General features: G+C 40.0%; 1 protein-coding gene across 1 annotated transcript; it reads left to right on the top strand.

Annotated features, from left to right (window-relative positions):
• Window positions 1-32,739: 32,739 nt before the first annotated feature.
• ATP6V1C1 (ATPase H+ transporting V1 subunit C1) lies at window positions 32,740-63,113 on the top strand (the record flags this gene model as incomplete). The annotated part of the gene is made up of 12 exons (XM_080693641.1): window positions 32,740-32,871; window positions 34,227-34,294; window positions 40,757-40,842; window positions 43,053-43,147; window positions 45,636-45,727; window positions 46,777-46,875; window positions 48,981-49,049; window positions 57,790-57,882; window positions 57,969-58,062; window positions 59,354-59,451; window positions 61,601-61,727; window positions 63,018-63,113. 12 exons carry the CDS (start codon window positions 32,740-32,742, stop codon window positions 63,111-63,113), a joined length of 1,149 nt encoding a protein of 382 aa, XP_080549767.1.
• Window positions 63,114-72,089: the final 8,976 nt, after the last annotated feature.

Raw genomic sequence — 72,089 nt, 5'->3', positions numbered from 1 at the left:
TGACAGAGAGAGAGAGAGAGAGAGAGAGAGAGAGAGAGAGAGAGAGAAGAAGAAGAAGAAGAAGAAGAAGAAGAAGAAGAAGGAGGAGGAGGAGGAGGAGGAGGAGGAGGAGGAGGAGGAGGAGGAGGGAGAGAGAAAGAAACAGAGAGAGAGAGAGAGAGAGGGAGGGAGGGAGAGAGAGAGAAAGAAACAGAGAGAAGGAGGGAGGGAGAGAGAGAGAAAGGAACAGAGAGAGGGAGGGAGGGAGAGAGAGAAAGAAACAGAGAGAGGGAGGGAGAGAGGGAGGGGGAGAGAGAAACAGAGAGAGGGAGGGAGGGAGGGAGGGGGAGAGAGAGAGAGAGAGAAGGAGGGAGGGAGGGAGGAGGAGAGAGAGAGAGAGGGAGGGAGGGGGAGAGAGAGAGAGAGGTTTCAAATGCAGGCTTTAAAACTGCAGTGTCCAGAGCTGTTGTCACTAGCCTTATGTGGCTATTTAAATTTTAATTCAAGTGAAAATTTAAAATTGAGTTCCTACAACACACTAGCCATGTTTCAAGTGCTCAAAGCTCACATGGCCAGTGGGTGCCATGTGGATAGGAAGAGCACAATAATAACATTCTCAACATCACAGAACATTTTATTGACCACATGGAAGGAACCAAAAGTTGCCTTTAGGCTCTTTTTTTTTTCCTGCCAGATAAAGTCTCTGGAATTTCTGACTTTTCCAAAGTTGGGTTATAGAACTGGTTCTTGGAATTCATCCCAAACTGGGTAGGTTGGTGGGTTTTTACTCAGTGTTCGACCTAGTTCTGAGGCTCTAAAAAATTCTGTAGTGAATTTCTTCAGGGACACACAACAGAAAATAGGATAGGTCAGGAAACCTGGCTCCTGTAGTAATGTTAACCCTTTACCAGGTGTCTCCTATATGCCAGGGACTATGCTAAATGCAGACTTCACTTAAACCTATCGAGTATATATTATTATCACCATTTTGCAGATGAAGAAGCAGAAGTTCAGAGGTGTAAGGTCACATTGCTAGCAAGGAAAGCCAGGACTTAATACCAGGTGTGTCTATTTCTTTGTACTAAACAGCTCCATGTCCTTGGGTCCTTTACTTCCCTCAACTGTAAGTCTAAAACGATTAAATTAGAAAAGCTCAGAATCCACTTCCATTTCTAAAACTCTGTTATAAATGGGACTAATACCACTTATCTACCCAAGCTAATGAAATATGCATAGTAACCTATTTTCCCTCCAAAGGATGATGCTTCCTCCTGTCTATGTCTGTCCTGAAACTTTCCTTGGTTTTCCGTATCTAACATGGTTTAAACTATGCAAGACGTTTACCATATTATCCTCCCCTGCACCCAGAGGTCAAAGTCCTTAAAAGGTGATTTGCTCCAGGAGATAATCCCTAAACCAAACCAAACAAATAAAAAACCAAAGACTAGCATAAATGCCCGATTTGTTCCAGCAGAAAAATCTCCAAACCAAACCAAACCAACCAAAGAACCAAAGACTAGGATAAATGCCTGGCGCACAATAAATAATCCTTGGGCATTTATGGAATAGAATTGGACTGCAAGGAAAATATGAGCGAGCTGAAGTGATTAAGGGAATTACTCAGGGAACTGGGTTGGCGAGTCCTAAAGGGGCTGGAGATCAACTCGGACCCCCAAACAACTGCAGTGCAAAGATGGCAAGGGCAGGGTGGCAAGACCCTGGAACGCCCCGCGCCCCGCCCCGGATCAGACCCCGCCCCGGAGGCCCCGCCCCTTCCGGAGGCCCCGCCCCTCCGGCGGCTCCGCGGCGGCTGCGGCTGCGCAGTGGCGCGCACGTCGGCGGAGCGGCGCGCGCCGCGGTCAGCTGACCGCCCGGGCTGGCACGTGACATGCGCTGTGGGCGCTGGGGTCGAGGAAGCCCGGAGGCCGGAGCTTGCGTCCGGGAGGGATGGAGCGCTGAGCCGTTAACGTCTGCCAGGCTGCCTGCCTCTGCACCTGCTGCCGCCGCCACCTCCTCGCGTGGCACCTTGCCGGGTCAGTGGGCGAGGCGGTCCCGAGGGGAGCCCCGGCCGGGCCGAAGCCGGCGCGGCGGTCGCCGCCTGGAGAGATGGGGGCGGGCGCGGGCCGAGGCCGTGGCGGCGGAGCTGGAGCTGGCCGGGCGGCTGTGTCAGCCTTCTCGGCGCCGGTTCGCCGCCACCGTGGGCCTCGGTTCTGTCTTCAGGGAAGAGGAAGGAGGGAAAAAGAGAAGGAGCCTTAGGAGGTAGCCAGTGACAGGCAGGAAGGGGAGGCGCGGCGGGTTCGGGGCTTTTTTCCTTGGGTGAGGGTCACCGCGAAGCCACACCGTCTGATGGAGGGACGAGAGGTGACAGAGTGGCCCAGGCGAGGATCTAGGGTGGTGTGTGTGAGGTTCCAGCTAGCGCAAGAGCCCTCGCTGGGGGTAGGGCTCGTGTGTGAGTAGGGGGATGGCAGTTTAAAGGGCCCAAGGACTCCTCACTGCAGGCAGGACCGTCACAGAGGACACGGGTCCTTCTAGGCAAGGGAAAGTACAGAAACGCAGGGAACTCAGACCATTTTTTATTGGCATGGGGGAAGGGTAGGCAGAAACCCTCGAAAGGGAACTTGGCAGGAACAGTCTCAGAAGGCACATTGACTCACCTGAGAAACGGGCATAAGAGGGAAGCCAATATTTTCAGAGGAAAGATCTAGTATGTTAGGGGAAAATCGAGTATTCCAGCGGACTCAGTACCTAGCACTATTTGGGAGTGAAATGGGGCATAAATAGTCCTGCTTTAGGAGTTCGAACTAATGTTGGGAAGAAAAGTCATACACGTGACGTATTAAAGTCCTGAGAACTTATATGTAACTATCAAAAAGAGAATGCCAAGTGCTTTGAAAACGTGAGCAGGGACACGTGTGAACTGGTGCTATGGAAGACATCCTGGAGGAATGAAAACTTGAGTTTGGGTCTTGGCAAGAAAGTGGAATCCCAACCAGTTGAGAGAAATGAGAACTCTTCTAGGTAGGGAAAGCCCCAGGATTTGAATGCCTGAAGACAAGGGAGCTAGCGAGAGGCTTTATTTGTGGTGGGTTGCATTGTGGGAAAGTGAGAAAGTTGGGGTCGAGTAACAAAGACTTTTAAATGACTCTCATTTACTTAACTATTGAATACTGAGTGCTTGTTATACACTAGATATGATGATGTTAGGGCTTAGAAAAGAGGGTTTCTGTCTTCATAAGGCTTACAGTCAGATGGAGGAGATAGATTTTAATGATCAGGCAAGTGTGAGATGTGCTTTGGAAGGGATAAGAGAGAATGATGTGAAAGAGTTTACCAGGAATATGACCTTATGGAATAAGATTCAGAGAAGGCTTTGCTGAGGATATGATTTGACTGGAGATCTGTGAAAGGGATGTAGAGATACTAGTGAAAAGAAAATTATAGGCTGCGGGAACCATGTCTGTGAAGGCCCCGCGATAATGGAGAGAAATAGAGCTTTTGTAGGAGGGCTGGGTGGCTGAAAAGGGCACAGGGGTAAGGAGAGCTGGGATGGGCCTAGCAGGGCTTTTATCCTAAAAGCAGAGAATCCAGGGAAGGTTAATGGTAGTGGCGTGAGTCAGAATGTGGCTGTGGAAAAGATAATTTTGTGAAGAATGTGGAGGGTGGCAGAAGAGAATGAGTATTGGGAGGACAGCTCAGCCAAGGGGGACATTGCAGTCCTTTGAAGGGTTTGAAGTCACCTTCTCTCTCCACTCAGGAGAATGATTTGACTGTGCTGTCTTGAAAGGTGTGAAGGAGTCAGGGAAGAAAAAGAATGGTTATTGTATTTGCCCCTACCCTGAGGGTGGTTGTAACTATGTCTTGCAGTCCTTACATGCATAGAGGAGGCTGGATCATTTTGGAGTTGATGGGAGACTTCTTTGTAAAAATTAGTTCCTTTGGTCTTTTTAATGTCAGCTACTTCAGAATAGCCTTTATTGAAATACAGTCACAGGGAGGAATTAACCTTTCTTGTTTATTTTGTTCTTACAGGTCTTTCAGGGGCGGTGGTTGAAAATACTATTCACCATGTAGATAGGAACCTATCTAAACCTTTGGAACTAGCAACAGAGAAGTAAATGATGCGTATAAATCTGACATAACTTTTACGGTCTTCTGACTATTGATAGATTATTCATGCTGATTACCCACCCAGTATTTACTATGGTTTACATCTAGAGAGAAGAGTGAATTTTTTGTGTGTGTGTACTGAGGATGGAACCCAGGGGTATTCTACCTCCGAGTAACACCCCCAGCCTTTTTTTTTTTTAATTCTTTATTTTGAAACAGGGTCTCACCGAATTGGAAAGGGCCTCACTAAGTAGCTGAGGCTAGCTTCGAACCTGCAATCCTCCTGTCTCAGCCTTCCAAATGCTGGGATTACAAGTGTGTGCCACCATGCCTGGCTAAGAGTGAATTTTTTGAAGTGCATTGTAATCTTTGGTTCAGCACTTTTGGTGAACCAAAATTTGCTTCAAGAAAATTGGCAGTGGTGGCCTGTGTTTCAGAAACTGCTTCTCTGTAAGCTTGAGCAAAGTGATTCCATTTACAATTCAGCTGCAGGAGATAACTAGCAGCACGGGGAGCTGGAAGTGTTCAGGTTGTCAATCCTGGTTCTTAGGCAACAAGTGAATCTCAGTGCTGAAGATAGAGCTCCAGGTTGTATCAGAATTCTGGGATTTTTCCCCCCCCCCTATTTTGGTATACCTTGCAGAGACTAGATAAAAATCTTGAGAAAGAGTACTTGGAATCTTAACTAAATGCTGAGAGCTAAGTGGCTAGTGTAATTCTTTTAAAATTGGGCAGAAGCCAGGCGTGGTGGCTCACACTTGTAACCCAGTACTTGGGAGGCTGAGATAGGAGGATTAAAGGTTTTCTGCCAGCCTTAGCAATTTAGTGAGGTCCTCTCCAACTTATGAGACCCTGTTTCAAAATAAAAGAGTAAAATAGGGCTGGGGGTTTGGAGGTAAAATGCCCCTGGGTTCCATTCCTACAAAAAAAACAAAACAAAAAAAAACAAAAAAAAACACAAAAAACTGGGCAGGAAAACTCATTATTTATTATTATTATTATTATTATTATTATTATTATTATTGTATATAAGTCTTAGAATCTTCATTTACAGCATAGAAAGACACTTCTGGGCTTCAGATTTCTGATTCTCTAATTATTTCCACAACTTGTGAAATAATTCCATTGGGCAAGGAGCAAAACTGGAATGCCAGGGTAAACTTGGTCTCCTTGCAATCCACCAGTCTTTTAGCAGTAAGTCTTCCTTTTGAACTTGACTCTTAGTAGCAACAGTTTTGACTAACTACCTACTAGTTAAATCTTGTTTTTGCACATACTCTATTCTAACTATAGGATGCATCTTTTTCACCTTTAAGATGTGGAATTATATGCATTTTAGTTATAAGTTAATTCATTTTAGACTTCCATTTCATCAGTGTTTTAAGACATAGTAGAAACCATTAGCATGGTACCCTTGGAAAGAGCTCAGGCAGTAAACCAGGACTAGTGATCCACAGAACTAGAACTTTCAAATTACATTTTTGCTGAGAGTGGTGCATGCTTATAATCCCAGTACTTGGCAGGCTGAGACAGGTTTGAAGCCAGTCTCAGTAACTTAGTGAGACCCTGTTTCAAAAATAAATAAATAAATAAATAAATAAATAAATAAATAAGTAAATAAATCTTAGGGTATAGCTTAGAGGTAGAAGACCCCTGGGTTCTATCCCCAGTACTGCAAAAAAAAGAAAAAAAAAAGAAAAAAATTATAGTTTGGTAATGAAACAAAATTCTTTCCCAGTGGGAAATCTAATATACCATTGTGCACATGTACTACTTACTGAGTTTAAAATGAGCCAGGTAGGCAGGAAGTGAGGTATTTTGGTTACATTGGGATAAAAGATGTAACACTAGCTAGATATCTAAAATGAGGGGTTATCACTGTGTGTATTTGAAAATAAAATGCCACGTGACTGTGAAAGTGGTGTTTTATAGCTGTTGATATACTTTCTAAGGTATTTTAAGCAAAATAAAATGAAAATAAATTTGGTAATTTAAGCTAATTAGTAGGTGGATTAACTTTACCATGGAAGATTTTCTTCTTGAGTCAGCCTTAGTTCAGTATTTCTGCATGGGTACCATTGGCATTTTTGACAGGACTGTTCCATGTTTTATTTTGTTTTTTTTTTTTTTTTTTTTTTTTTTTTTTTTTGGTACTGGGGATGGAACCTAGGGGCATTCTACCTCCAAGCTATACCCCAGCCCTATTTTTTATTCTTTATTTTGAAACCAGGACTCACTAAGTCGCAAAGGGCCTCACTAAGTAGCTGAGGCTGTCCTTGAACTGTGATCAGCCTCCCAAATGCTGGGATTACAAGCTTGTGCCACCACACCTGGTTCTATCCCATGGTTTCATCCATCAAATGCCTGACTAGTGTTTCTCACATTGGGACAATCTGAAATGCTTCTATACATTTCTAAACTTCTGGAGGAGAGGGGTACCATTTGGTTGCAAAACATGCATATAGTATTATCATATATTTGTTGAAGAAATATTAAATATTGAAGACATAGAAGTTAATAGTAATATTAAATAGACTTAATTCTTGAAGTTTTAATATAACTCCTTTAGTGTAAAACTACAGAAATAATATTCTGATACTTTTTGTTCCAAAGGCTTCAGGAATAACTCAAATAATTTCCCTTCAGTCCCAGTACTGTCACTAGATGTGTGAGATTGGGCAAGTAAATTCATTTAGCTGTAGTCATCTGTGAGTAGGGCTGGTGATACCATCTACTTTGAAGGAATTAACAAAATTACTTAGCATATAGAGTGCTTATCACTGGGTACTGCATTGGTATGACATAGTCAGTAAGGGGTTGTTTTTACCATCTAACAGAATCTCAAGCTGGAGAAAACTAACTCAGATCTTTAGCTTGAAACATTTCAGGCAAGAATACACGATAACAGCGACATCAGCACTTTGCTTTAGCAGAGTGTGGTATTAGGGTTTAGTAAGGATTATGACTAAAAGGGAAGTAACATTTCTGGAGTCATGAATGTAAATTCGGGAAATCCCCCAGCATGGAAGAAATTGTCTCCTCCCTGGATCACTGCTGAGCTGCCTGTACAGTGGGGGTTGTCTGAGAGCTGAGGAGTTTGGATGATGACTTTGAGTCATAGTGTACTACAGTGCTTACTGCCTGGGCCCGGCACTGTAGCCAGTTCTGCCAGAAATTACTAGAAACTTTCTGACATTGTATTTATTTATTTATTTTTTTTGGTGGTACTGGGGATGGATTCCAGGGGGATTCTACCTCTGAGCTACACCTCTAAGCCCTATTTTTTATTTTGAAACAGGATCTCACTAAGTCGTGGAGGGCCTCATAAGTTGCTGAGGCTGGCCCCGAGCCTGTTAAGTCTCCTGTCTCAGCCTCCCAAGTACTGGGATTACAAGCATGCACCACCATGCCCGGCTGGCTCTGTATTTTGTGTTACTAGTTCACAACTTGCCCTCCAACATATTTCCAAATTTTTTTTTTCTTTGCAGTACTGGATTTTGAACCTAGGGCTTTACCCGTGCCAGGCAAGTGCTCTACCACTGAGCTAGATCACAAGTCCAGTTTTTATAATAGGCATTTGGGTGAAAGTAAGGCTTTCCTTTTGCAAATTGGTTTTATCAACTAGAATGAAAAGATAGTAGTTCATAAATCCTACTAAAGATTTCATTTTCTTTCATATTTATATCTATGAAATGGTATTCAGGTAGTTTTTAGTAGGATATAGAGCATTTGTAAGTATTAGTTGAAAACAGCATACAAAAGTTAAGATTTGTTTAATGAAGATGTGTGTTCTGACAGTTTTAAAATCTCATTCTAGCCGGGCGTGGTGGCGCACACTTGTAATCCCAGCACTTGAGAGGCTGAGATATGAGGATCGGACAGGTTCAAAGCCAGCCTTAGCTGCTTAGTGAGGCTCTCAGCAACTTAGTAAGACCCTGTTTCCAAATAAAGTATAAAAAATAAGTCTGCGAGTATAGCCCGGAGGTAGAAAAAGGCCCTGGGTTCCACCCCCAGTACCACCAAAAAAAAAAAAAAAAATCTCATTCTATATGAGAGCCGGATGTGGTGGCGCATGCTTGTAATCCCAGTACTTGGGAGGCTGAGACAGGAGGACCACATAGGTACAAAGCCAGCCTCAGCTACTTAGTGAGACCCTGTTTACAAATAAAATATAAAATAGGTTTGGGAATATAACCCGGAGGTAGAAAGCCCCTGGGTCCCATCCCCAGTACCACCAAAACAAAAACAACAACAACAAAAAAAAAAAAAAAAAACACAGAAGAAAATAACTTATTCTGTATGAATCAGAAAATATCATTGAAAGGTAAAATCTTTTCAGTTATTGGAAACATTTAAACAAGTTATATTATGAGCAATCTGTCCCACAACCCCAGTTAACTTCAGTTTTGAAGAATACAGTTTTTACATTCAGTTTTGAAGGATACAGTTTTTATATTCAAGAGGAAAGAGGAAACAGTTGTTTTTACATATATAGTATTTCTAATTTTTAGGGTAGGATGTGGTTTGTGTTAAATGTTTCATACCTACCAATTCCATTAAAAGTTGCAGTGCATGTTTGGAAGGCCATGTGATACTTCACTGATATCTAAGGTATGCTTTTTCCTTGTGCTTGTTGAAATAAGCTGCCTTATTAAACTTGCTAAAGCTTTCCCTTGGTGTCTGAGGAGTCTTGGTTCCAGAACCTCTTTCAGCCTCCCTGGTGGATACCAAAATGCAAGGATGCTCAAGGCCTTTAGAATTTGTATATAACCTATACATGCTTTCCCATATACTTTAAATAATCTCTGGATTATCTATACTAGGTAATACAATAAAAATGGTATGTAAATAGTTGTTCTATCATATAGTTTAGGGAATAATGGTAAGGAAAAATAATCTGCATATATTTAGCAGACAAATATTTTTTCACTTAGTATTTTAATTTTTGGTTGATTGAATTCTCAGATGTGGAACCTGTGGATATGGAGGGTTGACTGAAAAGGAAGTTGTTTTGCATATAGATTACATGTAGGCTTAATTAGTTGTGGAATTTAATTGACTATGAAAGATGACTGCATTTCAGACACTACAGTATTGGTTCCTTGAAAGAATTGCAATCATTTTAGTGTTGGGGCATGTTTTGGGGTGTTGTTTTCTGTGGTTCCTCCTGTCTTGGTTCATACTTTCCATTCACAGAAGCAGTGCTTGCACCCTACCTTTGGTATTGCTGTGTAAGTTACTGCATTCTTGCTTTTTTTTCTTCCAGTACTGGATTGAACCCAGGGGCATTCTACCTTCAACCTATACCCCCAGCCCTATTTTTTTATTCCTTTTTTTTTTTTTTTTTTGGTACTGGGGATGGAACCTGGGGCTTTCTACCTCCTCCCAGGCCTATTTTATATTTTATTTGGAAACAGAGTCTCACCAAGTTGCTGAGAGCCTCACTAAGTAGCTGAGGCTGGCTACAAACCTGTGCTATCCTCCTGTCTCAGCCTCCCAAGTACTGGGATTATAAGCATGCTCCACTACGCCTGGCCATTATTGCTTTTATATTAGTTGTGGTAGTAAAATAATTCACAGCCTTCAAACTTCTAGAAGTGGACCCAGGTTTACCTTTTCTTTCTCCTACTCACTTTTCTATTGTCCATTTTGAAAAAGAATTAATACTATTTTTTTTTTTTTTTTTTTTTGGTAGTACTGGGGATGGAACCCAGGGGCATTCTTCCTCTGAGCTACACCCCCCAGCCAGTGCTATTTTTTATTTTTTATTTTGAAACAGGGTCTTACTAAGTTGCAGAGGGCCTCACTCTGTAGCTGAGGCTAGTCCCAAACCTGGGATTCTCCCATTTTAGCCTCCCAAGTACTGGGGGTTTCAAGCATGTGCCATCATGCCCACTAATACTACTTTTTTTTTTTTTCGGGTCTGGGAATGGAAGCCAGGGAGGGGCATTCGACCTCCGAGCTACACCCCCAGCCCTATTTTTTATTAGTTATTTTGAAACAGGGTCTCACTGAGTTGCAAAGGGCCTCACTAAGTAGTAGCTGAGGCTGTTTGGGAACTGCGATCCTCTTGTCTCAGCCCCCAAATGCTGGGATTACAAGGGTGTGCCACCATGTCCTGCTACTACTTTCTTAAAAAAAAAAGCAGTATCCAAGCCGGGCATGGTGGCATGTGCTTGTGATCCCAGTACTTGGGAGGCTGAGGCAGGAGGATCACAGGTTTGTAGCTAGCTTCAGCAACTTAGTGAGACCCTGTTTCAAATAAAGAATAAAAATGGGACTGGGGATGCCCTGGGTTCAATCCCCAGTATAGGGGGGGGGGTCTTTATTGCAGCCAGACAAAAGTGTTTTTTTAAGTTTTAACCAGTGTTTCTCCCTGTGCTTCCACTGCATTCTGCCATTTTTCCTCTTGGTGGCTGCATGAAGTCTCCCTCTCCCACAGGTACAGAGTCTTGCCTACCTACACAGACTTCCCCCATCATCGTGAGCTGTTTGAGGACAGGGACTGCATTTTACTTGTTTTACTTCTCAGAGTTTACCACAGTAAGCACCTAAAACATATAAGATTAATTATATAACCTAAAGTGAAAGCAATTAACAGTTAAGTAAGAGATGTGTGGCAAAACACAAAGTAGATGTCTGCCTTAATGCTGTTAACTATGTGGATTTATTCATTTATTTTTGTGGTATTGGGGATGGAACCCAGGGACATTCCACCTCCGAGCTACACCCCCACCTCTATTTTTTATTCTGTATTTTGAAACCAGGTCTCACTGAGTTGCAAAGGGCCTCACTAAGTAGCTGAGGCTGGCCGGGAACCGTGATCCTCTGGTCTCAGCCTCCCAAATGCTGGGATTACAAGCGTGCGCAACTACGTGGATTTAAATGGACATAACCAGCTAGGCGTGGTGGCACATGCTTGTGATCCCAGTACTTGGGAGGCGGAGACAGGAGGATTGCGGGTTTGTGGCCAGCCTCAGTTACTAAGTGAGGCCCTGTTTAAAAATAAAGAATAATAGAGCTAGGGGTGTAGATCAGAGATAGAATGCCCCTGGGTTCAATCCCCAGTTATGCAAAAATAGATAAATAATAAATAAATAAAATGGACATACCATTGAGAGAGGAGTCGTTAGGAGTATATTAATGGGTTCAGTGCATGGATGGACTTATGTGGGGAAAAGATTTTTCTAAGGGAAACTTGAATGGGTTTAAATAGGTGAAGAGAAGTTCTGTGCAAAATGGGCTGAGCCAGCCGGGTGTGGTGGCGCACGCTTGTAATCCCCGCGCTTGGGAGGCGGAGACAGGAGGATCGCGCAGGTTCGAAGCCAGCCGCGCGCGCTGGCTTAGGAGACCCTGTTTCCAAAAAATGAAAATGTAAAAGTAGGTCTGGGAGTGTAGCCCGGAGGTAGAAGGGCTTCCAGGAACCCCAGTACCACCAAAAAAAAAAAAAAAAAAAAAGGGCTGAGCCAGAGGCAAAGTGGAGAAGCTCCAGGGCAGGCCCAGGGTCAACCTGGGTAGACTTCAGGAAGATTATAAGGATAAGGCAAAAACTCAGACAAGGATTGTGGTGATGACAGTGAAGACAGGCAGATTCGAATTTTCTTTCTTTTTTCTTTTTTTTACTTTTATTGGTGCAGTGTAATTATACATCATAGTGAGATTCAAACATTCAAACGTGTACATATCACTTGGTGAGTGTGTGTGTGTGTGTGTGTGTGTGTGTGTGTGTGTATGTGTGTGTGTGTGTTTATTTATTTATTTATTTGGTACTGGGGTATTGAACCCAGGGACATTGTACCTTCAAGCTACACCCCCAGTCCAGTTTTATATCTTATTTGGAAACAGGGTCTCACTAGGTTGCTGAGAACCTTACTAAGTTGCGGAGGCTGGCTTTGAACCTGCAATCCTCCTGTCTCAGCCTCCCAAGTACTGAAATTACAAGCCACCATGCCCAGCTACGGTTGAGTTTTATTCCTAAGAAGCAGCAGCACTAGGGGCATATGATTTTGTGAGTTACTCAGCCTTCTGCCATTTGGAGAGGAAACACTGGTCACAAAGTCACCTCTTATTGTATGGATGGCATTTAAAATCCCTTGTAATTTGGCCTTCATAAGTAAAATTAGTACGTTCTTTTAAAATATATTTTAAATTTTTATTCACTGTTTTGTGGTATTGAGGGTTGAACCCAGAGGCATTCTACCTTGGAGCTACACTGCCTGCCAGATTCTATTTCTCATTTGGAAACAAGGTTTCTCTAGGTTGATGAGAGTCTCACTGATTGCTGAGGCTGTTCTCCAACCTGTGATCCTTGGAAGGCCTTAGCCTTCCAAGTACTGGAATTATAAGTGTGTGCTACCATGCCTGGTTATATTTTTTATTTTTAAAATTTGAGACAGGATCTCACTACATTGCTCAGGCTGTTCTTGAACTTGAGATCTTCCTGCCTCAGCCTCCTGAATAGCTGGATTACTGGTGTGGGTCACCACACTGGCTGAACAGTACGTTCTTGAGCAAGAGTTTGCCCAGATTCCATTCTGTTCTGCACTTGATTCCATATATTGCTATGAACTTATTTTTTAGTTTGTTAGTTGCCATCAAAGTATACAAAACGTGGGTTATAAGTGTATTTACATTGTATATATTTGTGGTTTCTACATATAGCAAAGATCATTTATGTATTACAGAATTAATAATTCTGTGTGGTTCCTGATGATAAGACATTTAGCCATCTTTTATTATGAAATGTTGCTATTTCTTTAATAGAATTGTTGCACTTAGTATATAATCATGGAAATGCCTTGTTTTGATATAATTGTTCTGAAACCTGGCTGATCATCTGATTTACCTGAAGCATTTAAAAATAAATGGAGAAAAGTAAAGTCGTGGGCTTCACCCTGAATAGACGCAGGGAATGCGTATAGTAGAGGAAGCTCTTGGATAGTGTAGTCTAGTTCTCTCATTTTTCAAGTGCAGACATTTCTGCAGGCAATGATAGGGAGGAACTGGGCTGAGACCCAAGGCTTCGTGTTCTCAGTAGAGTGCTCTGGCCTTTACCTTGTGCGTCCTGAATCTGGCATTTGGGTTTTTTTTTCCTGGATACAGTTCTCAGTGAGATAAAAAGATTGTTGACCAACCTTGATCTTATGCTTCATGTAAACCCAGAATTTTTTTGTGTGATGCTGAAATTTGAACCCAGGGGCATTATTGTATCTCAGAGCTACAATTTCAGCCCTATTTTTATCAGTTTTTAAATTTTGAAATAGGGTCTCACTAAATTGTTGAGAGCCTCCCTAAATTGCTGAAGGTGGCCTCAAACTGGTAATCAGCCCTTCTGTCTCAGCCTCCCAAGTAGTGGGATTACAGGCATGCGCCTCCACTCAGCTCAGTGCAGCTCCTACTAACCCTTCTGTTTTGTATCCACGGTTGTCATGATGACACTTAATAGTTTGTACTTTTTAGCATATTCAAGTATGAGGACATGGCACTAATAAGGATATTGTTTACTGTGTTTACATGTAGTAATTTATTTCTTAAAGTTGGTATAGCTGGGCATGTTTTTGTGGCTTTTGCCCAAAATAATGTTGCCAAATTGCCTTCCAGAAACTGTCCATCTTTTTTTTTTTTAAATTAAATCTACAGAAATTTCTTGGGTTCTCATAAGATAATTATTTTAGATAGTGATAAAGTAATCTATCTAAAATGTGTTTTGTAACTGGGCCTGGTGGCACTTGCTTGTAATCCCAGTACTTGGAAGGCTGAGACAGGAGGATCACAGGTTTGGGGCCAGCCTCAGAAACTTAGTGAGGCCCTCCTCAACTTAGTGAGGCCCTGTTTCAAAATAAGTAAAATAGGGCAGAATGCCTCTTCATTCAACCCTCAACACACACACAGAAAAGTTTTATCTGTTTGTTTATTTATGATACTGGGGAATGAACTCAGGGTCATTCTTCCTCTGAGCCACATCCCCAACCCTGTTTTTATTTTGAAACAAGGTCTCGCTAGATTTAGGAGAGTCTCACTACTTGCTGAGACTCTCCTGGAACCTGTAGCACTCTCTCAAGTGCGTGCCACTGTGCCCAGCTTAAAATGCGTTTTAGATATTTTATTAATGTAGCAAGTTTTTATAGCTTCATTGAAGATTTTAAATGAATTTCTGTTTACCAGTTAAGATAGCTTGCCATATATTTGCATCTTCATGGCACATATATGAATGTGGGAGACATTTATTCAGGCTGCATCTGTGTTTTGTTTTGTTTTGCTTTCTGGTACTGGGCATTGAACCCTGGGGCGGTCTCCTTCCAGTACACCCCCAGTCCTTTTATTTATTTATTTATTTATTTATTTATTTATTTATTTATTTTTCTGGTGCCGGGGATTGAACCCCGGGGGCATTCTACCTCTGAGCTACACCCCCAGCTCAATTATTTTTATTCTTGAAACAGGGTCTCACCAAGTTGTGGAAGGCCTCACTAAGTAGCTGAGGCTGGTTGCAGACTTGGATCCTTCCTTCTCAGCCTCCTAGGTACTGGAATTACAAGCCTGCACCACCACGCCCAGCTTTTATTTTTTATTTTGAAACAGGGTTTTGCTAAGTTGTTGAGATTTTTACTAAGTTCCTGATACTTATCTCGAACCTTGTGATCCTCCTTTCTCAGTCTCCAAAACACTGAGATTGTGACCTGCACTTGTAACCTATCTTGGTTATTCTTGTTTTTTAATAAAAATGGACATGTCTCTGCTTATTACCAAAGCAATACATATTCATTGTTTTGCTTCATTCTTTAGAAACAGTTTTACTTCAGTCTTTTGGTCTAGGTTTCTGCTGTAGTTGGTGATGGTACTAGGGATCAAACACAGAGCCTTGCATATGCTAGTCAAGCGCTCTTACCACTGATTTACACCCCTAGACTTGTTAAATTATGTGGTGCTTCTTGTTATTAGTCCTGTTTAAAATTTTGTGTGTGTGTGTGTGTGTGTGTGTGTGTGTGTGTGTGTGTGGTGCTGGCAATGGAATCCATGCACCTTCTATCTCTGAGCTATACCCTCAAACCTATTTTATTTCTTATTTGAAAACAGGGTTTCCTTAAGTTACTGAGAGCCTCACTAAGTTGCTGAGCCTGGCTTCGAACCTGTGATCCTCCTGTCTCAGCCTCCCAAGTACTGGGATTACAAGCCTTTGCCACCATGCCTGGCTAATCCTGTTTCCTATTAAACATAAAACACAGGCCTGAGAGAGGCTAGGAGGCTGGGCCTGAATTCTCACCCAGAAATAGAGCAATTAGAGAGCAAAACCCCAAACTCATGAATTATATGCACAACAAAATTGGCTGAGACTTCAGTTTCTGATTACAGTGGAATCACTGGCACCAGATGTGCTTTCCTGTCAAAAACAACTACAAACTTGGACTAGATACATGAAAAAACTGCCTCCAAAGTGGACTAGGCGTTATAGGCACTGCAAGTAAGGAAGCAAATGAAGTGAGCTTTATATTTTCTCCAGCTCTCTCTAAACAATGTACAATGGGTTTGGAAGGGAAAACCCAAGATGATCATGATGGTTTTACTGACTTTAGAAGATTAGGGTTGAGGAAGGCATATTATATGGCTGGAAATTGCAGCTCAGGTCAGCAGACAGGGATTGAGGTAGACATCTAAAACATCCGAGAGCTGTAGAGAGCTCTGTGCAGAAACAGCAACGAATGACTAGAGTCTTAAACTGAACAGTTACCAGAGCTCAAAGGACTGGGCCAGTCAGTAAAATCACCAGAAGGTCAGTAACAAAGCCAAATGAGTAAAGCCTTAGACCCATCTAACAGTGTAAAGACAAGCCTTTACTAGGTCAAACTGATCCTCGTGTAACAACTGCTTTCCAGAACAAAGTACACCACTCTTAAAGGAAGACAACAAAATCCAGTGATCAGCAGTGTAACATTGTGGATTATAAATAAACTCACTGATTTAACAGAGTACAGGAGCATAGTGAAAAAATAAATGAAAGATCTTATTAAAATAGCATTTATAGCAGGTGTGGTGGCGCAGCTTTTGGGAGGCTGAGACAGGAGGATCGCGGTTCAAGGACAGCCTTTGCAACTCAGTGAGACCCTGTTTCAAAATATAAAATAAAAAATAGGGCTGGGGGTGTTATTCAGAGGTAGCCTGCCTCTGGGTTCCTTCCCCAGTACCCCCCCCAAAAAAAATAGAATTTATAGAGCAGAAAAAAATGTATCTGAAGTGAAGTATTCACTGGATGAGATGAACAGTAGATTAGATACTCTTAAGGAAAGGCCAGCAAAATAGAGCATAGAATGTGAGACTGTCGAAACTAGTGCATAGTAGGAAAAACAACTGAAAAGAAGGAATGGAAGCTTCGGTGACCTGTGAGATAACAAGTGATTTTGTCTTGAGAGGAGGAGCACAAAAAAATTTGAATCAAACAATGGCTGAAAATTTTCCAAATTTGATGAAAGCTATGTATATAGATCCAAGAAGCCAACAAAAATTACAAGCAGGATATATATATATATATATATATATATATATATATATATATATATGACATTGGGGTAGGCAAATTTTTCATATACCACGCAAAGCATATATTATTAAATAGTTGATACATTGGACATTGGAAGAATTGAAAACTTGTATTCAGAAGCACCATTCAGAAAAGGCAAGCCACAGACTGAGAGAAAATATGTAAATGTGTGTCTGTATTTTGGATAAGTGTTTCCTAAAGGTCCACGTGGAAAGGCTTGGTCCCCAGAGCGGTGCTGTTGGGAAGTGGGGGGAAGTCTAAGAAGAGGAGCCTGTGTGAGGGTTTTGGGTTTTTGTGGGCATGCCTGTGAACAGAATTATGGGACCCTTGGCCCTTCCTCATGAGCTGAGTGATGTTCCCACCATGATGTCCTGCTTTGCCATAGTCTTAAAAGCAGTGGAAACAACCAGTCATAGAGTGGAATCTCCAAAGAACATTTTCTCTATTTAAGTTGGTTGTTTCAGGCATTTGTTGTAGAGGTATAAAGGTGACTCTGGATGTGTGTGTGTTATAAAAGAATTGTTTCAGGCCGGGCATGGTGGCACACACTTGTAATCCCAGCATTCGGGAGGCTGAGACCGGAGGATCGTGGTTCGCAGACAGCCTCAGCTACTACTTAGTGAGGCCCTCCGCAACTTAGTTAGGTCCCGTTTCAAAATAAAGAATAAAAAATAGGGTAGGGGGTGTAGCTCGGAGGTCGAATGCCCCTGGGTTCCATTACCAGACCCGCCCCCCTCCCGAAAGTTTCAATATACAAAAAATTTTACAATTCAGTAATAGGTCAACTCATTTTTTAAATTATACAACAGACTTAAGAAAATATACAAAAGAAGATATACAAATGGCTGATAAAATATGAGGAGATCTTGAACTTTATTAGTTATTATGAAACTGCGTTGTGAAAATACTAGATACCTCATTGGAATGACTACAGATAAAGACTGAGAACCATTTTCATGCACATGTGGAATAACGAGCTTGCTAATAGAAATAAAATGTTATATTTAGTTGGGTGTGGTGGTGCACATCTGTAATCCCAGTACTTGGGAGGCTGAAACTGGAGGATCGCAGGTTCAAGAACAACCTCAGCAAGTAAGTGAGATGCTCATCAACCTAGCGAGACACTGTTTCAAAATAAATATAAAATAGGACTGGGGGTATAGCTCAGAGATAGAATACCTCTGGGTTCAATCTCTATCACCAAAAATAAAAATAAATAAAATGTTATATTTACTCTGAAAAAATAATTTGTCAGCTTAAAGTTATGCTGTAATTACTCAGAAATTTCAGCTCAGGAAGTTTAGAGAAATGAAAATATATTTTCACAAAAAGCTTTGTAGAGGATGTCATTTTTTTTTTTTTTTTTTGGTGGTACTAGAGGCATTCTACCTGTGAGCTAGACCCCCAGCTTTATTTTATTCTTTATTTTGAAACAGGGTCTCACTAAATTGCAGAGGGCCTTCCAAGTTGCTAGTTGATGAGGCTGACTACGATCCTCCTGTCTCAGCCTCCCAAATCCTGGGGTTACAAGTATGTGCCACCACGCTTGGCCTGATGGCCCCAAATCAGTAATGATCCAAGAATTCATCAGTAGTTGAATATGCCATAGTCACAGAATGGCGTACTAAGCAGAACTGATACACACAATATGGACAAATATCACGGACATGCAAAAGAAGCCAGCTACAGAAGAGTGCATGATATTCTTCCATTAGCAGTGAAATTCTAGATCACATAACACTCTGGTGACAGAAAACAGACCAGCATTTGTCCAGGGCTGGCAGTGGGGAGAGATTGATGGGGCTAGATGTGAGGGAAAGTTTGGAGGGTTTTTTTTCCCCCATACTAGGTATTGAATCTAGGCCTTACACATGCCAAGCAAGCTCTCCACCACTGACCTACACTCCCAACTCTTTTAATTATTTATTTTTTTGTGGCACTGGGGATGGAACCCAGGGACATTCTACCTCCAAGCTACACCCCCAGTCCTAGTTTTTTATTCTTTATTTTGAAACAGGATCACACTGAGTTGCAAAGGGCCTCACTAAGTAGTAGCTGAGCCCATGGGCAAACCATGATCCTCCTGTCTCAGCTTCCCAAATACTGGGATTACAAGTGTGCACCACCATGCCCAGCTATCACTTTTTATTTTTGAGACAGGATCTTGTTAAGTTGCTCAGGTTTGTCTTGACCCTGTGATCTTCCTTCCTCAGCCTCCTAAGTAGCTGGGATTATAAATGTGTGCCACTGTGCTTGCTAAATATTGGTTTTGTTAATAGCTACATAGGTGTATACATGTGTAAAAAACTCATCAAACTTATGATGGATGCATTTTATTTTATATAAATTGTATTTCAGTAAGTTGGCTCAAAAAATAAAATGGGTAGCAAAGGGAACCAAATAACTTTGTTATCTCATTTAATCTTCACAATTATTATTACTTTTTTTTTTTTTTTGCAGTACTGGGGATGTAACCCAGGGGACATTGTACCTTGAGCTATACCCCCAGCCCTATTTTTTTTTTTTTTATTCTTTATTTTGAAATGGTCTCACTGAGTTGCAAAGGACCTCACTAAGTAGCCAAGGCTGGCCGCGAACTGTGACACTCCTGTCTGTCTCTTGAATGCTGGGATTACAAGCGTGTACCACCATGCCCAGCTTCTTCACAATTATTTATTCATTCAAGAATATGCAACCAGTACTTTTTGAAATTCTATCATGCCAGCCTCTAGGCCAGGTACTGAGAGGATAGTAGTGAGCAAAATCTACCATGTTTTCCACTTACCCTCTCAGGCAATTTATTTACAAGATAGACAGTAAAGATGTGTCCTCTAGGGGAAAACTGAAAAGAACATTCTACAAGAATATGTAATTCTACCCATAGGATATAACATACGTGTGTGTGTGTGTGTGTGTGTGTGTGTGTGTGTGTGTAACATGTATTGGTTATATGTAATTCTACCCATAGTATATAACATATGTTATCTAAGGTACCTTTGTTTCTTTATGATTACTACCCAACTGATAAGGTTGTTTTAACTACTTAATGAGTTTTTAATACATGGGAAGTGCTTTGGTGCTGGTAGATAGGAAGTGTCCCATCAGTATTGGCTGCTACATTGAGAATATTTGACAGTTTCTTTTAGGGGAACATAAAAGGTTTTTTAGGGAAGTGGGGACACGGTGTTTAAAAAAAAAGACAGTGATAAAAAGGTTACATTCCAGAGAATAGGGTCAAATTAAGTTGAGAGAAAGGATCTGGAAAGGGCTGCTTCCTCAGGGTGGAAAAGGGACTAGAACAGAGGGGCACATTCCAGAGAGAGAGTCTGGACCAGTCAAGTGGAAAAGGCCAGCATTTGACAGCTCTAAGAGTCTAGTGTTGCAAGGGTATACTTGTGCTAGCTCGGGGAATACTGGAGATGGGACCTGGTTGGATGAACGGTTGCTGAGTTGACTAGAAGTGTTGGGTTTTAGGTATTTTGAGACATTAGTGTGGAAAGGTGGTCAGTTGTTAATCCTGGTTGGTTACAATTCTGTTTGTTGCAGGAAACCGTGGGCTGGAGATACAGTTTGGCATGTCCAACATTGTCCTGGAATTGCTTAAAGTAGAAAATCATCAGGAGAGAAGCACACATTTTATACACACACAAGAGAGGGATGTAGACTTGGATCTGACTTGTGACCATTCCAATGTTTTGTTAATGTGCCTATTTGATAATTTTTTTCTCTATTTAACATATGATTTACCTACCTCATGCCCCATTTCCAGTATATCAGATTAAACAAAGGGAAATAATCACCTAAAAATAGAAGTCATTTGAAGCAGTTGGCAAAGGTGTCCAGGTTCCTGGTGAGTGGATAACTAGTGACTTCTAGTTGATTTTTTATTTCTTGGGAAATGTGTTTGGTAATATGATTTTTATTTTCTAACCCCCCAAAGTACACCTACTCTTCTGTAGAAAGAACTAAGATTATTTAAATGGTTCTTAAATTTCAAGAATAAATTTTTTGCCGTTATGTGACAGCAGGCATTACCTAAAAACAGAAGAAAAGAACACATCAGATTTTAGCAAAAGATGTGTAGACACTATTGTTATGGATGGTCCTTGGTCATCCTTAGCTACTAAAGTAGATTGTGACTAGGATAGAAGAACAGAGGCCATGGGCTTTGCCTGAGGTACAGATAGTTTCTTTCTTAAGCCTTCATTTTTTGTTTTTTGTTTTTCCCCACTATCCTTGAGTAATTTGACTGTATCCTTGAAATGATTTTTTTTTTTTTTGTGGTGGTGGTACTGGGGTTCCTGGAAACCCTTCTACCTCTGGGTTACACTCCCAGACATATATATATATATGTGTGTGTGTGTGTGTGTGTGTGTGTGTGTGTGTGTGTGTGTGTGTATATATATATATAATGCTATTACATTATATATATTACATTATATATATTACATTATATATTACATTATATTATATATATTGTATTATATATTACATTATATATACATTATATATTACATTATATTATATATATTGTATTATATATTACATTATATATACATTATATATTACATTATATATTACATTATATACACATTACATTATATATTAGATTATATATACATTATACATATATGTACATTATATATTACATTATATATAATGTAATTATATATATAATATATATAATTTCCATATATATATATATATATATATATTTGGAAACAGAGTCTCTTAAGCTAGCAAGGCTGGCTTCAAACCTGCACGATCCTCTTATCTCTGCCTCCCAAGTGCAGGGATTACAAGCGTGTGCCACCACACCTGGCCTTGAAATAATTTTTTAAAGGCTTAAGAACCTTCAGCTTTAGAATATTTTAATTTGTGGAATTTGTTTTCTGAAGGACTTTCAAAACCAAAACACCTTTAAAACAAGATTTGAATATTTTTCTTGGCCTGTATTTTTTTCTCTAATCAGATATTTTGAATGATTGAATCATTATCACTCATTATTAATACTACTTATTAATTCGGCAAGCATTTACTAAGTCTTTTCTATTGCCCAGGATTGTGTTTTGTGTTTAGGGTTTCACAGAGGAGCTGTGATTCTGGCCTTCCAGGACTTTTCAGTCAAGTGGAAAGGAAAATAGTTTATAAAAATGAGGGAAGGATGGGCAGGAGCACCAGCAGTGGATTGTGTGCTTTGCAGGAAGGAGACCCTGGGTTCCGTCTCCAGTACCCCGGGGGCCCAGAAGGGGGAAGAAGAGTGTGAGAAGTGTGCAGTAGTGGCATTTTTAAGTCAACAGGATATTTCCTGCCTGGGGCACGAGGGGAGAGCTTGGAAGGGAGGGTGGGTTGGGGACACGGCCAATATAGTCACCTCTGGGAAGTTCTGAGTACATTATTTTATTCATTCTTTTTAACCACTGTTTGAGGAAATTGTAGAATTTCCACTTTGCAGATGGGAGAATTCATAATGGGTAGAGTTAGGGTTTCAACTACTGTGAAACTCCGCAAAGTTGTGTTCTTTCTGGCAGATAGGTCCCTTTGTCAGGGGGAGACAGGTTCATTTCTCACTTCAGGAACTCTGTCAGCGGGGTCCTTGGTTTCTGTGGCAAAAAAGAATTTCAGCCTGTGCCAAACAAAGACAGAGGTTTATTCAAGAAAGTACAGGATACAGGTTCAAGGCAGAACACAGGCCACCTCAAGAGAGAGAACAACTTGGGGGTTTTACAGCCCTTCTTTCATAGGATACCCCATGCTGGGATGGGTGGGGGATACATAGCAGGGATGGGGGCTCCAGTCCAGGTCCCTTTTTTAAATCCTTAGGTTCCTGCCATTTTATTGGTGGGTACAGGGTGATGCCTGGCTCAACCAGTGGTCAGACTTTTTGGGATCCTTTGTTTACCAAGCATCTCAGGAATTTCAAGTGGGATGATAGGCTGTTATGATTTAAAAGTATGAGCCTATTGAGGACCTTTGCCTAAGAAAGTATAAGCCAGATAGCCATAAAGATTAAAAGTGGCCTATTAGGGCTTTTGCCTAAGAAAGAACAAACCCTGTAGGGTAAGATGATGAAGTTCCTAGATTTTAAAACTATATTTTCCTCTTTCTAGTTTGCCTCCTTTTTACCTATTATTTTTATTTATCCTATCCTACCATGCCTTGAATCACTAATTTTTTGGGATGAGGCTCTTTCTGTATGGAGTAACTGCTGTTTTTTTTTTTTTCTTTTTTTTTGGGGGGGTGGTACTAGGGGTAGAACCCAGAGGCTTTCTACCTCCGGGCTGTACTCCCAGACCCATTTTATATTTTATTTGGAAACAGGGTCTCACTAAAGTTGCTGAGAGCCTCACTAAGTAGCTGAGGCTGGCTTCGAACCTGTGCGATCCTCCTGTCTCAGCCTCCCAAGCGCAGGGATTACAAGGGTACGCCACCACGCCCGGCTCCTGTTTTTTTTTTTTTTTTTTTTTTTTAAGGAAGTAGGATAGTTTTTTTTTTTTAAGGAACAGTCCATGCTGAGCAATGGACTGTTTTAGAAATTGTGATGCTTCTGGGTGAAAAGAAAGCTAGATCCCGTTATGTAAATTTCATCAGACCTCCGAGGTGCTCTGAGCCTGAAAGTAACCCCGGTGAAGGGGATTTGAGCTTTCATATGGATTTCTCTGCAAATGGCAGGACTCTGGACTGCAGAGCATTCTTTCATAGCCTAGCACAATCATGGCCTTTAGAGTCCAACACAGCTAGATTTGCATCCCATCCACCAGTTGTGTGACCTTAGGTAAATTACTAACCTCTGAGTATAGCATAGAGTTGTAACCATAGAGTAACCATAGAATTGTTGTAAGAATTAATTAAGAGATTCTATGAGAAGTGTGTACACAGTCCGAAATATTTCCTTTCCTCCTCATCTCCCAACAAGAGAGGACTCCAGTTGAAAGGTAGAGCACTAATTTTAATTTCCTTGGACATTTCTGGACTACTGTTTTGCTTAATGTTTATCATAACATGATTCTTTTTTATTGTGATAAAAGGTCAGTAAAGTAGATAGGGGACATATTATTTATAGGTGAGAAATTGGGTCTTCTTTCCCATATTTTGAAATCATTTAGAAATCTGTTGAATAAGGAAGATTTTCCAGCACTCTAAACGGTATGATAGTGACATCTACTGTAATAGTTCATAATATTACAGTCTTTGAAGAAGTTACATTTAGATAATTTAACAATATCATCAGAAAGAATTGTAACAAGTATTTAATTACCTGCATTTTTTGGAAAAGGGTATAAAAATGTGCCATCAAATATATCTTAACAGACCCAGTTGTATAAAATAATATAAAACCTCAATTTTCCCCAAAACTAGTCACTTAGAAAAGGTTTAAAGGTACTTTTGAGTTCTCTGATAAAATGAAGGTTTTAAAGTCCTATGATTAGTGTTTGTGTTAAAGTAGATTCAGTAAATGCAAGGGTATTATCTGGTGGAAGCCAGAGATAGGGAGGTAGCGAAGACCAATGTAGCCGAAGGAAAGTGCAAGGGGCAGCACTTGTTGGAGCAGCTCAGGTGAGGTGACCCAGGTCCCCTGGAGTGCAGAGCCAGATGGCAGGATGGCAGGAGATAGGGCCACAACAGTTTACCAGGAATTTGTTATAAAAGCAGCTTCCTGAAATAGATTTTTGGAGTTACTGCAGGTGTAGGCCAAACTCCTATCTGCAACATTACACAATTAGAATTATTAAATGATTAATTCAGTGGTTAGATTATGTCCTTTCATTATCTCATTTGATAGCTTCTGAAAATTTTATTTTTAAAATAAATTTGTTAGTTTTAACTTGTAACAATTTTAGAAATACTTAATTTTGAAATATTTCAGATGGAAAAAATTAAATATTACAGCATAACAGACATCCATGTACCCACTATACAGATTTTTTTGGGGGTGGGAATCTGGGGATGGAACCCAGGGGCATTTGACCTCCGAGTCACATCCCCTGCCCAATTTTTTATTCTTTATTTTAAAACAGGGTCTCACTAAGTTGTGGAGGGCCTCACTGAGTAGCTGAGGCTGTCCGCGAACCGTGATCCTCCAGTTTCAGCCTCCCAAATGCTGGGATTACAAGCGTACGCCACCATGCCAGCTCCCACTATCCATATTTAATAGGTATTAATGTTACGCGATGTTTGTTCCATATTTTCTCTCCCTCCTTGCTGCCTCCTCTTCTTTATTTGTCCATCAGTCCTTCCTCCCTGCCATTCCTCTTCCTTTCCCTCCCTTTCTCTTTCACACTGTTGACAATTGAGCCCAGGGTTCAATTGGGTTCATGCTAGGAAAGCACTCTACCACTAGAGTAGGTCTTTTCCCATAGCTAAATCTTTTTCTTAAATAAAATCTGGGGAGTGAGGCTCAGTGGTAGAGCACTTGCCTAATATGCACAGCACCCTGTGTTTAGTCCCCAGCAACCACACACACATCCCCCTCAAACAAAAACCAAGTCAGTATCAAGAAATAAAATATTAAGTACTCAACCTTCTTACGTTCTCAACTTACTATGCATGTATTTGTACTTTCTGTAAATATATAACTGTGCATAATATGTACCATAGTATGTTTTCTATTTTGGAATCGGAATCTCTTACTCTGCTGTTGGGAATTTAAGTTGGTAATTTCTTTGGGAACAGTTTGGCAGTACCAAGTAGAGTTGACTTGTGTCAGTTAGGACCAAGCATGTTGAGATTTAATTCTCCTTGTTATGTGGATTGTGCTGTTGGCTTCTCTGCGTATTTCACCCTGGCTGATTGATGTGGCTGCATTCCTCTGGGAGATTGGCTCTGGAAGGTTTACGGTGGCATCCCTCAGTGTTCTTCAGTTTATGCTGGTTACTGGTTCTCTGCCATGTGACCTCTTATCTTCCCATGGCCCAGAATGTCTTCCTTATGTGGCAGTCTGAGGGCAGTAGTTCAAGACACAGAAGTTGCAAGGTCTCTTCAGGCCTGGGCAATGAACTGGCACAGTGTGGCTTCTTTGTTTTATTGAGCAAAGCAAGTGACAAGGCCAGCTCCACCTTTTGATGGCAGGTGTCACAAAGTCATATTGTATGAAAGCATGGAAAGACTGTTGTTTCCATCCTTGAAAAGAGTGTACCGAATGATTATACTCTGCAGTTTAGCTGTCCTACTCCTCTCTGACCTAGAGAACCTCTTTAACAAAAACAGAAACATGTACAAAGTTATTCACTGTACAATTTTTTTTTTCTTTAGGTGGTACTGGGGATGGAACCCAGGGGCCTTCTACCTCCAGGCTACACTCCCAGACCTATTTTATATTTTATTTGGAAACAGGGTCTCAAGCCAGCTGAGGCTGGTTTTGAACCGCGTGATCCTCCTGTCTCAGCCTCCCAAGCGCAGGGATTACAAGCGTGTCCCACCACGCCTGGCTCTCTGTACAATTTTTGAATAATTTGCTTGAATAAAACTGTGGTTGGCTGGTATTTTGAGTGATCTCACTTCTTGAACAATTCCTATTTAGGATGTTTTATAAATTTTTTTAAAAGGTAATTCATGCATCAGGTTGTTTTTTTCCCCCTAGTATTATAAATAAATCACCTTTCCCTATTTAGATGGATTTATTTCCAGATACACATAGTGATGTGTGCCTATCGTCCCATATACTTGGGAGGTTGAGGTGGGAGAATTATTGGACCCAGGAGTTCAAGGCCAGACTGGGCAACATAGTAAGATCCCAGGTTTTGTTTGTTTATTTGTTTTTTAATTGGCATTGATGACTTCAGCACATTTTAATGGCCTTCCTATCTCTTAAAAAAAATACTTTTGGAGCCAGGCGTGGTTACACATGCTTATAATCCTAGTTCTTAGGAGGCTGAGACAGGAGGATCACAGGTTTGCGGCCAGCCTTAGTAATTTGCAAGGCCCTCCACAACTTAGTAAGATCCTGTTTGAAAATAAAAAATAAAATAGGGCTGTGGGTGTAGCTGGGAGATAGAATGCCTCTGGATTCAGTTCCCAGTACCAAGAAAATATTTATACTTTTCTTAGTACATCATAATTAAATATCATAGGTTCAAAGTTGTACACTGTAGTTATTACATCATAATAAGGTTCCAAATGATAGAAACATACATCTACATAGTACTTGGTGTGTATCTCTCTTGATCCCAACCTGGTCCCCTCCTTCTCTGTAAATGTTAGTGAGATTGATAGTGATACCTTTATATATGGACATAGCATTATTTGAACTATTTCCCTTCTTTCTACCTTCCCCAGTCCCATTACATTATTTTGTGTGGGTGGGTAGGGCTACTGGGGATTGAACTCAGGGCATTCTACCTTTGACCTATACCCCCAGTCCTATTTTTTATGCTTTGTATTGAAACAAGGTCTCACTAAGTTGTGGGGGGCATCATGAGGTTGATGAGGCTGGCCATAAACTTGCAATCTTCCTGTCTCAGCCTCCCAAGTACTGGAATTACAAGCGTGTGTCACCATGCCTGGCCTTCTCTAATGTTTCTAGCATGAATGGGTGGCTGGATTTTGTCAGTGCTTTTTCTATATTCATTTAGATGATCATGTGATTTTTGTCTTGGTTCTATTTATGTAACATTACATTTATTGACTTGTAGATGTTGAACCAGCCTTGCATTGCTGGAATGAAACCAACTTGGTTGTGGTGTAAAATCTTCCTGATGTGGTTTTGAATATGAATTAACTAGTATTAAGAATTTTTGAGCCGGGTGTGATGGCACACACTTGTAATCCTGGTACTTGGGAGGATGAGACAGGATTGCAGGTTTGCAGCCACACTCAGCTACTTAGTGAGGCCCTCTACAACTTATATGAGACCCTGTTTCAAAATAAAGAAAAAATAGGACTGGGTTTGTAGCTCAGAGGTAGAATGCCCCTGGACGCAATTTCCAGTATCTCAAAAAAAAAATTTTTTTTTTATTTGGTTATGGTGGTACATGCCTATAATCCCAGTACTTGGGAGGCTGAGACAGGAGGATGACCAGGAGGATCACAGGTTCAAGGACAGCCTTAGCAAATAGTGAGACTCTAAACCTAGTGAGGCCCTGTTTCAAAATAAAAATAACTTAAGGCTGGGGATGTAACAAAGAGGTAGAATGCCCCTAGGTTAAACGCCCACGATGAAAAAGAAAAGAATTTTTGCAATTATATTCATTAGGATATTGGTCTCTTTTTTTTTTCCCCCCTTGAGGTACCTTTGTTTGTTGTTGATATTAAGATTGATACCGGCATTATAGAATGAGTTTGGAAGGATTCTATTTTTTTCTATTTCATTGAATAATTTGAGGAGCATCAGGCTTAGTACTACTTTAAAGATTTTGTAGAGTTCAACTGGGAATCCATCTGGTCCTGGACTTTGTTGGAAAGTCCTTTATTGCTACCTGAGTGTCTGCTTGTTATTGGTATGTTTTGGTTTTTTATATCTTCTTGATTCAATTTAGGTAGGTTGTATGTGTCAAGAAATTTGTCCATTTCTTCAGGCTTTCCAGTTTATTGGAGTGTTAAGTTTTCATAATAGTTTTTAATGAGCTGGGTGTCTAGGTGGCACACACCTATAATCCCAGTTCTTGAGAGGCTGAGACAGGAGGATCACCGGTTTGACGCCAGCCTTAACAACTTAATAAGACGCATTTCAAAATTAAAAATAGAAAAAGGGTTGGGAGTATAGCTCAGAAATAGATTGTCCTTGGGTTCAGTCCCCAGTATCAAAAAAAAAAAAAAAAAGAGAAAAACTTGTAATGATCTTTTGATTTCTATGCCTTTTGTGGTGTCATCTTTTTCATCTTTTAGTGATTTGGGTCAATTCTCTCATTTAGTTAGGTTCTCTAAGGATTTATTGGTCTTATCAACTCAAAAAAAGTTTTTGTTTTATTGATCCACTATATTTTTTAACTATTTTATTATTTCTGCTCAGCTTTTTAGTTATTTCCTGCCTTCTGCTGACTTTGCAGTTAGTTTATTCCTGTTTTTCTAGAGCCTTGACTGCATTATTAGGTTATTTATTTAGAGTCTGTCTTTCTTTTCTTCTTAAAATCAGCTTCAGAGTACCCTGGAAATTATGGGGAGTTGTGTCTCTATTTTCATTTGATTCTAGGAAGTTTTAAGTTTTTCTCCTTATTTCTTCTGTAATCTAGTCCTTATTCAAAAGTGTGTTACTCAGTCTCCACATATTTATGTAATTCCTCTTTATCTCCTTGCTGTTGATTTCTACTTTCAGTACATCATGATCTGAAAGATGCAAGGAATTATATCACTTTTTTATATGCTGATACTTGCTTTTGGGCCTATAATTATGGTCTATCTTGGAGAAGATTCCATGAGCAGCCGAAAAGAGTGTGAATTCAACTGTTGTTGGATGAAGTATTCTGGAGATGTGTTTGGTCAGTTTGGCTTTTAGTATATTTTAGTTCTGAAGAATATTTTACTGATTTTTTGTCTGGATGAGAGAGAGATGTGAAGTCTCCTGGTATTGTATTGAGGTCTGAATATTAATACCAAGTAGTGTTTGTTTTTTGTAAGTGGCTACACTGATGTTGAGGCATAAATGTTTATTATCATCATATCTTTTTGTTGAATTGTTCTTTAGCAGTAAGAAATGAATATCTTCATCCCTTCTGATAAATTTTGGTTTGAGGTTTGCTTTGTCAGATATGAATAGCCTTTCTTGCTTTTGGTCTTTATTTGCATGGAATATCGTTTTCCATCCTTTCACTTTTATCCTGTGGATATCTTTGGTTGTAAGGTGAGTTTTTTGCAAGCAGTACATAATTGGATTTTTTTTTAATCCACTTTGCCAGGCTTTGTCTTCATGTGTGTGTATGTGGGGACAGAGGGGACTGAGGATTGAACACAGTTGCTATTCTTCCTCCAAATTACACCCCAGCCCCATATTATTTTTTACTTTGAAACAGTTTCTCACTAAGTTGCTGAAGCTGGTCTTGAACCTAAGGTCTTCTTATCCTAGTTTCTCAAGTAGTGGGATTTTTGAGTGTTCACCACCACACCTGGCTAGTCTTTTATGTTTTTGTTTTTGTTTTTGTTTTTTTTTTTGGTAGTGCTGGGGATGGGACCTATCGTTATTCTACCTTTGAGTGACACTCCCAACCCTATTTTATTTTTTATTTAGAAACAGTCTCATAAAGTTGTAGACTGCCTTGCTGAGTTGTTGAGGTTGGCTTTGAACCTATGGTCCATTTGTCTTAGCTTTCCAAGTACTAGGATTATAGTACCATATCTGGCTTAGTCTCTTTTAATTGGGGAGTTAGACCACTTATCGTAGGTGTTCTTATAGGGAGGTGATTTTTATTTCCTGTCATTTTGAGTAATATTTTTTATTTATGCAGTATTAGTTCTCCTTTACTTAGTTGTTCTTCAAATAGAATTTTTCCCTTCTCTTCCTGTGGGGGGGGGAGAGAGTGTGTGTGTGTGTGTGTGTGTGTGTGTTATTTAAGTGTTCTCATAATGTGAATTTGTTTAGTTTCTACCTCTTGGAAGATTTTTACTTCTCCATCTATTTTGAAAGATAGCTTTGCTGGATATATCAATCTTGTTTTGAAGGCCTCTGAGCTTTTGGAATTTGGGATGAGAAGTCTAGAGTGATTTTTATTGGTTTACCTCTGAGAGTGACCTCGCCTTTTGCTCATGATACATTTAAAATGCTCTTTTTCACCTCTTTGTTTGCTATTTTGATTATGATGTGACATGGGGAGGTTCTTTGGTCTTATCTACCTGGGGTTCTGAATGTTTGCTATATATGAAAGTCTATCTCATTTTCAAAGATTGGAAAATTATCTGGTACTATTTTTCTAAAGAGGTTTTTATGCCCTTAATTTGTAGTTCTAGACCTTCCTTAATGCCAGTTACCCTAAAGTTTGACCTTTTGATGTTTTCCCAGATTGCTTGAATATTCTGGTTGTAGTCTCTTACTATTTTTCTGTATTATTGACAGTTCAAGTTGAAATGTACAATGTTTTAAAACTGATAACTCTGTTTTCCATGTGATCTAGTCTGTTGGTGATACTTTCTATTGAATGTTAATTTATTGTAACTTTTATTCATTTTTTGGCTTTTCATTTCTTTGACATGTTCTTCTACTTCCTTTTTGTCCTTTTTGAGTTCCTTTTTAAGATTTTCTTTTAGATCATTGATCATTCTAATAATCAAATTTCTGAGTTCTTCCTATCCTGATTCCTTTATTTTTTTTTCTGCTCCTTTATTTCTATAAATTCCAATATTTTAGGGTTTTGATTGTTTATTATTAGTTTTTTGGCCTTTTTTTCTTATGTTATCAGGGTTTCTTGATGGTTTCTTTTTCTGTAATATAGTTTTCCTTCTAATTCCTTGGTATTGAGTAGTATAGCAAGGTGCAATATGTCATAGGTGAGTTGGAGATGTAGCTCAACAGTAAAGAATCTGCCTCATGAACTTGTAGTGTCACCCTAGATCCCAGTATCTCACAGAAAACGGGAAAGTAAACAACTATAGCAATAAGCAATATACAGCATTAAAATATATGCCAGGTGTCTATTATTCCTTATAGGAATAACCCCTAAAACAGGAATAATGTGGCTAACAGTTAAATGATAAGCATCTACATGTATATGTATGTCATATATATACATATTATAGCATTGAACATCAGGTGTCATCTAGGACATCCACATTTCTAATAACCACAACAACATGGATGGTAGGACCAGAAACTGTATCAACTAAATCATTCTAAAGGATGGTAATGATAAGGTTCATTAAAAGGAAAGAACAGGAGGTAGGAAGGCAAAAGAAAGTTTAGGATATTTAAGGGGAGAAAAGAGAGAAAGCAGAAGATAGGTAGCAGATGTAGACTATAAAGAAGGAAAATTAACTAGATAAACACAGCAAAATAAAAAGTGATAGAACAAGGTCAAGAGAATTTAGTTGGGGGGCCAGGAGGATAGGATAGAAAGAGTAATGAGAGAAACAACCCCCCCCCCCAAACAATAGGTTGTCATCATCAACAACAAAAAACAAATCCTCAAAAACAGAACAAAGCCAAATAAAAGACTAATAAAAAGAAAATAATGATAAAAAAGAAACCAATATGCTAATACATATGTATATAAACCTGTCAGCATGTATAAGAGCAAAACAACTTAATGAAAAAATGAAATGTTTATCTCTGTTGAGATGTGTGAGTCTATGGGTACGGGTGGATAGTCACACTGTATGCCAATCTTTTATTTTTATTTATTCTTGGATTATGGTCCCCTTAGAGCAAGCATTGACAGATATTAGTCCTTCCTCCCTTTGTGTTGCTTGCTAAGCATCTGGCTGGAGAGTTCTGAAATTAAAATTAGATGCAGTGGTTCTCAGCTTCTCTGTTTAGCACAAGGTAGGATGGGTCAAGATGTAGCATCTAATTGGAGTTTTGTCCAGACAGAGTAGATAGCTGTACTTAGATCAAGGCTAGTGCAAGATTCTAAATGGGAAGTCCCAGCTGCTGGGGTCTGGTGGAACTTTGGAAATTTGTTGAATGATAATCTATTCAGGAGAGATTTGTTGAGCACAGTCTGAGTAGGAGCTGGTCAAAGGCTGAGCTGGAATAGTCTCGGCTTTTGGAACTTAGGGCCCTCCTCAGGATTCTACTCCCAGTGCAGAGCAACCAGACACCCTGGGCTTGGTTAGCATCAGGAAGCAAAAAGAGAGAGGCTAGGCATAGTGATGTGTGCCTATAGTCCAGCGTACTTGTTAGGTGGAGGTGGGAGAATTGCTTGAGCTCAGGAGTTTGAGATCAGCCTGGGCAAAAAGAGAGAGTGAGAGTGAGAAAGGAGAAGGGCCAAGGTTCCCACACTCCCTTGCCCTCTTCAGGGGCACGCCTCCAGTTATCTAACTTCCCCAACTAGGCCCCACTTCTCAAAGGTTCCACCCCTTCCCAGTAGTGCCATGGGCCTTTGGGAGCTATTTTTATCCAAACTATTGGAAGATTATACTTTACCACTTATCCTTTGACTGAAACATTTTAGAAACAATTGTATTAAATGTATTTTTGTTTTCTTTTTGCATCATAGCTTCTCCATTGATTTCCAGAGAAGTACCTGGTAACAACTATGACTGAGTTCTGGCTTATATCAGCTCCTGGGGAGAAAACCTGTCAGCAAACATGGGAAAAATTGCACGCAGCAACTACCAAGAACAATAACCTTGCTGCTACCTCGAAGTTCAACATCCCTGACTTAAAGGTGAAGCTGCACTGTGCAAAAGTGTATGAGTTTGTCAACCAGAAGGGCCAGTTCTTTCTTTTGGTAGAAATAGAACATGAAACTTCCTTCAGAAGAAAACCCTCTCATCTTTAATCATTGTCATAGTTTTAAATGGATCATGTTCTTTGAGATGTTACAACTAAACTACCTAACTAAAAAACATTATTTGCTTTTTAGACCTTTTTGTGCTTTCCTAAATACAATTTTCAGAAGTGAAAAATTTTAGGAATACATATATTTAAGTATCACAGTGAATTGCTTTTTCTGTTAATATTATCAGTGTGTTAACATAGCACCTACTTAATCATACTTGCCAAATCTAACCTCATTATTTAATCCAGTTAATGCATTTAACATTTTTAAAAGATTAGTAATCTAGCAGTCTCAGTATGGAGCGGGCTGCCAGTAATCATCTGACTGAACTGCCAGGAATCAGTTAACTGAACTTTGTAAAGAACAGAAAAGATGGCACTGTTTACATTTTAGTTCATCTAACTGAGGCAATCATGTGGCATTCATTTAAGAAATACCTAAAATTACCATTTTTTCCCCCTTGTAGTTACTGAGGATTGAACCCAGGGGCATTCTACCTCTGAGCTACATCCTCTTTTTAAAAATTTTTATTTGGAAACAGGTTCTCGCTAGATTGATAAGAATCTCATACTTTTTGAGGCTGTCCTTGAACCTGCGATTCTTCTTTCTCAGCCTCCCAAGTACCGGGATTGTAAATGTGCTCCACATAGCTGGCTTAAACGTTTGTGTGTGAGTGTGTTCTTAGCTCAGTTGTTTTTTGGGTCTTTTTGTGTGTGTGTCTTTTTGAAACTGGGGATTGAACCAAGGGTGGTGCACTTGTGAGGCAAGCGCTTTGCCGCTGAACTATATCCCAACCCTGAAAATTATGTTTTTAATATTTGTTGGAATTATGGACTCCTTTGGGATAGGATATTTCCTTCCAAACATGATTAGTTGCACACTCACGTGCCTATAACCTCAATTACACACTTTCTGATGCACATTCATCCACTTCCTGCTCACGAGCCCAGGCTGTAAAGAAGGACTTCAAATGACTACTGCCATTGAAAAGAACAAGTACAGGCCTGTTGACAAGTCTTTACATCCCAAATGGTGCTTGTACCCAGGAATTAAAGGATTAGCCTGTACCTACAAATAGATGAGAATGTCTGGTAAACATCTTCTTACTACACTTGCACATTATGAAATAAAATATGGAGAACTCAAGATTTGTGGGCCCTTCAAATCAAGATGTTACATAATCTTATAAAAAAGTTGGGGGGATGAGAGTTAAATAATAAAATGTCATGTTTTCCTTCTAGGTTGGCACACTGGATGTCTTGGTTGGCTTGTCAGATGAACTGGCTAAACTGGATGCATTTGTAGAAGGGTAATGTATTTACACTCATGGGTAGAGCAAAATCAGACGTCATCATCAGGCAACCAAGAGGCTGGGTTTATCATCACATGTACACCCTTCTTATAGGAACGGTTCTATAAGAATGGTTTTTGTAAATCAGTTTTTATAAAAGTATAATTTACATATAATAAAATGCACCTAGCTGGGTGTGGTAACGCACGCTTGTAATCCTAGTACTTGGGAGACTGAGACAGGAGGATTGCAGGTTTGCAACCAGCCTCAGCTACTTAAGAGAGGCCCTCTGCAACTTCATGAGACCCTGTTTCGAAAATAAAGAATAAAAAATAGGGATGGGGTGTAGCTCAGAGGTAGAATGCCCCTAGGTTCAATGTAAAAATAAATAAATAAAATGTACCTGTTTGAAGTGTGAAAATAATAACAGCCTTTTAATTGATATATAATTTACATATCATGTAGTTCATCTCTTTAAAGCATATAAATCTATTATTATTATTATTTATTTATTTATTTATTTATTTATTTATTTATTTTGGTGGTACTGGGGTTGGAACCCAGAGGCCTTCTATCTCCAAGCTACACTCCCAGGCCTATTTTATATTTTATTTGGAAACAAGGTCTCACTAAGTTGCTGAGAGCCTCACTAAGTAGCTGAGGCTGGCTTCGAACCTGTGGGATTCTTCTGTCTCAGCCTCCCAAGCGCGGGGATTACAAACGTGGGCCACCACACTTGGATACTTCAATTATTTTAATATATGTACAAAGATATGCATCCATTGCTACAATTTGGAACATTTTCTTCACATATCTCACCTCCCACCCCAAAAGTCAAACACATCCTGTTTTTGTTCCCATTAGTAGTAACCCCTCGTCTCCCACCACCCACTGATCTGCTTTGTGACACTATAGATTTGCCTTTTGTAGATATTTCATATAAATGGAATAAAATACATGGTCTGTTGTGACTCCCCTTCCCACTCTGCAGTGGGCATTGAACCCAAGGGCTCCACTACAGAGACACTGTTCCCTGACCCATTTTTTAATTTGAGACAGGGTCTCATTAAGTTGTCTAAGCTGGACTTGACCTAGTGACATCCCTGATTTAGCCTCTCCAGTAACTGGAAGTACTGGCATGTGCCTCTGTGCCCATCTGTGACTGACTTTTTTTGCTTAGCATATTTTTTCAAATTTCAACCAAGTTGTAATATGTATCAGCATCTAATTCTTAATTACCAAATAATATTATCAAATAATTCATTATATGGATATATCACATTTTATTGGTTTAATCTTCAGTTGATTGCATAGTTCAACACAAGAAACTACTTCCTACCCACTAGGATGGGTATAGTCAAAAGAATGGTAGGTAGTAACAAGTGCTGGCTTTTTTCTTTTTTCTCCTTTTATTTTTCCTTCCTCCCTTCCCTTTTTAGTACTGGAGACTGAACCCAGTGTTGCTCTCCCATTCACCTATATCCCTAGCCCTTTCAGCTTTTTTTTTTTATTTTGAGAGACAGTCTTGCTGAATTCCCATGCTGGCCTTGAACTTGTGATCCTTCTGTTTTAGCCTCCCAAACAGCTGGGAATGTAGGCACGTACCACTGTACTCACCTTGTCTATCCGTCCGTCCTTCCTTCCTCAGGGGCATTCTACCTTCAAGTGACACTTTTAGCTCTATTTTTTTTTTCATTTTTGAAACAGGGTCTTGCTAGGTTAATGAGAGTCTCACTACTTGCTGCAGCTGTCTTCAGTCCTGTGATCCTCCTGTCTTACGCCTCCCAAGTACTAGGATTATAAACATGTGCCACCTTGCCCAGCTTTTCACTTTCTTGTGTTCTATGAAACACAAAAGATTTTAATTTTGAAGTCAAATTTATCTTTTTCTTTTCTTACTTGTGTTTTTGATATCATATTTAAGAAAACATATAGTCACACAGTTTTATGTCTGTTTTCTTCTAAGATTTTTATAGCTGTATCTTATACATTAAGATATTTTGTTTATTATTATTATTATTATTATTATTATTATTATTATTATTATTATTTTGTAGTACTGGATATTGAACCCTGGGGCATTCTACCTCTAAGCTACACCTCTCACCCTATTTATTTATTTATTTAATTTATTTTTTTGGTGGTACTGGGGGTGGAACCCAGGGCCTTTCTACCTCTGGGCTATACTCCCAGACCTATTTTATACTTTATTTGGAAACAGGGTCTCACTAAGTTGCTGAGAGCCTCACTAAGTAGCTGAGGCTGGCTTTGAATCTGTGTGATCCTCCTGTCTCAGCCTCCCAAGCACAGGGATTACAAGCTTGCGCCACCACGCCCAGCTTCTCACCCTATTTAATTTTTTATTTTGAAACAAAGTCTCACTAAGTTGCTAAGGCTGGCTGCGAACCTGTGATCCTCCTTTCTCAGCCAACCAAGTACTGGGATTACAAGCATGTACCATCACGTCCAGTTTAGTCTTTGGTCTATTTTTGGTTAGTTTTTGTATATGGTATGAAGTCAGGATTCAACTTCATTCTTTTGCTTGTGGACATCTAGTTGTCCCAGCACCATGAGTTGAAAAGACTATTTTTCCATTGCTTTGTCTTGGCACCCTTGCCAAAAATCAGCTGAATGTAATTGTGAGGGTTTATTTTATGGACGCTCATTTTTATTGATCTCTGTTATTATCCTTTTGCTTGTTTGTACTATATCATGTTAATTATAGCTTTATAGCAAGCTTTAGAATCAGAAAATGTGAGTTCTTTGACTTTTCCCCCCAAGATTATTTAGCCATTGTTGATTCCTTGCATTCCATATGAATTTTAGGATGGTAGTGTCAAATTTTTGTGAAGAGGTCAGCTGGAATTCTGATGGAACTGTGTTGAATCTGTGGATCACTGTGGAGAATATTGCCATCCTAACTGCTGTCTTTGATCCTTGAACATGGGATGTCATTCTATTTTTTTTAAGATAGTGATGCTTTTGTCTTCAGAATTCAGTTATAACTGAATATATTAATATGTATTCTAATATATTAGAATAGTTTCTCTAAACTTTAGCTATGTCACGTCTGATAATGATAGCTGAGTCTGATAGCTGACAATGGATATGGGCCATCACTTTCTGCATTTTGATTAATTGGCGGAGTCAGTCTAAAAATCCCTTTGATAAAACAGAACTTTTTAGTACTTATGGCTTAGGCAATATGTAAAATTCGGAATTTTGGAGAATTATTTCATTGAAGCTTGTAAGGGAATAGGCTTGGATAGAGGGGAATTTTTTTTTGCAACCAGTGAAGATAGTTTTCTCATTTGTGCTTTTATGCGTGTGTGTGTGTGTGTGTGTGTATGTGTGTGTGTGTGTGTGTGTGTGTGTGTGTGTGTGTGTGTGTGTGTATTACTAGGGCTTGAACCTAGAGGCATTCTACCTTTGAGCTATACTCCCAGCCTGATTTTTTATTTATTTGGAAACAGGGTATCCCTAGGTTGACGAGAGTCTCTACTTGCTGAGGCTGTCCTTGAACCTGCAGTCTTCCTGTCTCAGTCTCCCAAGTACTGGGATTACAAGCATGTGCCACCCCACCCTGCTCTTTTATGCTTTTTTGAATTGATAAAACTGTCATTAAGCATCTGCTCTGGCCATAGGATTTGAGTTCAGGGTTGCAGAGAGAGAGATCTTTTAACCTAACAACATGTAGTATGGAAATAAATCTTTAACATTGGAAGCAAGAAGGCCCTGTAGGCGACAGTTTTATAGGAGATTAATTAAGAGATATTAAATGCCTCCAATGAGGCCAGCCATTTGATTACTAGAATGGAAAATAGAGGATGAAGGAAAATGTAACAAGTTACTTTTAGAATTTTAATTATATATATTCATATGGAACAAATGAATTACTATAAAGTATTATAAACCTAGTGAAGTTACTTATTGATATACTCAAAGCACAAGTTGATATAAAGAATAGTCAGTGTGTCTGTCTGTCTGTCTGTCTGTCTGTCTGTCTGTCTCTCTCTCTCTCTCTCTCTCTCTCTTTTACTGGGGATTAAACCAGGGGCATTCTACCTCTGAGCTATACCCCCACACCCCCAGCCCTATTTTTTATTCTTTGTTTTTTTTGCAACAAGGCCTCACTAAGCAGCTGAGGCTGCTGGGAAACCTGTGATCCTCTTTTCTCAGCCTCCCAAGTACTGGGATTACAAGCATGTGCCACCATGCCCAGCTGGGAAGAATAGTCTCTTGATTATAGGGTTTTTGTTTTGTTTTTGATACTGGTGTGGAACCTAGGGTCTTGAGCATCTAAGCATGTACATTTGAGCTACACTCCCAGCCTGCTTTTTCATTTATTTGTACTGCTGAGCTACCCTGGCTTGATGATAGCTTTTTAATTAAAAAAAAAAAAAAGAGCTTTAGGAAACATTTTCGCCAGGGCAAGTGTGAGCTTGGTCAGTAAAACTGAAAGTTACCTGTGCCATTTGCCAGCTCCTTTCTGTGCTCTTCTGCAAGCACTGCCTTCTTCAGTCTACCTGAAAGACACAAGGAACTGAAAAATCCCATGGTTGTTAGATCATGGTGGAATTGACAGATGGTAGCTTAATGACTGATATGTTCCAGCTTTTAAAGTCTGAACATCGTGCTGTATTGAGTGAGCCATAATTCATACTTTCTCAATAATCTAATCAGTAAACCTTTTTTTTTTTTTTGAGGTGACTGTACATTGACAATGATACTTTTGAGAGATGCTTAGGAAGATCGTGGAGACACAGCCAAGTTAGGGCTTGTTTCTGAAATTGTTCCGCTTAGTTTATCATTCAAGTGCAGCCCTTCTGTCATCTTTTTCTAGACTGTACGAGTTGCGTATTTACTGTTACAAGGCTTCCACGTTACCCTCCCAGTCGTTGAACACGCAGCCATCTGGACCTCACTGCCCATTTTGGACATGTTGCATCCCTGTGTAGGGTCCGCTGTCGGGGCCAGCTGCCTGCATCCTTCTCCCTCCACTTCTCAGCATAGCTCCCCTGTTGCTCAGCCTACCACTCTGGTCAGTCTGGACCCTCACCATTCTCCGAACGCCACTGTCCCTCCTTGGACTCAGACGATACCAAGCTTGTACTTTCTTCCCATGCAGTCATCTTTTCAGAAACCTTTCTATTCTTCCTTGCCCTTCTTCTGTTTCTTTATATATACATAAATTTGTGTATTTATGTATTTATTTATTTTGGTGGTACTGGGGTTCCTGGAAGCCCTTCTACCTCCGGGCTACACTCCCAGACCTATTTTATACTTTTTATTGGGAAACGGTCTCTTAACCCAGCGCAGCTGGCTTCGAACCTGCGCGATCCTCCTGTCTCTGCCTCCCAAGCGCAGGGATTACAAATGTGCGCCACCACGCCTGGTTCCTTGCCCTTCTTTTGAACTGCTAGGTTTGGTTGTTTGTTTGTTTGTTTACTGGAGATTGAACCCAGAGGGATTCTACCTTTGAGCTATACCCCCAGTTCTTTTTAAAATTTTTTATTATGAAATAGGGTCTTTCTAAGTTTCTGAGGCTGGCCTCAAAACTGTGATCCTCCTGTCTCAGCCTCCCAAGTTCTGGGATTACATGTGCATGCCATCATTCCTGGCAGATATTATTTTCTTGGTAATAGCAGTGGGAAGTGATCCCTTTTTCTCTTAAGCTTCTCTGTCTGGAACCCCAGCTGGCACTTAGAGTGTTTTGTAGTTAGTCGTTTGTATGTCTTTGTATGTCTCTACAGTTAAGAGTATAAGCAATGCCAAGGGTTTTTTTGCTTTGTAATTTTGAAATCCACTAGGACCTGGAAGTGACGTGGAATAGAGAAAAGAACACTGAGCCCCAAGAATCAAAGCACTATGTTTCTAGATACAGTTCTGCCCTTAAATGCCCTGTGACTGTGTATAAGTCACTTGTTCTCTTTATACCTCAGTATCTTAATATAAAGTGAAGAGATCGACAAGGTCAGATACAGATGCCCTTGTAGCACAATGGCTTCCTTTGTAGCAAAGCTTCTTGTAAATAGTAGTTACTTGTGAATAAGTAATGTGGGGCCTTATGTTCCGTGGCCTGAGCCCTTCCGCCCTACGTGCAAGCTCGGTGCCTGGCTCACCGGAGGGATGCAGGAGGGATGCAGTCGTGGCTGGTCCCCGCCTCCTCCTTTGTTCCTGGCCCTTGCAGTCGGATCCATAACCCAATTTATTTCTCACTAGCTTCCATGACTTCCTTTTTAGGGTGATAAACACATCGCATGTGGTCTCCTTAGAACCCTACAGTTACTCAGTTGATTTTTGCATGTAACAAAATCTTGGTCCATTTTAGTTTTATCTGTTAACCCATTTCCTCTAGATTATAAGAATGTGTGTAATGAGAATATATTTACCAAATTCATATCTTTGTGTAATATGTTCATTGTATAGCATGGAATATGCTTATTTTTCCTGAAAATGGTGGTTCTTTTTATTCCCCAGGGTGGTTAAAAAAGTGGCTCAGTACATGGCTGATGTATTGGAGGATAGTAAAGATAAAGTTCAGGAGAATCTGTTGGCCAATGGAGGTAAGCTAATGTTTTATAATTTGACAATTATTAACTTATGTAAAATAAATGAGCTGCAAAAGCAAAAACGATATAAGAACAATCTTATAGATAAGGATGTTAAATACAATGGACAGCCATTAAGATATAATTATTATGGTTTAATATACTGGTATTGCCAGTTACATCCTGTCCCCTGAGACACAATTTCATGTAAGGTAATCTTACGTAGCTTATGTCAAGTCTCCTGCAAAAGCAGTATTACAGAAGTTTATCTTAGCTCTTCCTGGAATCTGTTTGCTAACTTAAATTTACAAGTAAATTTCCAAGTTGATTTATATATTGTTCTGGTTGCTGTCTTCTGTAGCTTTTTGTATTAACAGCATCCACTGCTAAAGCCTTAGAAGTTAATTTTATCATAGCATAATGCCTCCTTTCTTCCCTTCAAATTGGAATATGACCCATAAAATAGTCTACTGGCATCTATAGCTAGATGCTAATATTTACGTAGAGTTTGCTCTGTGTAATAATAGTGGCTTTATAAAGGAGTCATTGACTTCATTGTTGATATTTTTCCTTGGATTTGTTATTTTTTATGAAATATTAAAGCATTTCCTTCATTTTAACTTAGGTCCGTCTTCAGACATCATTAAAATAACCCTTTTCATTTTATAGTCTATTACCTATATGATAAGATCATTGCTTGTTTCTTCTCCTTGCAAGTAATAGATGCTCAATAAATATTTATTTATTATTTATTTATTTATTTATTTATTTATTTATTTATTTATTGTGTGTGGGGGGGTGGTACTAGGGGTGGAACCCAGAGGCTTTCTACCTCCAGGCTATACTCCCAGACCTATTTTCTATTTTATTTGGAAACAGGGTCTCACTAAGTTGCTGAGAGCCTCGCTAAGTAGCTGAGGCTGGCTTCGAACCTGTTCAATCCTCCTGTCTCAGCCTCCCAAGCGCGGGGATTACAAGCGTGCGCCACCATGCCTGGCTCAATAAATATTTAAATAGTTAAAATATAGTCATTTACTACTGCTGCTTTTTTTTTTTTTTTTTCCCGGGTCTGGGGCTGGAACCCAGAGGCATTTGACCTCCGAGCTACAACTCCTGCCCAATTTTTTATTTTTTATTTTGAAACGGTCTCACTGAGTTGCGAAGGGCCTCACTAAGTTGCTGAGGCTGTCTGAGAACCGTGATCCTCCAGTCTCAGCCACCCAAATGCTGGGATTACAAGTGTGTGCCACCACGCCTGGCTACTACTGCTTCTTTCTTATAGTAGTGATCCTGATTCTGTTGCCAACTCTTTCTCTTAGTTGTTTTAGGACAGAATAGAAGGTGGATGATACCTTTACTGTTGTTCTGATTATTTCATGAACTAGTGCGTCAATCTAGTAGGTGGAATGGTAGTTGACAGTGTCGGGGGCAGGAGCATATCTGAAATCGATTTTGGAACTATTTGTGCTGTTGATATAAGAAATTGAGAGAAAGATATCTTGATATGTATTAGCTTTGTTATTTAGCTTGTCATATTGGCATTGTTTTTCCTGGCCTTGATTGCACTGGTCTTGAGGGGTAAAGTTGTTTTGATTATTAACTTAACAGTTGTTAAGTTTCTCTTGGGTTTTCCATTTTTCTTCCCATTTGAAAGTAAAAGAGTTCATGTTTCAAGATTTTTGACGTGTAGACTTTCAGAAACAGTCATCACATGGTTTTAACAGACATGTTTATTTTCAATTTGGGGAAGTTGTCAACATATTTTTGTCAAACTCATCAAGGAGATAAGTTGAAGAATTTTCTTAATCTTTATTCCATTTATTAAGTCATCAAATTAGAAGGAGGAGGAGCATCTTAATGTATATAATAAATTTTTGAGTCAAAAAAGAGATTACAAGGTAAAAATTTTTACTAATCCTTGTTGCATAACCGTTCCACATCTATTTTTTACTCCTCTGGTACTAGGGATTGAACCTAGGGGCATTGTATCTCTGAGTGACACTTCTAGACCATTTTGTTTTTGAAACGGGTTCTTACTAATTTGATGAAGCTGGCCTCAAACCTGCGATTCTCCTGTCTCAGAGTTGGGGGTGTACCTTGGAGGTAGAATACCTCTGGGTTCAATCCCCACTACTACCCAAAAAAAAGAAGTTTTGCTCTGCAGAAAACCTGTTTTTAAAAAATGCTGTTTTCTCTTCAGTAATTAATTTATTCCCTTATTTCAGTTGACTTGGTTACTTATATAACAAGGTTCCAGTGGGATATGGCCAAATATCCAATCAAGCAGTCCCTGAAAAATATTTCTGAAATAATTGCCAAGGTAAGGTAGAAATTGGGACAGGTGGGACATACTGGTTTATAGTGGCTTTATTTTATAATTTAGTTATGAGAAGTGTATATATATATTTATATATATATAAATAAATATATATATATATATATATTTTTTTTTTTTTTGTGGTACTGGGGATTAAACTCAGGGACATTCTTCTACCTTTGAGCTAGCTACACTCCAGCGCTATTTTTATTATTTTTTATTTTGAAACAGTCTAAGTTGTGGAGGGCCTCACTAAGGCTAGCTGTGAACCTGCAATCCTCCTGTCTTAGTCTCCCAAGTACTTGGATTAAAGCGTGCATCACCATGCCTAGCTTATGAAATATTTTTTTAGGTTTTTGTCAGATAACTTACATGTCACAGATACAAACAGGAAGTATCCTTACTATTAGCATATGTTAAATGTTAAAAGATGTTTAGATGTTAAAATGTTATAAACTACAACATTTCCACATGTGGATTATCTAAGTAGTACAGTTTACTTATTTGTAATAGTTTAGTTTATGTAGAATAGGAAATTTGGCTCATAAAGATTTATGAGTTATCCCAATAGATGACAGTAATGACTAGGTTTGTATGTTTGTAGTGCTTGTTCGAACATTAAGTGTTGTGAGTTCTGACTCCTTTTGCCAGTTTAGTATTGGCCCTCTGGCCCTAAATGCCTATATTTATGTATCTCATGATTTTATGTGCAGCTTTTGGGGAGCACTGGACCCCAAAGCCTACCCACTAATTCATCAAGTTAAGAAGTATTCCTTTTTACTGAAAACTCTTTGAGCTTGAGAGAAAATGTAAAAGTCTTAGCAAAAGCCATAGAGAAGCAAATGGACAAGGAGCTATTAATTTTTTGCCAATATTCTTAGTGACCTGGTTGGGGAAAAAGAGCAGTTTGAATTGTTGGACAGACTTTCCATGGCTCCCTTTGACTTTAGTAGTACAGCGTGCTCTCAAGTTTAGTGGAAATTAATAGATTATCAAAGATTTTTAACTGAGATCATTATGTTATTTATTTGTAGTAGTAGGGACTGAACCCAGGACCTTGTACATGTTAGGCAAGCGCCTGCCATTAAGCTACTCCCCAGCCCTTCTTTTTAATTCGAGACAGGATCTAAGTTGCTTAGACTGGCCTCAAACTTAAGACCTTCCTGCCTCAGCTTCTGAGGAGCTGGGATTACATGGATGTATCAGCACGCCCAGTTGTCATCATATAACTTAAAGCTGTGCTCCTGCTTTGACCAGGCCTTATTTTCTTTGGATCCTTATCAAGGATTTAATCTTGAGATTTCAGATACAGTTGTAGGGGAGAAGACTGAAGACTGGTCCATACTCCTTATCTGGTCTGGTCTTGGTAGCTAAGCAGGGCCTGGGGCCTTATTAGTGCTTGGATGGGAGATAAGGAAACAGGTTCTGAAGTGTCATGATTTAACCTAGTGCTATACAACTGGGAGCACCTAGTCAAAACTAGTTCTTCAAATGTGTTAAACTCTTTTTCTCCCTAAGTATTTAATAGTTTTAATCCTCTTTGGAAAAATTCAACTTTGAAAATTCAACTACAATTTTAATTTCATTCAGAAAATATTTTGTGTAATAATGGTAGGATAGTGTAATTTAGTTTCTTTTGGAAAAAAATCTTTTAGCTTTGAAGTCTTAATTAGTAATATTCAAACTCAGTGGCCTAATTTCATTTAGGTTTAAGAAGTAATATAGTAATAACAAAATACATGTGGACTAAAATACTAGCAGAAAAGATTCATTTGGAAATTATTCTATTAAAAATAAAGTTGGTTGGCCGGGTGTGGTGGCGCACGCTTGTAATCCCCACGCTTGGGAGGCAGAGACAGGAGGATCGCACAGGTTCGAAGCCAGCCATGCTGGCTTAAGAGACCCTGTTTCCAAAAAAATATATTAAAAAATAGGTCTGGGAGTGTAGCCCGGAGGTAGAAGGGCTTCCAGGAACCCCAGTACCACCACCAAAAAAATAAAAAATAAATAAAAAATAAAGTTGGTTATTTTCTAAATTACCATTTTTTATTTATCTATTTTTTTGCAGTACTGAGAATTGAATCCAGGAGCATTCTACCTCCAAGCTATGCCCCCAGACTTATTTTTTTTATAATTTTGAAACAGGGTCTCATCAGGTTGGTGAGCGTCTCACTACTTGCTGAGGCTGTCCTCAAACCTGTGATCATCATGTCTCAGCCTTCCAAGTACTGGGATTACGAGTGTCCATCACCACACCTGGCTTAAAACTTTCTTATTTTAAAATAAAAACGAAAATGTGCTGGGGATGTAGCTCGGTGGTAGATGCCACTGGGTTCAACTCCCAGGACTATAAGTAAATTAAGTGAAGTAATAGAAATTTCCTACATCAGAAACTAGTATTTGTAAAAGCTAAAATTTCAGCTGCTTTAATTATATTAGTAGAGGCCAATTTGTGAAAATGTTGATCATATTTCTTTTTTCTTTTTTGAAGGGAGTAACTCAGATTGATAATGACCTAAAATCTCGAGCATCTGCATACAATAATCTGAAAGGGAATCTTCAGAACTTGGAGCGAAAGAATGCGTAAGCAGATCAAGTCTATGTGACTTAAACATGGGGAAGGAGGACAGTAGCATACATGGAATTAGGTGTTGTTGGGTTTATTAAGTTCTGGTTTATGCTGTTTCTGTAACTAAAATGGTCTTTTTAAAAAAATGTATGTAGAGTCTTTATTAAGCTGTTTACAGAATTTAGAAAAGTCAAAAGAGGTGTGAGACTCATTTATTACACCTGTTTCATAAATGTTTTTGAACTGGGTTTTGGTTTATTCCTTTATCCATTTGATATTTCACTGAAAAATTGTCTAAAATTGTTTAAAAATTAACTCATAGTGTTATGGCATACCAACTACTTTGCGGCTTGGAAGAATTCTATAGAATAATCTATTTAAGGTGCAATAATTGTTCTTCAATTTATCTTTTCCAAATGTAGATTTTTTTCACATATTAGGTTTTCTTAAAATAGGACACCCTTGTTCAGGTTGCTGTCCCTGTACTATGGCTACTACAAGGGGAGCTTTAAACACTTAACTATACAAGTTGTGCTTTCATAGCCCAGAGGGAAGACTGGCTGAAGACTACCAGTAATGCAAATAGGAAGAGACATTTTCACTATGGGAGCATCTTGACTGGAAGGCCTAATGAAGACTGTAAAGACTTGATTATTGGGTTCAGTAACCAAAATTGCCTGCTTGATCAAATGATACCCGAGGAGAGGGAAGAAAACCAAAGGTTATCCTTAGATGACATAATTTCATAATTATGATGAAATAAACTTTAATTGATAGTAATGAATAGCACTTTCCCAGTCAAGATGTAATCAAGAGAAGTGAGTTATAATAAAGCAAACACAAAGGTAGACACTAGAGGCAAATGTTGAAGAATGTTGCCATTTCTTTGGTTGGGTGGGATATATGTGACTAACTTGTTCTTATAAATCAAAAATGTTAACTAAGACTAATCCCTCTCTGCAGTGTTTATATTAGCATACATAAATATGATGAGCTTGTTGTTAATGTTGCAGAAGCACACATTATCCACCTAATGTTTTTTTTTTCTTTCCTTATTCCTCAGAGGAAGTTTACTAACTCGAAGTCTAGCAGAAATTGTGAAAAAGGATGACTTTGTTCTTGATTCAGAGTATCTCGTCACATTACTGGTGGTAGTTCCCAAGTATGTCTTTCTATTATAAAAGATTCTACTTGTTAACATATAAGAAAAAAACTGTTAGTATCTGGTGTTGCAATTGAGGTCTTCCTTCAAACCCAAGTATAAAAGGAATACAGCTTTGTCATTTGTTCTGCCCAGCAACCTCATAGGGCATATAAAGTAAAATTTAGTTGATAACTTACTAATGGAAATACCAATTATAAATTAAGATTGATACAGTTAGCCTATTAAAGATTAATGCTAAATTACTGAACTTTGAAAAATACACATTTTTACATTTTTCACAACAGGGAAGGTTTTTGGGTATTTTTCTAAAAAATCTTTTTGACTAATTTAAGCCCTATAAAAGCAAGAACTGGCAAGAGCAAATTTTCTTCTATAAAGGTCCAGATAGTAATACTTAGGGGTTTGCCAACTGTCTGGCCTTTATTACAGCTACTCAACTCTCTTTACAGGTTTGTGGTTTTAATAGATGCAGCCACAGACAATACGTAAATGAGCAGATGTAGTTTTGTTTCAGTACAACTTTATTTATAAAAAAAACCAGCCATGCCTTGGAGCATAGTTTGCTAACCTGTTGATTAGACAGCCCTCTGAAACCTCCTTTTGATTAGACCTTCTGTATTAACTAATGTTTGATCATAGTTTGGAAAATGAAACATTTGGACACTTGGAAGATTAGAACTTGCTATAGATGTGTGTAAGTAATTTCTTACACTGAAGTCTTGCTTGCAGGGAATCACCAGGGGATCCAAATTGAGATGGGAGATGAGGGCCCTCTTCAGAGCATTCACTGCAGGAAGCCTTCCTTGCTTTGCTCTCCATTTTTATCTGGCCAGGAGACCCAATACTAGAAAATGGTGGCTTTTGGAAAAGGGAGGGAAAGTAACTCCCTGGAGTTCACAGTGGCTACGATGCCACGTAGCTGGAGCGATGCCCCTTATTGCAGGAACCAGTCTTTGCAGGCTTTTCTTTGCACGTGGAGAAGAGCTTAAAACTGAGGGTTTGGCTCCCAAAGTTCTATTTTATGTTTTAGTTGCATAACTCTCCCTTGCTATTGAAACATCGGTTATTTGTAATAAATTTCTGTGTATCTGTGTTTTTATACTATGTAGGAAAGTAACCTTTGTCTCATTCAAGCTTTATTTAAAATTTGTATTTAAAGCCAGAACTTAGCTGAGAGTGATTGTGCCCACCTGTAATCTCATTACTTGGGTAGGATGCCCAGGGTACAATCTGCTGTACCACACACACACACAAACAGTAAATAAAACCAGTAAATAAAAGTAAATAAAATACATAAGTTTTGTACCTCATAACTGGAACATAGGACCTATACTGGGCAGCTTACATAATCAGTTATTCTGTCTATAAATACTATAATTCTTTTATATTTTATTTTTGTGGCACTGGGGATTGAACAGGAGCATTTGAACTCTGAGCTCCACCCCTGGCCCCAATTTTTTTTACGTCTTTTATTTTGAAACAGAGTCTCACAAAGTTGCAGGGGGCCCCACAAGTTGCTGAGGTGGGTGTGAACCTGCGATCCTCCTGTCTCAGCCTCCCAAGTACTGGGATTACCAACATGTGCCACACCCAGTTTCTCCCCACACCTCCAGGAGCCAGTGGTCTCTGGGGAAGGATGTTGCAGTGTTCTGTGGTAACATGTTCAGTGTCACTTCACTTGCTACTTCCTGGCACTCTGCTTTATAAATGTGGCTTTATGCAGCCCTACATAATGGCCACTGAATAGATACGATGACGATTTCATTGTGGCCCTTTTTAAAACGCGCTGACGCGCTGTAATACATACCAAGTTTGCAGTTGAAAGCCACAAAGACCGTGTACCATGCCTTGCTTCCTACCCACACTTCAACTAGGACGCGCTTCTCCTGCAGCAGCTACTGGATATCAGAGGGTGGTGAAAGACTTCCTGTTTTAGTCAGTGTATTGAAGTTCATTCTCAGCACTAAGTATTCTGTTACATACTTATGACTTTTATACTGTAGCCACATTTTCTAATTGTCGCTTAATTTTTTTCTCTCTTCTGGTAGGCAGGAAATAGGACTTGTTTTTCTTTTCCAGTGCTTATTGTATCTTTTCTGCAGGTTAAACCACAATGACTGGATTAAACAGTATGAAACACTAGCTGAAATGGTAGTTCCAAGGTCTAGCAAGTAAGTAAAAATCTTTGTAAAACTATTTTCCAGAATTACTCTTATAATTTGGATGTTGGGTTAGGAAATATCTTTGCATTGTTCATCTGTAAAAAGTTTACAATTGTAGAACCATCATTTTTACCTCATAAGTGAGACTCAAACCATCCTAACTGTAGACCCGGGAAGGACTTGACAATGTCTTCCACACTTCCGTGTCTGTAGACATGTGACCTTGCGGCAGTGAGGTGAATGCTTCGCCCAGTCACACACTGGATAGTGGCTGCTCTGTGCTGCCTCTGAACAGTCTCTGTTTCACTGTGCGCTGCATACCTGTTCTGTGATCATGCCTCCTCATTTTATCTTGCAAAGAAGAGGACTAGACAGCCATCGTTCTGAGCATAGGTTTTGCCAAAATTCCTTTATTTAAAAAGAATGAGGATGTATGGTGGCACAGTCCCAGCTATTCAGCAGACTGAGGCCGGAGGATCACGAGTTCAAGGCCAGTCTGGGAAACTTAGGGACACCCTGTCTCAAAAATAAAAAACCAAAGCCGAGCGTGGTGGCGCGACCTTGTAATCCCAGCACTTGGGAGGCTGAGACAGGGGGGTCACACAGGTTCAAAGCCAGCCTCAGCTACTTAGTGAGGCTCTCGGCAACTTAGTGAGACACTGTTTCCAAATAAAGTATAAAATAGGGCTGGGAGTATAGCCCGGAGGTAGAAAAGCCCCTGGGTTCCATCCCCGGTACAACACAAAAAAATTAAATTAAAAATAAATAAGAAGGGCTGAGAATGTAGCTTAGTAGTAGAGTACTTACTTGCTTAGCATGCATGAGGCCCTGAGTTTACTCCCCAGTACTTTAAAAATAAAATTTATATATTTAACACATTTGTCTAATTTGATATTTGCAACAATTCCATGAAGTGATTTGGGCAGTTATTTATTTTTTTTTCCATAGATGAGGAAGTCAAATGGTTGCCTTAAGTGTACAACAGCAAAGTTAGGACTAGAATTCAGATCTTTTAAACCAATTTCCTATATTCTTTCAACTGATGTGTGTGTGTGTGTGTGTGTGTGTGTGTGTGCTTGGGGAGATTGAACCCAGGGGCATTCTACCTCTGAACTACACTTCCAGCCTGATTTTATTATTTTTTACTTGGAAACAGGTTCTAACTAAGTTAATGCAAGTCTCACTGAGGTGTTGAGAGTGGCTTCAAACCTATGATCCTCCTGTCTCAGCCTCCCAAGTACTGGGATTACAGGTGCACACCACCACGCCCAGCTATCCAACTGATTGTTGTTGTTGTTGCTGCTGAGGATTGAACCCAGGGCCTGTACATGCTAGACAAGTGCCCTACCATGGTTCCTGTATGCTTTTAACAATATTCCTTGTCACATTCCCCTGTATTTTACCATTACCACACAAGAAGTTCTTTGAGAAAATACTGAATACGGTATATATGCACCCAAACAATTCTGGTTCTACTACCAACTTGCTGTGTGACCTGAGTAAGTCTTTTAACTTCTCTGGGCCTCATTTTCTTTGTCTATAAAATAAGCATAGCACCCTACTTGCATATGTTAGGAAGTTTGTTTAAAGTTTGATATTCAGAATATAAGGTGGTAATGTTTACATTTCACAACTATTAATCTTTTGAGGACTAAACCAAAAACTTCTACTCATCATGAATTTTTTTCCCATTTGAGAGATAACCTTCCATTCAAACTAGCCCTTCACATGGCAGACCCCAGAGGATAGTGGTATGTTGCTAATAGATTTTCACTTAGCTGTGTTTCCTTACAGGTAACACCTTGTCATCTGTAAGGATTCAAGTGCAGGTTGACTTGGTGTGTATGTAGGAGGCAGGTGAAGGAAGAGGGTGAGGACTTAGTACGCAGTGTCCTCCAGAGGTGGACACACAGGAGCCCTAGCTCAGGGGCTGAGGTGTAGCACAGTGGAGTCGGCCACATGTACCCAGTGGTGGGCTTTGCTACTTCAGAAGTTTATCTCTTTGGCTAATTAGTGTAATTTTTTTTTTTTTTTTGTGGTACTAGGGGTGGAACCCAGAGGCTTTCTACCTCCGGGCTGTACTCCCAGACCTTTTTTATATTTTATTTGGAAACAGGGTCTCACTAAGTTGCTGAGAGCCTCACTAAGTAGCTGAGGCTGGCTTCGAACCTCTGCGATCCTCCTGTCTCAGCCTCCCAAGCGCGGGGATTACAAGCGTGCACCACCACGCCAGGCTTAATTAGTGTAATATATATATATTTTTTTCAGGTCTGGGAATGAAACCCAGGGGCGTTTGACCCCCGAGCTACATCCCTTGCCCTATTTTTTATTCTTTATATTGAAACTGGGTCTCACTGAGTTGCAGAGGGCCTCACTAAGTAGCTGAGGCTGTCCACGAACCGCGATCCTCCGGTCTCAGCCTCCCGAATGCTGGGATTACAAGCGTGCACCACCACGCCCGGCTTACTAGTGTAATATTTTAATACAGACCATGCTTGTCCTCTGAATGACCTGTAAGTGCATACTGACCATCTGAGAACCCCTAGCCCTTCCTCACTTGGTACAAACATCTGTTCTACCTATTTCTCAGTCCAAAGTACATCTGAAGTCATTGACTCAAAAACATAGCTGTTTAAATTTTGCATAGAGAACATGGCACTATCTCAGGTAGCACTGGAAAGCATTGGGTCATTCAGGTAGGCTGGCTAGGATGGAGAGGGGGTCAGTCTGGCATTTCTTCCACTGTTTATGAGCAATCTTAGGACTTGGTGCTGAAGGTAATTTTTTTTTTCTTAGTGTTGTAACTCAAATTTTCTAGTACTTACTACTTGCTAATCATAGTTCTCAGCGCTTTACACAAGTTGAGTCAATTAATCAAGGTAGTTGCACTTTCATTTGATCCTTGTTGGTACGATACCTGAGTGATGAGTCTTAGGAGCAGTGAAGGAAAGTAGGTTTTGAGGGAGACGAACTGATTGAAAAATACCATCCTTAGCCAGGCGTGGCAGCACATGCTTGTAATCCCAGCATTTGGGAGGCTGAGACAGGAGGACCGCGGTTCTCAGACAGCCTCAGCTACTTAGTGAGACCCTCTGCAACATAGTGAGATTCTGTTTCAAAATAAAGAATAAAAAACAGGACTGGGGTGTAATTTGGAGGTAGAATGCCCCTGGGTTCCTTCCCCAGTACTTAAAAAAAAAATCCTCAAATCTGAAAACAAAAATTATTTCATTTTTAAAGATCAGAAAATCTAGCTACTTACAAGGTATTCTACCTAAGTCTTAAAAGACACAATTTGGAATACTGCCGGTTTTGTGGTGAGAAGCAGGGAGGTTTATAAGTGTACATCAAGGTCATGCCAAAGAAGTTGAGGCTATACTGCTTTCTGTTGAATCACTGTTAGAGATAGTGCTTCTCACTTCTACTCTCACAATTACCACTTTCCTTTTTTTAATGTCTACTTTCGCTCGTTAAGTCTAATTGAACTAGGTGTGGTGGTGCACACTTGGAATCCCAGTACTTGGGAGGCTGAGACAGGAGAATCGCAGGTTCATGGCCAGCCTCGGCTACTTAGTGAGGCCCTGTTTCAAAATAGGGCTGGGGGTTGGGTGGGGGCTGGGATGTAGCTAAGTGGCAAAGTGCCTGCTTTGTAGATGTGGTGCTCTTGGTTCGATTCCTAGTTCTAAAAGGTAAAAAAAGACCCCCTGGAAAATAGGGCTGGGGGTGTAGCTTGGAGGTAGAATGCCCCTGGGTCCAACCCCCTGTACTGCCCCCCCCCAAAAAAAAAAGCCTGTGATTAAAGCCTGGGGATATAGTTCAGTGGTAGAGTCCTTGTCTGGCACACAGGACGGCCCTGGGTATGATTTCAGTATTGCAATAATAAAATAAGTAAGTAATGAAACTGTAGTTGCAGAGGAGCCTTGCCAGGAAATTGCAGAAAGAATCGCACTAGCCATTAGGCAGAGAAAAGTTCCTCTTGCGTTTCAGAGCAGGTTTGCAAAAGTAACTTCTATGAAGCAAGGGCAAGGAAGAAACAGGTACATTGGTTGGGGAGCAGAGAGCATGACTGGCCAAGCCGTAGGAGAGAGGCAAGGAATCGGAAGCAGCTGGAAGAACTCCTAGACTCTGAAAGCACTGCCCCCACAGAGGTCTCTGAAAATGCCAAGAAGCATCTGAAGTACGTCCACTAAAGTGGTCTTTCAGTTTCCTCTAGGCCCAGTGATACCTACAAGAAGACTTAACGGAAATGGAGAGATTGAGTTTAGCTCACTTATTTGAACCTGGTGGAACTCTGGCCAGTGTTGTATGTGGAGGGAGTTCAAGTCCATGCTTAATCATGAAGAGATGTGATTTTCTTATCTCCTCTCTCTAGCTTGGTTTTACGTGTCACTTAAGGTCATTACTGGTGTTGCCATTTGCCTGTCACCTGTTGCCTCACCTGCCTGGTGATCCTGGCACCTCCCCTTGGCTTCTAAAGGCTGCTCCTTTGGAATCTGATTTGTAATCCAACTCTTGTGTGTGTGGTACTGGGGATCAGATCCAGGGGCACTACCTCTGAGCTACATCCCCAGGCCTATTTTTAAATTTAAAAAATAATAATTGGAATCTTTATTGCATTACAAATTAAGAATTGTCTTACTAATAGGTAACACAAGTGCAGATAGTAATAGGTACTGTTTTCACATGCTGTGGATATAAAGAAAGACTATTTCTAAAATGAATATCATTATTTTCCATGTCAGCTGTAAAAAGATAAATATTTTCCCTGTCACGATCACTCTGCACCCTCTATTTACAAACTTTTAACAGAATTAAAGAAGAGAATTAACACTGGAAGTTTTAAGAGCACTAAAGTCTGTCAAAAATTTCACTGCAAAAATTTGTGGAGCACACAGTCATTGGAAAGACAAGAATCTCTAAAGAACTACAAGAAAACTTGTTGTTTCTAAAGGAACCTTAATTCCAGGGAAGTTGAGCCTAAAACCTACTTCAAATTATATTGTCTATTCCATGCTGTCTTATCTACTTTCATTACGAACCAGCCTCCTGGACTCTTGGAAGTGTCTCATTTCTGACTGTGCCTTTCTATACTAGTTTACCAAACCTCAATACTACTAAAGTAAGATTCATAGTATCCTCTTCTCTCTCTCTCTCTTTTTTTTTTTTTTTGGTGTGTGTGTGTGTGTGTGTGTGTGTGTGTGTGTGTGTGTGTGTGTGTGTGTGTGTGAGAGAGAGATATGGAATCCAGGGGTTCTACCTCTGGGCTACACTCCCAGCTCTGTTATTTTTGTTGTTGTTTTTACAGTACTCGGGGTGGAAACCAGGGGCATTCTGCCTTTGAGCTATACTACCAGCCCTAATTTTTATTCTTTACTTGGAAACAGGGTCTCACCAAGTTGCAAAGGGCCTCACTAAGAAGCTGAGGCTGTCCGCAAACCCTGATCCTCCTGTCTCAGCCTCCCAAATAAATATCATAGTATCTTCCCTTTTTTTTGGTGGTGGTACTGGGGGTGGAACCCAGAGGCTTTCTACCTCTAAGCTATACTCCCAGACCTATTTTATATTTTATTTGGAAACAGGGTCTCACTAAGTTGCTGAGAGCCTCACTAAGTAGCTGAGGCTGGCTTCGAACCTGTGTGATCCTCCTGTCTCAGCCTCCAAAGCGCAGGGATTACAAGCATGTGCCACCAGGCCTGGCTCATAGTATCTTCTTAAGAATTTAGTTTTAGGAAGTAGTCTGTGAAGAAAATCATTCCTTTTCAAGACTATTTTTTAATTTTGAAACAGGGTCTTGCTAAGTTGCCATGTGCTGCTGGCCTCAAACCTGCGATCTCCTGTCTCAGCCTCTCAAGTGCTGGTATCACAGGTATGTGAGGCCATGCTCAGCTGTAATCTGACTCTTGGGCAGACCTTCTCTTTATCTTTTTCATTCTCACTGAGTCTGCTTTTTTATGTTGTTCACCTCTCCTGGTCCCCATCCTTTGTTTACATTGACTTTTTTCCCCTCTCTGACTAGTACCATCAGCTCTGCAAACTTGTGAAATTAATTTCTAATGCAGTCTGATGGCTTCTGCATTGAAATTGCATGAGCAAGCTGGAGAGACCCTGGAAGCTACACCCGCCAGCTTTAAGCTGTTCTGTCTCAGGGGCACAGTCTGTTCTTCTGTGGCTCTTCCCTTGCCTGTAGTCTTAGGTCTCCTAAAGTTCCACCTGAATCCTGCCTTAAACCATAGTTTCAGATGCACTACGAGGTTCCCTCTGGCACTGCATGTGTATTCCCTTGGAAATGAGCTTGACATCACTAATCTTGGACTCAAACTGTCAATGCTACTTGTAGTACGAGGTACCTTTGGTGCCTCCCTCGCGATCCAGATTAGAAGTATGGTGGTCAGTCATCTTGGACTCCTCTCCAGTCTAATTGGTCTTGCCATGGTATTTGGTTGAACCATGTGAAATTTGTTTCATTGATCAAAGTGGTCAAATATTCTGTCTTCGGATTCCTGACACCTCTGGCTTGAGCCATTGATTGCCATCAGCTGGTCTCCTTTTTCTCCTCACACACTGCTGCCATTTAATGTATCAATCAGTTTGTTATCGCCGCCTCTTAACACATACACCCTTCTCTAGACTGTGTTTCAGCTACACTGATTTCAGGATATTCCCTAAATGTATCTGTGTTCCTTTGCAAACGGGATTCTGCCTGGAATGTTCTTTCTTCTCTGGCCTGTCTTCCAAACTTCTACTTGGTATCACCTCTTCTGTTTAAGAGCCTCCTGAATCCACCCAGATAAAAGTATCCTTGTCCAGAATCACTGGTACATCTTCCACTCACAGCCTCCTTGTAGTTATTTCGTTCTATCGGTTTCCTCGATTGGACCCTTGGTCAGGAAATGGGATCTTATGGTTTTACTCCTAATAGTTAATAAAAACTTGGCATATTATAGTGACTCAGTACATGTTAAATGACTAAAAGTCCCTTATACTAAGGATTCATGGCTTATTCTATATAAGGTTTTAAGAAATACTCTTTCTGGGGAGAAAAAGGGAAAGCTAGGTGGCTTTATTTTTTTTTTTTTGATAAGCTGACACAGTAGGATCTAGTCATAAAATAAGGTTTTTTATCTTGATGTCTTTAACCATAAGGATTTTGAGTAAGCAGTACAATTTTGCTGTTTGTGTCAGTCATCAAATGCTTTCAAAAGGGCCTTTAGACAGCGAAGTATCATATCAGATTATTATGATAATGGTAGAACATTGTTTATCTCTGTGAAATAGCCTGTCAAGTTTAGTTTGAATTTGTTTTGATGTCAACCAGTTTGCATATAACAGTCAATCTGGGTAAACCAGAGGATCATTAAAATATTTTTTATTATTATTATTATTTTTAATCAAGCTCTGTAGACTTGTTAGCTGCTTTGCTAGGAGCAAGAACTAAGTGTAATAGCTTTGCAAAACATAATTTTAAAATTGTAAAGGTGCAGTGTAACCAGTGTAATTGAGTTTCTCTACACATCAGGGATCATGGCGATAGGCATGCCAAAGTGTCTGCTGCTCCTACAGCAGGGAGATAGCCTCCAGTCAGGGTGGCTTAAAATACTGTAATTGTCTTCTGAACTTACTTGGCTAACCAGGCAGTTCTAAGGCTTCTGGGATAAATGAACTAACTTTTTTAAAACATAAAATTAAATAGGTACCTAAATTTCACATGTACTCCTTCAGTTTCGTGAAAGTCCCCCCCCCCCCCAATTCCAGAAGTACCACATTGTAAATAAAAACAAAGGCACTTGGAAACAACGGACGTTTCTTACCTTGGTCCTGGTGATTATTTCTTGGGATGTTGGCATAGGTATAAACTTCAGATTACGCACACCTAACCTGTGCTTCATTTTATCGATCATTTCTCAGTGAAGCTATATAAAAAAGGACACATTAAACATCAGAAAATCCCTAATACATGAAAGATAGAACCCCACACATCAATAGCATCCCTGTCCCAGCGTGATCACCATTGAAGAGTGTGCCGTTTCTGTGCATACATAAGGAGCTGCCAGTAATTTTTTTTTTTTTTTTGCTACTAGTAGTTTTTGAAAGCCAAATTACATTTTGTATAAGCCATACAGTTTGCCCTTCCAAGTAGTCCACTTCCCCCCCAGTATGCTACACGTTTCTACGATACTTGGCTTCCTGGCAGTTAGGTCTGGAGAGGTCTTTCCTGTGAGGTCCAAGGTACTGTGACTAAAGAGAAGTACCAGCCTTGCTGGCATCATGTAAAGCCTAAAGTGGAGCTTAGGATACATACAAGTGCATTTATCAGTTTATTTGGATAGTTGTGTTTGCAGATTTTTGTTTTGGGGTGTGACGGAAGGAGAGGTAAGATCCGACATAGTGGCAGTGCGGTCAGGCCTCGTCGGGCTTGTCAGGTTGTACTGGAGAGAATTCAGCTTAGCAAGCCTGTTATTGAGTAGCCTGTCACTGACAGACTTAAAATTGGGTTTCTTAGAGTTTGGATGCTTTATTTGAATTAGCATTTAATTTTGTTGCTTAGTAGGAAGAAAACGTAATACAGGTGTGAAGGCATCACAACCAAACAATAGTGTGTGAGGTGGTACAGATGGAGGGCGTAAGGCGGTTTGGAACGGCCCCATTCCCAACCATTGCTGCTGCTCCTCTCTGGTTTCTGAATTCTTCCCTTAGTATGAAAAAGAGCAGTTAAGTATAGCACTTTGAATGAATTTCTTGTTTTTCTTAGTGTTCTCTCAGAGGACCAAGACAGTTACCTTTGCAATGTCACCTTGTTTAGAAAGGCAGTCGATGACTTCAGACACAAAGCCCGGGAAAACAAGTAAGATCGAGATTATTTGGTTTTCTTTCGTTTGTTTGATTAGCTGCGTATGGTGTGGACAAATCTGCTTTCTCCCCCAAATTTAGGTTCATCGTTCGTGACTTCCAGTATAATGAAGAGGAGATGAAAGCAGACAAAGAAGAAATGAACAGGCTTTCTACTGACAAGAAAAAGCAATTTGTATGTGTTAATATTTAGTACCATCAGTGTTATGCAAAAGATAAAGTGGTATGTTAAGACAAAGAAAGCAGTTCTCTGCTTTTAAGACATTTGATTTTACTTATTTTCATTGAATAATAATGAATTTTCCTAAACAAACTTAAATCTATAGATAATTATCTTAAAATACATTCCAAAAAAGTAATTACTCCGCTTATATCTATGTCAGAAATTAACTTTAAATGCAAATGTTTTGGTTAACGTCCTTGTAGTGAAGGATGATTTTATTTAAGTATTAAAGTTTTTAAGCCGGGCGTGGTGGTGCACGCTTGTGATCCCAGTACTTGGGATTACAAGGCTGAGACAGGAGGATCCCAGTTCAAGGCCAGCCTCAGCTACTTAGTTGAGACCCTGTTTCAAAATAAAGAATAAAAATAGGGCTAAGGGTGTAGCTTGGAGGTAGAAAGCTCCTGGGTTCAATCTCCAGCACCACATAAAATATAAATAAGTAAAAAATAAAGTTATCTTTTTAGTAAAAATACTTTTTTGAAAGAAATTATTTTAATTTTTCCATCTTTTGTGTGTGTGTGTGTGTGGTACTAGGGGATTGAACCATGGGTATTCTGCCTCTGGGCTATACTCCCAGACCTACTTTATCTTTTGGCTTTGAAACAGGGTCTCACAATGGTACTGTGAATATCGCTAAAATTCTGAGGCTGGTTGCGATCCTCCCATCTCAGCCTCCCAAGTACTGGAATTTGAGGTATGTGCCACTATGCCCAGCTGAGAAAATAATTTGTAACCAAGTAATGTGCAGTATAAACAACCTGTTAGGAAAAATTCAGGTACTTTTTAAAGATCAGATATTTTGACCAAAGATATGCACTTCTGCCTATCCTTTTTGCTTAAACTAATAGGTTGGTAAGTTGTTTGTAAATGTTTTATAGTATTGTATATGGTAAATTCAGATTTTATATTTTGTTTTTCACATCCAGGGCACTCCTCTATTTTGTACCAGTTTGAACTACTTTTACAAATATATATATTTCTTTCTATGTTAGTGATTTAGTTCAACTCATTATCTATTGAGGATATTGAGCAGTGGCTAACTTTCAATCTAATTTAAATAGTGAGATAAGAATCTGATATGCAATAATGATTAGAATAATACTTAAACTTTTAAAAAGTGAATTATGTGACTTAATTCTTCCATAGATTGCCCGTAATTATTCCTATAGTTAGTCCTTTATAAATACTTGGCCTATCCAATTGCAAGATCAAATTTGTGCTAACTTTGTTTTTCTTTTTAAAGGGACCACTTGTGCGGTGGCTGAAAGTGAATTTCAGCGAAGCATTTATTGCGTGGATTCATGTGAAAGCATTAAGGGTTTTTGTTGAATCTGTCTTAAGGTAAAGTTGAGAGACTTGGAGCTGAAGGATCATTGGGCCTCTTTCTTATAACATAGTCTAGTGGTATTGAAATTGAATTGGGGAAAATGAAGGGCCAGTCAGGAGGAAGGCCTGTCAGGAGCACAAGCCTGTCAGTACACATTTGTCTTGTCCTTTAAAACCAGGCTTAGATGCCAGGTGTGGTGGCGCATGCTTGTAATCCCTGCGCTTGGGAGGCAGAGATAGGAGGATCGCCCAGGTTCGAAGCCAGCCGCACGCACTGGCTTAGGAGACCCTGTTTCCAAATAAAAATGTAAAAATAGGTCTGGGAGTGTAGCCCGGAGGTAGGAGGGCTTCCAGGAACCCCAGTACCACCAGAAATATAAATAAATAAATAAATAAATAAATAAATAAATAAATAAATAAAACCAGGCTTAGAAAAAGAGATCCACGCTGCTCTATTTTCTGGTTCTTTTCTTATTCATGCATTGCTTAACAATAAGGTTAGTTTTGAGAAGTTCTTGATTTCATTTCTACAAACATAGAGTGTACTTATATAAACCTAGATGACGTGCATGTCAGTCCCTTGATGTGGCCTGATGCAGGAAACACAAGATGTATGAGGCTGTTGCTTGTATAACACAATATACTGTTTTATGACAAATTCTTTTAAACTCCTAACTTTTAATATCCTAAAATGATTATTAAAAATATAGTAAATACTAAGTCAATAACAAATTAAGTATTATGTACTATACATACTTGAATTGCTATACTTTTATGACTGGCGGCATAGTAGATTCTTTACAGCAGCATCACCACAAATACAACTAATGTATTGCAGTGGCCATGACATCGCTAGGCGATGGGGATTTTCAGCTCCCTTATAGCCTTATGAGACTACCATGGTACACGTGACTCACCACTGACAAACATCAGTGTGCGGCACATGGCTTGCAGTTAAATTAACTGTTAGCCAATGTTTAAGAGAAAGATCATGCATATATTTTACATGTAGTTTATTATGCAGTATATTAATGATTTTTTAATTCATTTCATTTAACCTCAGATATTTTACAATTTTGAGAATCTCAGTCATCTTGAGGTCTTTTATACATGTTGTTCAGATTAGAAATGTTTGTTGGTTTGTTTGTGATACTAGGATGGAACCCAGGGGCATTGAGCCTCTGAGTTACACCCCTAGGCCTATTTTATTAATTATTTTGTGGTACTGGGGATGGAACCCAGGGGCATTCTATCTTCGAGCTACACCCCAGTCCTATATTTTATTTTTTATTTTGAACCAGGGTCTCACTGAGTTGTAATGGTCCTAAGTAGCTGAGGCTGTCCATGAACTGCGATCCTCCTGTCTCAGCCTCCCAAATGCTGGGATTACAAGTGTGCGCCACCACGCCCGCCTTCATTTTTTATTTTTGAAACAGGGTCTAACTAAGTTGCTGAGGCTGGCTGTGAACCCACAATCCTCCTGTTTCAGTCTCCTGAGTACTGAGGTTATTGGCACTGCACCTGACTTAGAAATAATTATTTTGGGGGGTAGAAAATAGATACTGGAGATTGAACCCAGAGGCATTTTGCCTCCAGCCAGATTTTATTTCTTATTTGGAAACAAGTTTTTGCTAGGTTGCCGAGAGCCATGCTAAGTTGCTAAGGCTAGCTTTGAACCTGTGATTCTCCTGTCTCAGCCTCTCAAATACTGAGATTACAGGTGTACACCACCATGTCTGGCTCTAGAAATAGCTTTTAAAAAACAAACGTAACTGTACCATACTATTTTTAAATTTCTTAAAAATTTTAAAGTATATGTGGGTAATCTCATGTTGTTTATTTTTAAAATATCCACTAGTCTTACATATTATTCTTGCTTGATGAGAGTATTAATAAGTTACTCTAGATTGAATAATAATTAAAGTAATTCCTAGTAGTTGGCTCATTTTTTTTTAAGAGATTTCTGGTGGGCATTGAGAACCAGAGTAGGTTTGTGTTTCCATGTATGTTAGAGTTTCTGCGGGTATAGTTGAACTTGTAAAGGGAGTCATTAAAATGAGGGACTCTGCCCATTAACAATAATTAAAGAGTCATAGAAGAATATTTGCTCTAAAAAGAAAATCTCCTAAGTGCTTGCGTGTGTTGTACTCTATTTCTTTTTAAGGTATGGCTTGCCAGTGAACTTCCAAGCAATGCTACTACAGCCCAATAAGAAAACAATGAAGAAACTGAGAGAAGTATTATATGAATTGTATAAACATCTAGACAGCAGCGCAGCAGCCATTATTGATGTAAGTACTTACTGTGGAGCTTGGTAGAGGAGGAATCGAAATGACAGGAAGATAGACAGCAAAAGGGCAGGAACTATGTATCATGATCCTAAATCTTTATTACTTTGAGGTTCTCTGTTAAATGAAGCAAGTAATTTACATGTTTACCTTGTACTTTTGTATGCTGGTTAGAGCCACACTTTGCTTCCTGGTGCATCTGAAAGCCGGTCATTATCTTGCTGTGTGTCAGATGTTTATAGCTACAGAAATACAGAAACAACCAGTCAACCAGTGCAACTAGTTGTTTGCAGGAACTATAAATTGCAGAGAGGAAGAAAACAAGTAGTTATTTTACTTTTATTTGGTAAAAGGACCAAAGTCAGTAGATGATCATTTTAAAGGGAACTATCATTTTTCTAAAATGGTTTCTTTTGAACAAGGAAGATATAAACAATATAAATTTTTAAAATATTGTTTAACCGTGTGGGCTTTTATTTTATACATTTAATTTCACTTATCTTGCTGATTACTTTTTTTTTTCTTTAGGAGGGTAATATATACTACATGTGCATTAGTTAGAACCATAAAAAAAAATGAGGTTTTCTTGGTAGAAGAAAATGTGGGTAGGCCGGGCGTGGTGGCGCACGCTTGTAATCCCCGCTCTTGGGAGGCTGAGGCAGGGGGATCGCGCAGGTTCGAAGCCTCAGCTACTTAGTGAGGCATTCAGCAACTTAGTGAGACCCTGTTTCCAAATAAAAAATATAAAATAGGTCTGGGAATATAGCGTGGAGGTAGAATGCTCCTGGGTTCCGCCCCTAGTACCACCAAAAAAAGAAAAAAGAAAAAAAGAAAATGTGGGAAATAACTTGCTACATTTTCATGGAGCTTTGAATAAAATATGAGGTTAACTGTATAATACATAATTTCCTACAAAACATTCTCACACTTATATAATGTTTTTAAAACCACACTTGGTTTATTTTTAGACACCGTTTTATAGGCGTTGTATCTCATAAGCCTAATATTCTAAACCCGAGATACAAGAAGGCAGGTTTCGCAGGATACCTGTAGAGGACGGTGGATTATGGGTAGACACGCAGGCGTGGAGGTGGAGCTTGACTCTGGCCTGACTGCTTACTGGCTTCGTAGCCCAGTCAGTCTGCGGAGGTTGCCGCCTCATTTGTAAAATGGAGAGGATGCCTTACCCAGATTAAAGTGGCATCGATTTAGTCTAGAGTTCAGTAAAAGGGAAATGGCAATACTTTTTTTGAGTTGTAAGTACATACTTGATTCTTATGTTTTTTCCTATAGGCTCCCATGGATATTCCTGGCTTAAATCTGAGTCAGCAGGAGTACTACCCCTATGTATACTACAAGATAGACTGCAACTTGCTGGAATTCAAGTAAAACTGAGCTCCTCCCCAAGTCCTGTGCTTGTGTTGGTGTACGCTAACGAAATAGGCTGCTGTGTCGTTCTTTAACTCTGTCCTTTGCTTGCTCCTCACCTCTCCCAGAGAGTTCTCCTGTAGTGTTCCACATTGCAGCGTTTTCTTTTTAAAGGAAAAAGTATATATAGTTTCTTTTTATTGATCAGGTCTTGTAAATGTGTACTAAAAAGAATCAGAGTTTATTTATAAACAGAATAGTTTATTTAAAGAGAAGGTCTTTTCCTCATTGATATTGTGATATGCATTAATTCCATTTGTTACTATTGTGCACAAAAGCCTTGTTTACTAGGGAATGGTGTAAACATTTATGCCATTTTGTTCACTGTATTTAGTAGACAACTGTTTAGTAGTCATTGAATCGTGATGTAAAGAAATGTGACAATATTCAGGTATGTGCTTCCTGAATGTTTCAAATTACAATCTATGAGCACTGTCAACACCCACAGGAGAGAATAAAATTACCTGTGCAAAGGTGTATTGTGGTGTGTGTAACTTGGGAAGGTGTGTAACTTGGAGAGTTTAATAAACGATGTCCTAGCAAAGTGGCTATGCTGCTTTTAACATTCTGTCATAGATGAGGTGTAACAGTTTGTGTCTGACCTGCATATGATTTAATTGTGCCAAATTTGGGTCAGAGCACAAATCTGAAGATTATTTTCAACATATGGGTATTTTCATATGTTGAAACTAGACTTTGTTTCTCAAGTAATTGAGAAGGAAGGCCGAAATTGAATAAAGTACCGCAAAACTATGCAGCTTTAGTCATTTGTTTTGTCTAAGTCCTTATTTTACATGTTTATTTTTTAAAATATGTAATTATAAAAGTCTTCATTTTGATATTTATATTACATATGACTTGTCTGCAAATAGAGGCATTGCCAGCCTTTAGGATCTCTGGAATGCTGACTTAGTTTAGCATCCAGAAGGAGCTTTTTGTGGCAGCACTGCACTTGCTGTGCATTATCTTGCAAATGGGAGAAAGAAGTTTACATTTGATTTTAAGGGCATGTCTAAATGGGTCTTTTTCCTTTAGTTTCCAAAATTCTTTTATTTTAGAATTTTCTATTGCTATTTTACAAGTGTTAGCTTCAGGTTAGCACAGATGACTGTAAAGCAGAACATGAGAAACACCCCCACTTCCTCTGGGAAGTCCGTGCGTTTTTCTTCCATCCCCTTTTCTGTGTCTCTGTAACACACACACACACACACACACACACACACACACACACACACACACTTAATTTTAATGAAATTAGGATATTACATACATCTTGTAACTTGTTCTTTTGCGTAATACTATATACAGAATACCTGTGTATTCTGGGCACAGTGGCACAGGCCTATAATCCCAGCTACTTGGAAGGTTGAGTTTGAGGGTCACAGGTTTAAGACCTGTGTGGGTAACTTAGACACTTTCTCAAAATTCAAAGAGAAATAAAAAGGTCTGTAGCTTAGAAGCAGAGCGCCCCTGGATTCAATCCCCAGTACCCTGAGGTTGGCTCTGCAGTTCCGGGAACATGGTGACTGCTGCATCCCAGGCCCTCCTCTGTAGAAGGGGGACTATTAGAGTGCTCTGTCATTGGGACGCTGAGAGGAGTGAGGGAGACCCTTTGCCTACAGAGCGCAGAGAGTGGTGCCTGGTAAGAGCTCCATCCATGTACTTGTGGTCTTTGGGAAGCACACATAGCTCTTTTGCACTGTTTTTAATTTGGGAATGTCAGGGTTCACATTATTGTAGAGTTTGAAAGTTAGGAAGAAGGAATCGTGTATGGAGGGGATGACTAGTAAGTCTGTGTCTGTTCTGTGATGTTAGAGTAGTTCGGGTGTCACTGAGCTTTGGTCCTGCTGGGTTATTTATCCTGGTGGCCACTGTTCCTGGGAAAGTATGTTCCCATTCTCTTGCCTTACCAAGGGGTCTCCCGGATCTCCTGTAGGATGGAGTTCAGATAATTCTGCGGTTCAGTAAACATTGAGACCATTCACATTTGTTTTCTCAGTGTTTCCCTGTGTTGTTTGTGATAGAAGGACTGGTTGTCCCCATTTTACATATATAGAGACTCAGGGTCAAAGAGTTAAATGATTTCTGTGTTAAAAGAGTCAGTCAAAATTTCAGCCTAAGGCTTCTGGGCTCTTCATATCCTTGCACCTGCCCTTCGCTAGGTAGCGTGTGAGTGAGCCACATGTACCCTCCAACCATCCTCTATTTCAATGAAATAGAAAAGGGTCTAGGGATGGACAAGCAGGCATTACATCGTGCTGGTATTTGGTAAGAGCCCAGAGCGTGTCCTCAGTGATGGGTGGGGATGTGTCCATTCTTGCATGCTAATTTAGTAGCCTGTGTTATTCAGCCTAGGAGATTTTCCTGCCTCTGATATCCCCCTCCTAAAGTTGCTCATAAGTAGAAATTCTTTGTGGAACATAATTCCATGTGGCTTCTTGAATTTCTGAATATCAAATAATACCGTTAAAGTAATATATTTTGTACATACATACTCAGCAATGTGAACTTTTACTTGTTCTCAGTTTAAAACTATCACCCCAAATGTTGGAAATAAAATAAAAGAAATTGATCTAGATATGAGGGTTTTCGCCTTCATTCTCGGTTGCTTATTTCAAGCAAATATTCCTAATATCTTACAATGAGAACCTTATTCTTTTTAGAAAAAAAAATGTGGTCATTGTCTTGTTATCATCAATAAAAGGTGGTTTATTAAAGGTCTGTAAAATAGTATGTTCTGGAGAAAGTATAAAACACTTTCCTAATCGAGTACTTGTCTCTAGATTGAAGTTCACTTGTTTTAGTAATGTAAACTGATTTATGGTTTTCATTTCTCTAGATAAATAGCATTACATCCTTTATATTAATATTGAATATTGAATATAATTGTGATATTTTAATAAAAGAATATGGCACACTGGAACCATTTCATTTACCAGCAGACATATCTTTAGGGTATTTCTAGATCTGAACCCCAAAACCTGTGACAGGGAAAGTGACCAGAGGAAAACCACGGGATTTATGGAAGTTCTGTAGAAGATAAAGTGGAGGAGAAACAAGAAAACCAGAAGTGGCCCAAATACTGCAGGGAGGAAGAGGCTTTAAAAGTGGAAGACAGTAAACACAGAGGGGGTGTTTCCCAGCAGTCACCCAAGGCTGAAACTAGCTTTTATACCCACAGAGGTTCTTTCTTGGGGAATTTAATAAAAATTAAGATTCATTACTAAACTCTACAGACATATGCTTAGAGTCTTGAGTAGGTCTGAGGAATAGTCTGCATTTTTTTTTTTTTTTTTGCTTTGGTGCATTATAGTCTCACATCATAATGTAAACCATGTTGACAGTGACATACATGCACAGAGTACTTGGTGCACCCCTTTCCCTCCCGCTCAATACCAAGTGTCCGATGGACAGTGATATATTTACATGTATACACATGGTATTTCTATTAATGGGCTTCAGTCTTCCTCCTCCCCTCCCCTTCCTCCATGGCTCCACTGAGGTTCTCTGGTTCTCTCTGGCATCGCAAATACTCACTAGCTTGAGCATATCAGAGAAGACATATGTCCCTTCACTTTCTGTGCTTGGCTAATCGCTCTTAACATAATAGTCTGCAGTTTTTACCAACACCTAGGAGCACCAGATGCTGGTGGTTCCCCCAGCCCCAGACTGCGGTGTTAACTTACGGTTTGTGAGCCTCCTGAGGCCTCATAGCATGTTTTCTGTTTCATTGGGAGCACACTCCATAGGGTTTTCATGGGCGACTCAGCCTCTCCTGCTGTGACCTGAAGAGGCAGCCCACGGTTAGTCAGTAAGCCAGAGCCCGCCCCTCAGCAGCAGCACCGCACAGATGGCTCTAATCTCAAGGCCACAAAAACTGGCCACAGTGATCAAGGTCACATTTGTATTCCTTGAGGATCCACTCAGCACAGTTTATTGCCACTTACAATAGTGTAAAGGGACAACCAAAATACAGGCTTTGAAAGAACAGTTTGAAGCTGGGCATGATGGCACATGCCTGTAATCCTAGTACTTGGGAGACAGGAGAATTGCAGGTTTGAGGACAGTCTCAGCAAGTAGCGAGAATCTCAGCCACCTAGCAAGACTTTTCCCCCCCCCAAGCAACAGTAAAATAGGGCTGAGAGTGTAGCTCAGAGGTAGAATGCCCCCGGGTTTAATCCCCAGTACCACAAGAAAAAAAGGAAGAGAAGGAAGGTTTGAAGCTGGGTGCAGTGGCTCATGTTAGTGATCCCAGTACTTGGGAGGTTGAGACAGGCAGATCACAGATTCGAAGCCAGCCTTAGCAACCGAGTGAGGTGTAGGCAACTTTGTGAAAACCTGTTTCCAAATAAAAGATAAAATAGGGCTGGGGGTGTAGCTCAGAGGTAGAATGCCCCCGTGTTCAGCCCCCAGTACCCCTCCCCAAATAGTTTGAGGAAACTAAGAAAAGGGTAAGATGAAAGTGCAGGCAGTACAGATTATTGTTGATATCAGACAAGTGAAGAAATCAACTGTATAATATACCTTGAACTTGAAAGTGTTATTGTTTGATTAGAGGATGGACAGACAGGATCCAGAATATCCGATCTCAAGAGCAGCTTTCATGGACTTTGCCATTTTCTACAGCGTTGGGTGTCTTCTTATTAAGAACTAGTGTTTAATTATCTTTTTTCGCCAACAAAACTTGCCATATTCTTTAGATTGATATTTGGACTTATTCCTCGGGATGTTTATAAGTTAGTATAGGTTTTATGTGTCAAAGTCAGTTGCTTTTGAAATAAGTGATGACTACACAGGTACAACATCTTACCACAAGGGGGCACTCTGGTGCCATTGAAAGGCAAGTAGGTCGTTTCTTACTCCCCACCCCCATGGTAGGTTCTGAAATGCACACTAGAGATGCCAACCAGGTAGCGTTATGACTTGAAATATCGAGTTACGAACATTCAGTATAAAGTTCTCAAAATTGTTAGATGATGGGTGTGTGTGTGTGTGTGTGTGTGTGTGTGTGTGTGTGTGTCTATCTGTGTGGCACTAGAAATTGAACCTAGGGGCATTCTACCTCTGAGCTACACCCCTAACCTGACTATTTCTTATTTGGAAACAGGGTCTCACTAAATCGTGAAGGGCCTCACCAGGTTTCCAAGGCAGGCCATGAATCAGCAATCCTCCTGTCTCCGCCTCCCGAGTACTAGGATACAGGCATGCGCCACCACGCCCGGCGGAACACCTTTCAACATACTGGTGCTAGTCATTGACAAAATTTCAACAAAGATGAAATGAGAAAGGTCAAGAAGTCTGTGGGTCTGTGCATGGTGTGCAGATGTAATCTTAGCACACAGTTACTGAGCAGAGAGCTGGTGCTGAGCAGTCAGACTGGCACTGGGCCTGTTTTCATGGGCTTGTAGCCTAGTAATTGGGCAGTAAGCTTGCTTGAGAAAACTCCTTGGTAGCCCCAAATTATAAAAAGGATTTTACTGGCCTGCCTGTGGAAACCTGAAGTGTAAGACCATCTAAAAACATATATCCGGTCTGATTTAAGGGTATCTATCTGAAGAAGTCAACCTTGAATAAAATAGAAAGCATCAGTTTGTGAATAGGAATAAATTTATGTTTTTTCAATTACGACTTCACAGTGGTCTGGTTGAACACTTTCTAAAATATTTTTCTGTGATGATGGACATTCTCTGTCCACGATAGCCACTGTGATAGCCCCAGGCCACTTGTGACTAAATCACTGGAAATTCAGGTAGTATGAACAAAAAACAGAATTTTTAAATATAATGAACTCAATAGCTACATGTGGCTGGTGGCTACTACATTGGGCAGACAAGTGTAGTGACCTGGTCATGAGCCCTTTTGCCCATTAATGTTCAATACACCCCATGTCCTTTGGCTCTTTTAGTCATTCCTCTAACTGGAAGAGCCAGCCTAGCTTCTCACTTTGATTGCCACCTTTATTTCTCAACAAGTCTGAGAAACAAAGGATTGCTGTCTGAATCATCATCGCTGTGCCTCCGGTTGCTACACAGACAGTATTCTCTTTGATCACAGAAGACAGTACACACACTTTGTGCCTTTATGCGCATGAGGATAAACTGGTTGCAATACTGAAAGACCAAAAGCTGTTTCTGGTGGGAAATATTGAATCAGCAGAATTGAAAACACAGCTGTGTGCGTCTAATGGGAATATCATTTACTCCGTCAGCCAGTGCTCACTTAGTCCATTGTGTGTGGGGCTGTGGCGGGCTCTGTGGGGAGACATAGAGGAGATGCTTGGCACATGTTCTCGAATGACATTACTTGTCTCAATCCACCCAGGAGTTTAAGAGGGTCATAAAATGGTGAGGCCATTAAGGCTTCTCACAAGTCGGGCAACCCGCAGGCGCCCTCAGAAAGAGGCAGGTTGTCGAGGAAAGGGGATGTGTCCATGGGTGGTGGCACTGGCATGGGTCTCCCCTCCTTCCCGAGCCTGTGGCTGTATCCTGCCGACGGCAGGCAGGGAAGCAGAGCCCAGGCTCCTGGCTGTGGTCTCGAGCTCCCGCCCCTGCCCACTGCTGCTTGTCCCTCTCACCCTTCGAGCCCAGGTCCCTCCTGGCTTTCCCTCTGCTGGCTTTGCCGGCTGCCACTGTGGCCCTGATCTCTGCTCACCGGCAGTTCACCCTAACTCTGCAATCAGAGGGTGGGGTGGGCGCTGCTCACACACCCCAAAGAGCTCCTCACTTATAAATAGAAGAAAGTCCCTGTTCAGACCAGATTTCCCCACTCTTTAATCTGGCTTCTTTATGTGTTTTCTAAAAGCAGAATGTTGTGGAGCCTCATTAATGGGGGAAATTAGACCATGTGTCTGCTTTGTCTCTCATGGCCGCAGAGCAGGCCAGCACCAGCCAGCATCCGGTCTGTGTTCCCTCAGAGGATGATCTGGAGCAGCCTAACAATCTGGGGTGTGAACCATTATTTCATCTGTAGAAGAGGGATAATAATACTACAGGATTTTTGTGAGGATGTAGGTTTAAACCTCATACAAGTTGTCTAACAAGGTGTATGGCACTGAGGAAAAGCTCAGCTCAAATATGAGCTGTTATTTTTGTTGGCATCATCAAAACAGAATAAAAACAAAGTTTGGCTTTGATGGCTTATGTGGAATGGAACTAGTTCTCTTTCAGTTGCATTTATTTGGAAGGCAGATTCCTCACTAAAAGTCACCAGAATCACATGACTAACAATTTGGCTTCTGGGTGTATACTCAAGATAATTGGACTCACGTCTCACCCCACTGGGTGTGGTGGCGCACACTTGTAATCCCAGTACTGGGAGGCTGAAGCAAGAGGATTGCAGGTTCGCGGCCAACCTCACATACTTAGTGAGGCCTTCCACAACTTACTGAGCAACTGTTTCAGAATAAAGAATAAAAAATAGGGCTGGATGTGTAGCTCAAAAGTACACTGTCCCTGGGTTCAACCGCCACTACCTAAATATATATATGTTCAACAAAAACTTGGACATGCATTATTTAAAATAATAGCCAAAAAGTTAAAACTCAAGTGCCTGTCAATTAGTGCATGAATGGATAAACACAACATATGTATACCTGTATAAGAGAATATTATTCAGCCATTAAAAGGAATGAAATACTGGTCCATGACACACAACAGGATGAGTCTTGGAAACATGCTAGTGAAAGACACCAGATATAAAACTGTCATGTAGTATTCAACTTAAGGCAGAGTCATAGATTCAGAAAGAAGATGAGTGGTTGACAAGTACTAGGGAGAGGGGTTTGTAGCAGGGTTTCTTAAGAGTGATAAAAATGTTCCGAAATTAAATAGGTGATGGTTGTACAACTTTGTTAACATTCTAAGAAAATACCGAATTGTATACACTTTAAACAGGTCAATTTTTTTGGCATGTGAATTCTTTGCCAACTAAAAAAACCTACTAGAGATTATCTGAAATTCTCTTAAATTCTTTAGTGTTTTTTATCTATATAGTTGTTAAAATCAGAATTCCCTTTTGTGAAAGACGAGGGGCCCTGAGCCTCAGGTTTCACTCACCATGGGTCCCATCAGTTTGTCCTTTTCTTTGAATTTGCTCCGTCATCGTCTCAGACCTGGTCACAGCCGTCTGCACCCTCGTCCCTTGGTGGCTGTCACTCTCTGTTCCAGGATGGCACATCGCCCTGCTATCACCGTAACAGTCACCCTTTGTTTACAGCAGTCCCTGAAGAGAAGACGGCCGGTTAAGGACAAGTTGAGACTTTTCTGCTCTGCTATCGTTGTTTTATTATATGCTACTGACAATCTGCCTCTGTAAGAGTGCCTTTAAACCCCTCATTCATTTAGCAACCATTTACTGAGGGCAGAATCCTCATTCACCCAGCAGATGTTTAACAGTTGCTGTGTACCTGGCTGCTAGGGCAGAAGCATTTGTGAGAAAAAGGCCCACCCACCCGGAGCTTACTTGCTATTGGGTGATAGGCAATACCACCTAGGGAATGAGATAAGACCAACATCACATTGCTATGACAAAAAAAAAAAGAAAAAACCAATTAAAAAAATAAGGAGGAGTTTATTTTTGCTCACATATTCAGCCTTTTCAGCCCTTGATCAGTTGGCTTTGTTGCTTGAGGCCTGTGGCGATGAACAACATCACAGGATGGAGCAAAGTTGTTCACCTCGTGGCAACTGAGAAACAAGAGGGGCAGAGTCCCAGTGTCCCCTTCAAGGTCACACTCCCAGTGCACTGACTCTTTCCATAGGCCCGGCCCACTAAAGATTCTCCCACAGTACCACAGGCTGGCAACCAGACCTTTAGCTCTTGAGCCTTTGGGGGACATTGGCCATCCACGCTATAATTTCCAATCTCAGCCCCAAAGGCTTTCCCATCTCCAAAGGTCCCCAGAGTCTTAACTGGCCCAGCACTGCTCAAAAGTCAAAG

The sequence above is a fragment of the Muscardinus avellanarius genome (genome assembly GCF_963383645.1).
Source record: "Muscardinus avellanarius genome assembly, chromosome: 4".
NCBI classification, from domain to species: domain Eukaryota; kingdom Metazoa; phylum Chordata; class Mammalia; order Rodentia; family Gliridae; genus Muscardinus; species Muscardinus avellanarius.
The sequence above is the reverse complement of the archived record's forward strand: the minus strand, read 5'-3'. Positions and strand labels throughout refer to the sequence as shown.